We start from the raw sequence: 63128 nt of genomic DNA on the forward strand, positions 1-63128 counted from the left end.
TTTTCCTACCTGCCTACTGAGTCCTTGGCATTCAACTGCTTGATCAGTGCACCATCTTAGGTTTTGTTAGGACTGGAGTTGGCTGCGGGCATCAGAAATCACAAAATAATAGTCAGGTATATTAGTTTCTCATGTTACTGTAACAAATTGCCACAAACTTAGTGCCTTAAAACAATGCACATTTATTCTCTTATAGTTTCAGAGGTCCGACATTGGAAATGAGACTTCTGGAACTAAAGTCAAGGATCTGCAAAGCTGGTTGCTTCTGGAGGCTCCAGGGGAGAATCTGTTTCCTTGACTTTTCCAGTTCCTCTAGGCCACTCATGCTCCTTGGTTTATTATGTCCCTTCTTTCCATTTTCAAGGTGAATCCTTCCAACCTTTGCTGCTAACATCTCCTCCTGTCTCTGACATTCCTACCTCCCTTTTACAAGCACCCTTTTGTTGACCTGGGGCCAGGCCAGATCATCTCCTCTCTCAATGTTCTCAAATCATCTGCAAAATCCCTTTTGTAAGGTGACATATTCACAGTTTCCAGGGATTAGGATGTGAACATCCCTTTTGGGGGGAAGTAGGGAAGGAGTATTATTCTATCAACTATAACAAAGAAGAAGTTTATTTTTCTCTCACATAAATGGAGGTAGTCAGGGTCAGTATGGGGGAGGCAATGATCATGAGGAGCTCAGGCTCCTTCGACCTTATCCTGCTTCCATCCTCAGCAAGCAGCCTCCACCCCATGGTCCAAGAGGACGCCTCAAACTGTAGCCAGTACATCCAAATTCTAAAAGGCAGGACAAGCAAGGGGAAAAAGAAGGACTTGCACCCTCTTTTCAGATACTTCCTGAAAGTATCTTGCACTCTTGGCTTTCATGAACATCCCTTTGGCCAGGACTTGGTCATAAGGCCACACCTAGTGATAAGTGTGACTGAGAAATGTAGACATTATTCTGGACAGACACATGCCCATCTAAAAAATATTGGGGTTTGGGGGCACCTGGTGGCTCAGTCAGTTAAGTGTCTGACCTTGGTTTCAGCTCAGGTCATGATCTCAGGGTCATGAGATCGAGCCCCATGTCAAGCTCTGTGCTCAGCGGGGAGTCTGCTTGAGATTCTCTCTCTCCCTCTTCTTCTGCCCCTCCCCCTACCTCTCTCTAAAATAAATAAATAAAATATTTTTAAAAGTTGGGGTTTCTACTGTTACAAGGGAAAAAGAAGATATCTTTTGGGGGACATCTAGTAGTCCCTCCAGTGTTCCTGACTAAATTTCTAAGATTGTACATACATTTTGGGTGGAAAATGAATTTAATTCACATGCAAGTGTGCTAAATTCCAGAAGGCAGATAGTTCTTACCTAACTGCTACTAGCCTCATGCAGATCTTTGGAGTAATGTAGCAAGTTCTCTGTTGAGCAATGAGACCAATGTTCCCAAAGAAAGAAAGAAAGAAAGAAAGAAAGAAAGAAAGAAAGAAAGAAAGAAAAAAGGGAGAGAAACATTCATATAAATACCTTCCAGGGAAGAAGACCATGAAATGGAAGTTCGATGTTCCAGAAATAAACAAAGAAGTTTTTCCTCCAGAAGTTAGAGTGTACTGAATGATCTACCGATTACCAGTGAGTAGGTAATTTGAGTTCTTACTGAATGCGCGTGTGGTGGCTGGAGGAGGCGCATCTCAGAGTAGAAGCAAGGCACCAGGGCATGGAGAAGCAGAAATTGGGGATGCTTCCCTGCTCTGACCATAAGTTTCATGAAGGCCACACAGGCACACCTGTTGGGAATGGGATTTGGGTAAGACCCCATTGGGGATCCTGCCCCCTCATCTACAGGTAGAAACCCTCTTGCTCTCCTAACTCACACCCCTTCAATAATCAAATCACATTGGGACTAGGCCCTGAGATGTCCTCTCTTGGCCCACTTCTTTCTTCCTACATTACTGCCATGATTATTGTCCAGTCACTATTATCTCTTGCTAAGATTTCTACAAATATTTCCTAACTGAGATGTTTAGTGAGATGCTACTCTCCAATACATTCTGCACATTGCAGCCAGAAGGATCTTTCTTGAATGCAAAATGATCATCTCATGTTATAGGTTGAATTGTGTCTCTGCAAAAAAGTTATGGTAGAGTCCTAACTCCCAGGAGCTCAGAATGTGATCTTAGTTGGAGATAGGGTCTTTACAGAGGTGATCAAAGTAAGACAAGGTCTTTAGAGGCCCTACAATAGTGACTCTTCATGCTGCTGGAATTACTCAACCCTCTCTTCCCTTCTAGGCTGTACGCTACATGGAGGGAAAACATTTTCTGTTCCCCAGTAAGACCTCAGGATTTAGCGTGATATATACTTGGCACCCAGTAAATAGATGTGGGACAACTGATCAAATGAATGAATGATATATCTTCTGTGTAAATTTTGTATTTCTATTTCCATTTTTACCCCAACTTTTATTTTAAAACTTTCGAACATAGAGTTAAGTTGAAAAAAATATAGAGTGAACAGACATCCATCAAACACCTAGATTCTAGAATTAACGCTTGGCTATGTTTGTTTTATCACACGCCTATCCATCCACCAATCTCTCTTATTTGATGATGAGTTTCGAATCATAGATGTCCCCAAGGTCCCTGGCAAACATGCCTGTTCAGTTTAGTAGATAGCCCTAAGAGAGAAGACCACAAATACTACTGAAACCTATATCCTTAGTCCTTTGTGCTAATGCCATGATCATATGGATTTATAACTGGAATTTAAAGGTGGAGTTCTGTGGAATTATCCAGTGTTTCCTTTATTCTAGATCCTTACTTATTTCCAGATTAGGTGTATATTTAAGATTAATATAGAAACTGCCCAGGTAAACCAAGAAGAGCTCTGTGATGACAGAGAGGCTAAACCAATGGGTCCATAACTGAAAAGGACAGAGGACATCTCATCTAGAAGGTTCAGCCATTGTCCTGCTCAGCCAGGGTCAGAGAGGGTGAACCAAGTTGTGGAACTTCCCTCGGGGGCTGTGGTAGCACCTGATACCTTCTTACCACCCAGCCCACCTGGGATTCCAGGAAAACGCAGTAGTACACTCCTGCAGCTGATAACGGATACATCGTGGGGAGTGCGCCACCACCATGTCTAAACCGTAATGAGCCCCATCCCTGACATGCTCCTAGGCATTCATGAGCAATGGTGGGAAACCAAGTCAATTTCCGTGATTTCCTCCCAGACATCATCTTGTTCTACTCTTTTCAGAGCTATTAGCCTTACTCCATAGTACACATTCTGGGGGGCTTGTTTTGCATAAGTTCTGGCTACTTTCACTTTGAAACCTTTTTTTTTTTTTTTTTTTAGTGGATTTATACTTTAGAGTTTTGGGTGACTCCCGTACACAAACTCTCAAGGCACGATGGCCCCTTGGGCTTTGCTGCGGGAAGTTTACAGATGGCGCATGCGCAGTGTCTCCGTGGGAAAGCTACCCCTCCTAACGGCAGATAAATAGCAAACAATACAACCCAGGAAAAGACCCGCGTGGCACCAAGTCTTCACTTTACCCACGCTGAATTATTGGAAGGCTGTGAAAATGAAATTAATGTAAAAGATAAAATATGTGGTTTTAACAAGTTTCCCTTCCCGCACTGCCTTTTTAATGCTGAAAGTGCTTATCATGAAGTATTCATCGATTTGCCTATTAGAGAGAGATTTAAAATGTCTGTCCTATGAATGGTAAGGATCTCCCGTAAGGAAGAACATCCAGAAATGAGTAAATTAATCTTGTATATAACTTAAAACAGCTCCGTCTTTGACTTCAGTTAGAAAAGCCAATATGTCCGTGGTTTTAAATTGGTTCCTGACTCTTGCAGTTGGAAGAATCTTGACTCCGCCCTTATGAATAAATTCCTCTTCCCTCTTCTAAAATTTAATGACAATATATATATGTAATATATATACATTTAACATTCATAGTAAATACTTTAAAGATTTTTTTTTTTTAAGTAATCTCTATGCCCAGTGTGGGGCTCAAACTCACAGCCCTGAGATCTAGTCTCTTGCTCCACTAACTGAGCCAGCCAGGTGCCCCTTAACTTTAATAGTAAATACTTTAAATTTGATGGTAAATAATTTTGAAATCATGCATATTTGTGAGAAGAGCAAAGAAAAACAAAAGGTACCTATGTCCTAAATACCCCAGTACAGGCACTGTTGATAGTCCAGGGGCATTTGTTTCTCTGCTAGGTTTTCTGTGCTTTTTGTTTAAGTTAGAGACTTATGTTGCATGTGCTTTCTTTACTTGTTTGTTTGCCTATTTTTCACAGCAGTAATCATATAGATAAAATCCTGTATTCCGTTTAAACTTTGATTTTAACACAATCATTTTCTAATGTTAGAATACGATCTTCATAACTATACGATTTAGTTTTGAAGTCAACTTATGGAAGTATAATTTATACTATAATAAAATAAAACACATCTGGGATGCCTGGGTGGCTCAGTCGATTAAGCGTCTGACTCTTGGTTTCAGCTCAGGTCATGATCTCAGGGTTGTAAGTCGAGCCCCGCATTTGGACTCTGAGCTCAGCTCAGAGTCTGCTTAAGACTCTCTCCCTTTGCCCCTCCACCCTGCTCTCTCTCTGACTGTCTCTCAAATAAATACATAAAATCTTTTTTAAAAATAAAACACATCCACTGTATATATATATACATAAATATACATAAAACATATATATGTATATATAAATAAAACACATCCACTGTGTTTGTGTGTGTGTGTGTGTATACAGTTTTAAAACTATATATGGTTTTATGAATTTTAACACATGGATAACCTGTGTAAGTACCTACCTAATCAAGACATGGATTTTTCTATCACCTTAAATGTACCCTCCTGACCCTTTGCAGTCAGCTCCACCACAGCCTCCCCCCAGCCACCTGTCAGACATCCACTCATCTGTTGTACATTACAATTCATTAGTTTTGTCTACTTGGAACCTAAACTATGTATACAGGTTTTTATGGCTGGCTTCTTTTGCTCACTGTATCTTTGGGACACATCCATGCGGTTGTGTGTATCAGTAGCTTGTTCCTTTGTATTGATAAGTAGTGCTTTATTGTACAGACATACTACAATTTGTTTATCCATTCACCACTTGGTGAACATTTGGGTTGTTTCCAGTTTTTCTCGATTATAAATAATGCTTCTATGAACATGCAAGTATAAGTCTTTGTGTGGACATATGTTTTCATTTTCTTGGGTAAACACTGGGAGTGAACATGCTGAGCCATTTATTAATTAAGCTGTTTTATTATGGATTTTAAGAGGTTTTTTAGTATATTCTTATAAGTGTACTTAGTCAGATATGTGTACTGCTAATATCTTCTCCCAATGTGCTGCTTGCCTTTTCATTTTTTTAGTGGTGTATTTTGTTTTTTCGTTTTGTTTTGTTTTTATTTTTTTTAAAGATTTTATTTATTTATTTGAGAGAGAGAGAATGAGAGATAGCACGAGAGGGAAGAGGGTCAGAGGGAGAAGCAGACTCCCTGCTGAGCAGGGAGCCCGATGTGGGATTCGATCCCGGGACTCCAGGATCATGACCTGAGCCGAAGGCAGTCGCTTAACCAACTGAGCCACCCAGGTGCCCTACTGGTGTATTTTGAATAGTGGAAGTATGATTTACCATTTTTTTTCCACAATTCAGGATTCTTATGTTTAGTCTAAGACTTTTTTTGTCTACCTCAATGTCAGGAAGATTGTTTTCTATGTGTTCTTTCAGAAATTTTATCCTTTTAACATTTAGGTCTATGATCTATTCCAGGTTAATTTTAGTATATGGTGTGAGGTAAGGGTTGAGGTTAATTTTTTTCAAATCAATTTTTCATCATTTTGCAAATATCTAGTTGTTCCAAAACCATATGTTGAAAAGGTTTCCCTTTCCCCATCAAAATTACCTTGGCATCTTTGTTGAAATTCATATGATTTTGTTGACTACATATGCATGAGTTTATTTCTGGACTCTCTATTCCATTGATGTATTTGTCTGTCTTTAAGCCTTGACCATTGTTTCATTTTTATTTTTAATTTTTTCTGACCATTGTTTTATACTAGGTCTTAAAGTCAGGCAGTATAAATCCTCCAACTTTGTTCTTCTTTTTCAAAATTATATTTGCTATTTTGGTCCTTTGCATTATCATATACATTTTTTAATCAGTTTGTCCATTTTTAACAAAAAGCTGCTGGGATCGTTGAATGAGATTGCATTGGATGAAAGAATGGACATCTTAATAATATTGAGTCTTGTACTCCATCAATGTACAACTTATTTTATTTCTTTCAGCATAGCCATGTTTTTAGTGGCAGATAATATCTCACTGAATTGGAGTTATAGTTTACCAAACCATGCCCATTTTGTCAATTAGGTTGTTTCTACTTTTTTATTATTAATAATTTGCTGTGAATATCATGGTGTTTAAAGATTTTTTTTTAAATTTAAGGTTATTTTCTTGAGATAGATTTACAGCAGTTAAATTACTTGGTCAAAGAATATAAACATTTTACAGGCTTTGGTATATATTACCAAATTTTTTTCTCCTCTGTTCTCTAGAGATTTATGATATCTTTTACCATATATTAAAATCTCATATACTAACAAACTGGAATCTGTTCTGAGCTACTCTGTCCAATTGATCTTATGCCAAAATGATGCTATTTTAACTTTTTTAGCTTTACTATGTTTTATGCCTAGTAGAGCTCTTTTCCCTACGATTAACTTTTTAAAAAGATATATCAATTCCATTATTTAAGAAAAATTTTCATTAAATTTCCTCATTAAAAATTACATTGAGGAATTAGTTAAGCCTAAAAATTAATTTTTAAGACTGGACATTTAAAAAAAATTAGATTTCCTCTTCAGAAATACTGTACATCTCTCCATTTTTCATATTTTATATTTCTTAATTCAGCCTTATAGTTTTATTCATGTAACTCAAACATATATTACATTCAAATTACTCTGAGTATTTTATATTTTTATTGCTATTGAACATACAATCCTTATTTTCATTTTATTTTCTAACTGTTTACTGCTCTTACATAAAAATGCCTATTGATTTTTGTATATGTAGCTGTTTTAAAATCTACAGGCACAACACATAAATGGTCAAAAAAGCTCTCCAGCAACCATTTCTTTTTTTTTTAAATTTTTTATTGTTATGTTAATCACCATATATTACATAATTTGTTTTGGTGTACTGTTCCATGATTCATTGTTTGTTCATAACACCCAGTGCTCCATGCAGAATGTGCCCTCTTTAATACCCATCACCAGGCTAACCCATCCCCCTACCCTCCTCCCCTCTAGAAACCTCAGTTTGTTTTTCAGAGTCCATCATCTCTCCTGGTTCGTCTCCCCCTCTGACTTACTCCCCTTCATTCTTCCTCTCCTGCTATCTTCTTCTTTTTCTTTTTTCTTAAAATATGTTGCGTTATTTGTTTCAGAAGTACAGATCTGTGATTCAACAGTCTTACACAACTCACAGTGCTTACCGTAGCACATATCTTCCCCAATGTCCATCACCCAGCCACCCCATCCCTCCCACCCCCCACCACTCCAGCAACCCTCAGTTTGTTCCTGAGATTAAGAATTCCTCATATCAGTGAGGTCATATGATACATGTCTTTCTCTGATTGACTTATTTCACTCAGCATAACACCCTCCAGTTCCATCCACGTCGTTGCAAATGGCAAGATCTCATTCCTTTTGATGGCTGCATAATATTCCATTGTGTATATATACCACATCTTCTTTATCCATTCATCTGTCGATGGGCATCTTGGCTCTTTCCACAGTTTGGCTACTGTGGACATTGCTGCTATAAACATTGGGGTGCACGTACCCTTTCAGGTCCCTACATTTGTATCTTTGGGGTAAATACCCAGTAGCAGCAACCATTTCTGCTGAGGGTGGGGGGAAAAAATCAATGTTACTATTTAGGTGGAACTCAGTTGATAGTATATTACATTCTCTTTTCACATCCCCATTCTCCTTCTTGCCTTCTCCCTGAAATAGTCTATCTAGGATGGGAAGAGGTGTATGGTTCAAAAATGCCACACATCTTGGCCAATATCCCAGCTGGAACAGTTTGCAGTCCCGTCCCAGCACAGGCAACACCATGCTAGGGGGTTTGTTAGAATAAGCCATTTCTGACTCAACCTGCAACTCACTCTTGCAGGGTCTTCTAATCCTCTGCTCTTTCTCTCAGGCCCTCTGCCTTTTTCTGTCCTTTTCTATAGCCTGGCCCATTCCCATCCTCAACTGGGATGGTGACTCCAGATGACAGGCAGCCAGACCCTACCCCAAGATGTACTTCGCTCTGCTCTCTTTTTGTGCCTTTTCCTCTAGATCAGACACATGTCATGTCTTTGGCAAAGTGCTCTTTATCACACATTTCGTGATCCAGGGCATAAATTTGATGGAGGGAAAGTTGGGGGGGTGCCTACTAGGAATTACAGGACATTAAAAAAATACCTTGGCTAATATTTCAACAATATTGTCTCCTTCTATTACGGAATTCAAACATACAGAAGAGCACAGAGAATAGTATAATAAAGCTCCATGTCCCCATCACATTCAGCTTCAATAATTATCAACATCTCTCACCTGTGGCCCTGCCCCAACCACACCTCCTCTCTCCTTTTTCCTTCCCTTCCTCCTGGAGTTAATTTAAAACAAAATCCACATATCATGTCATTTCACTGTGGCCAAATATTTAAAGTCTTTTCTAATAATTTTTCAGGGGATTTTTTCTTTGATATATCCCACAGGCTTTGGTATGAAGCATTCACACTTTCTTATTTTTAGTTGGTTACTGTATTTTTATTTGCTCCTTGACCTAATGTATTTGGGGGAGTTTGTCTAAATTTCTAAATAGTTAAAATTTGGGTGGTTAAAGGATCTGGACTGTACTTAGTTAATTGCATATGAGATTATCTTTGTGGCATAGTATGCAATCAATGCTTATAAATGCATACAGACACTTGAAAAGGTGAATATTTGTGATTCCATTATATTTAATTGTATCTCTTAATTACTTTGTTAAAATCCTCTATGCCTTTATTGTTTATGCACTCAATCTCTGACAGATTGCGTTGTGTTAAAATCTTCTACTAACTGTCCATTTATCTAAATATTTTTGTTGTCTATACTGTTGTTATATATTACAGGTTGAATTGTGTCCCCACCAAATTCATATTGTGAAGTCCTAACCCCCAGTGACTGTAATTGGAAAGAGGGTCTTTACAGAGGTAATCAAGTCAAAACGAGGTCATTAGTGTGAGCCCTACGCCAATAAGACTGTGTCCTTATAAAAAGGGAGCACTTGGAGAGAGATGCCCATGCAGGGAGAACGTGATGTGAAGATGAAGACACATAAAAGGAAGGCGAAGTGAAGAGTTACAGAGGAAGACAGCCATCTGCAAGCCATGGAGAAAAGGTGGAAGCAGAATCTTCCCTTGTAGCCCTTGAAAGGAACTGACCCTGACCGTGCTGACACCTTGTTTTCAGACCTCAGTCTCTAGAACCAAGCAAGAGAGAACAGTGTTCGTTGTTCTCAGCTGCTCATCTGCAGTACTTTGTGATGGCAGCCCCAGTAAGCTAATATGCCATACAACTCTCCTATGGCTCTTACGGTGTGTCTTCACTATCAGTTTCTGTAAAATTGCCTTTGCCTCTAAGTTGTACCTCTGCTTGATTTTTACATTTGATTGGCAATCCTTTGTCCGGTCTTTTCATTAAGACGCTGTGTCCCCTTGCGCTAAGCCCAGACATTTGTCATGTGCACATATGGAGCATGGTGATTGGTGATTGCACATGTGAGCTCTGGTCAAAATGGGTGGCTGCCATTTAGTTACTACATGGCTCTGGGCGAGTCCATTAATCCTTCTGTGCCTCAGTTTTTCCCTTTCGAAAGGTGAGGGAGCTGTAGTTGTCCTTATAAGGATAGAACAAATTAAAATATTTAAAGAGCTTACAACAGTGCCTGGCCCACAGCAAGTACTTAACATATATGTGAGTCATGATGAATCCTGTCAATTTTATAATGAAGGTACTGAGATCATTTTACAGAGGCTCAGAGGAGTTAAGTCAGGAAGCTGGTGTGACAGGATTGTTGAAGGTTGGGTTGCCAGGGGGGCAGGCCCTGAGATGGAGATTAATGTGCAGGAAATATATTAGGGGGTACGCTCCAGATCAACACATGTGGGGGTGGAGGTGAAGCAAGCAGGACTGGGTTGGGCAGAGGAAGAAGTTTAATTGTAATGCAATCACAGCAAAGGCTCCCCAGCCAATGGGAGCAGAGTGCCATGCTGTGAAGACTCCCAAGCAGCCTGTGGACAGTGAGAAACTGAGGGCTTCAGCCCATAGCCACATTAGGGTGCCATCTTGGAAGTGGACCCCAGCCCAATCCAGCCTGCAGATGACTGTGGCCTTGTCTAACATCTTGGCTGTGACCACCTGAGACTTGGAGCCAAAACTACCCAGGGAAGCTGCTCCTGAGTTCCTGACTCACAGACACTATGAGATTAAAAATGTTTGTTGTGTTAAACTACTAATTGTTGAAGGTAATTTTTTACACAGCAATAGATAACTAATATAGGGAGCTGACTTGTCCTTCAGAGTTGTTCCAAAGTGGGCTGAGGGGAAGAGGTCTTTATATCCTAAATTGACTGGTCATTAGATGTGGGCTGTCCCCCAAACCTCCCCCCCAGCCCCAAAGGACCATGACTTTGGGCAAAGCAGTTTTCTTCACCTAAGGGCAAGTTGTGAAGAGTGACTGAGCTGACAGCTCTTGAGAGCAAAACTCTCAGCAGCTCAGGAACATGTCCCTCAGTCCTGAAAAGTCTGGGCAGAGCATCACAGCCTCCACTGAAAGATGTTTAGTGGGATCTCTCCTACTGTCCTGAAATGGGAATTAGGCTCACAGCTGAAATAAGCATAGTGCTCTACCTTTTGGTGAAAGATGCCTACAATTGGAGCCACTTTCCCGCGGATTAATGAAAAGTTGCAGATCACGCCCTGCTTCCATCAAATACTTACCAATCCTCTCCGTTTCATTCTACATAGGGAGGGAGAGGAAAGAATAAAGAAGGCAGTTGGCCTCGTGAGAGTGCAATGTTTCTTGTGGGAAGTGATGTAGAGGGGGAGGCTGCAAGGGAATCTCTCCTTGGTATTGGCTGGGCCCACTGGAAGGCAAGGTCTTCCAGTCACTCCTTGCAAATCTGTCTGGTCAGCATTCTTGCGGAGTTATTCCTGTCTGCATTTCAGGAGACAGCAAGAAGATTGAAGAGAAACAGGGTGGAGAGGAGAGGCCTTGGGGCAGCTTCCAGTCCAGCCCTTTTGTGTGGTGAGTTTGTGTATTTCTCATGAGTCACGTGGACCCCGTGGAAGATAGACCGTCTTGAGCTGCCTGTTGAACCCTCAACAGGGGGTGATGGAAAAGATCAAGCTGGAGCTCAATCTCCCATGGAAATGTATGGAAGGGAAAAGGCCCACAAGGCCTTCTCATATGTGTCCCCTCAAAGTTTCAAGCAAGGGTCAGTTATCCATACAAGCAGGAACCAATTAAGAGAGAACTTTGGGCAGAGGCCAGTTAAGCGATGCTTGCCTCAACACAGATGCCAGGCCTGAAGAGGATGAAGTGTCCAAGAGCCAGAACCATGACTCGAACCTTCCCACCCCCACTAAGGATCTGGTCTCCCACTGAAGTCATGAGATTGGCACTTTGACATAGTCTGATTTTTACTAACTGAAATTGACCAGAAAGTTAGGGGTATGGTCTAAGGTGTGGTTAAGGGATGGGATTCAAAAGATTCAAAAGAGCAGTGATTGGAGAAAACTGGACTGTCTCATGTTTGGAAGCCATCACACAGAGAGGGCTCAGAAACTGATTACACTGATAATTGCTGGAATAAAACCTCTTTGCCCTGCACTAGCATTCCATAAAGATTGTGTACAACCTACAAAGATGAGTAAAACATAGCGTACCTGACCTCAAGGAACAAGAAATATTCTGTTGTAAACTAAGTATAAAGCACGTTTGCTGAGCAAACAAGTCTAGAATGTGGATCCTTGTTTCTTTTCCTGCTTCCCTGCATTGTCTACAGAGATTGATATTTTACCAAATGGAAATGATGGGTGAGTCTGGTGGAGAGGGATTCATTTCCTGAATTGCAAGTAGACTAGACTGTGATTATTAAATCCCTAATGAATTGTTTTAGAATTACTGAGTTTGGGTTGCAGGAAGACATCCAAGAGAGATTGAAGCCCTGAGGGCAGAGAGGAAGGAGCTGAAACCGGAGACCTGAATATTGCGAAATACCATCTTGTAGCACCCTTCAAAAGCAATTGTAGCTACAGCATCATCACTGTCGTCCTATAAAATGCTTAAATTCTCAAGAGGGAGCCACCGGTGATACTGACTCATGAAATTGTTTTACAGAAAATTTCTAATGTAATCCTAAAAGTGATGCACTCTAAAACAGACATCAGAACTAAGGAATTTAAAAACAAAAAGCACTTCTTCACCGCACTGTCAGTTACCAAAATAACGAAAATTTACCTATCTGCTTATTGCAAAAGTCCTGGTTTAAAACATCTACAAGCAATTTTATTTCAGTCAAAGCAGTGTGTTGCCTAGCACTGTATTGCTGCCCTGCCTGGAGGCAAGTCTCCGCCCAAACCAAGCTAATGTCTTGCGTCTGGTTCAATCGGCTCTGGCCGGGAATGAAAAGGAGACTCGGCAAGTCCGCCCCGGCTCCGAGGTTCTCCCATCCACGGGCCGCCGGGACCCAGGGCCTGCGGGCCGCGCATTCCCGCATTCTGCGCACCGACATGAATATTCAGTACCGCGTTCCAGGGCGCGCGCCGGGGAAGTACCCACAAGCCCCCGCGGCCCCGGGGCTGCGGGGACCCAGCGCCGTGGCTCGGAGCGGGGCGAGGTCACCCGGCGCTCCCCGAGACCTTGGCCCCCGGCCCGGCGGCAGAGGCGGAGGCGGGCCGGCCGGGCCGCCCGCCATTCGGCGCCTTGCGGGCCCGGAGCGCGAGGCCGCGGGAAGGGGGGTTAGCGCCGCAGAGCCGAGGACGCTGGTCTTCAGAGCCCCCGGGAGAGACTGGTGGAGGACTAGAGATGACGAGAGGAGGGAGAGTGGGGCGGATACACAGTCACAAGCTATGACGGCCTAAACGCCAACTCCATAGCGCAGCGCCTGTGCACCGCACAGCCTGACGGGAGCCTCACCTTCCCGGCACAAGCAGGGCCCGTGCTGCGGGCTCGGCACCGCCCACCACCGCGGGGCACGCTGGGAGAGAGCCGTTTTCTCCCACCCTCCAGTAAACGAGGGAGAGGAGGATATTTCCGGTGGTAAGACCGTCTTTACGGAAAGGGTGGGGCCGGCCTGGTTCCGCCCCTCACGCCCGGCAGGGGCGGGGCGAAGGGTGACAGCTTCTCGGCCTGCGCTAAGGCCCGCCCCTGCACCGGAAAAAGGAAGGCGGGAGAGTCGATCTGGAATGGGGAGCGAGAGCTCCTGAAACGACTGCAGGCGGCGAGGAGAAAGGGGGCGGGGCCAGGCTCGGAGGGGCGGGGCGACTCGCCTTCCCCTCGGGTCACGCGCGGCAGGAAGTCGCGCCCTCAGCCGAGTATCGAAATGGGGACCTCCCTGGACATTAAGATTAAGAGAGCGAACAAGGTTTATCACGCCGGGGTAAGTAGGGTGGGCGGGTCTGCAGGGTCCGTCGTCTGCAGGGCCCCGCGCAGTTCTGGGTGTCCCTGGGCCGGGCAGAGCGCTCCGCCAGGTGGGTCCCCGCCAGGTGTGCCCCGCGCGCCGCCCGCAGCCCTTCGGAGGACCCCGGGCGGAGTCCCCGCCACGTCCTCGGGCGTACGGGCCGAGGGGCCGGCGCCTGAGCTGCAGCTTTAACCGCTGGCCCTTTGAACATCCGCTCGGCCTTGGGTCCAGAGCTTGAGCTGTCCATTGAGGGCGGAGGAGCTTGGTGTCCACATGCCCCGTTCCCTCACTCCCGACGTGACTGCAGAGGTCTTAATGAATGAAAGGCAGAATTCGCCTTGAAAAAAAAAAATACGCCCTTCAGGGTCCGGTCAGCTCTAACACCATGGAAAAGTTATTCGTTTTTTTACTCTTTGAATGATGTACAGAGGGCATGGCATATTAAAATGCAAGTACAAAAAAATAAAAATCTTGATGACGGCATTAACAAGTTTTGTGCTACTCTCCAATCATTTAACCTCCTCTGGCCTCAGTTTCCTTATTTGCAAAACGCGGATGATGCAAGGTTCCTGTAGCTCAACCCTACTCTGCATCAGAATCAGTCACCCTGGGAATTTTAAAGTATGATTGCCCGGGTCCCACTCCCAAAGATACCATTGTAATGTGCAGCCAGCGCTGAAATCACAGCTAGCTCACACTGGAATAAAATTGAGAGTAGTGGTTGGTCCCATAAATGCAGCGCAGTCTCAAAAGGGATTGAATACCAGGCAGGCAAAGATCATGAACAGATGCTAAACCCTTTTGAGTGCAACACTTCTGGGGAAACCTGATGTTTACACAGACTCAAATGGTCACCTCCCAAATTATTAATTTTAGAGGGAAAAAGCTACCTTCCTAATGGAGGAATCAGATCATCACGAGTCTAGCCACGCTCAACAGTGAGCATGACCTCACTGTCACCACTAATGATACTGCTGACAGTATGTTCTGGCATGATCATAGAGGGTCTGGCCTGATGTGCTGAAAAGGGAACAACTCTTTTATGTAGTATTCCTACCAAAAAGGTTCAACTTAGATCAATTCATAAGGAAACAATCAGGCATTTCCAAATTGAGGAACACTGAAATAATTGGCCTGCATTCTTAAAAAATGTGAATGTCATGAAAAAGGAATTTTTCTAGATTAAAAGAAACTAGAGGGATATGACAACCAAATACAGTGCATAATTTTTGAGAAATAAGTTTGGGTATGGGCTATATATTAAATAATAGCTTTGTATTGAATTTCCCTAGTGTGATATTTGTATTTTGGCTATGCTATGTAGGAGAATAGTCCACATACTGAAGTATTCAGGAGTAAAGTATGACAATAACTGAATTTTGAATAGTCCAACCAGATTGTGTGTGCATGCACGTGAGAAGAGAGAGAGCAAATAGGGCGAAGTGTTAATAATTGACAACTCTAATTGAAAGCTTTATGAGTCTACTTTATATTCTTTTTTAATAACAGTTTTATTGAGATGTAATTCAGATGCCATAGAATTTACCCATTTAAGGTATAGAATTCAGTGGTTTTAATATATTCACAGTTGCTCAAATAATTACCACCATCTAATTTTAGAACATTTTGATCCACCCAAAAAGAAACCTTGTACCAATTAGCAGATATCCCTCATCCTTCTTACCTTTCAGCCCCTGGCAATCAGAGATCTGCTTTCTGTCTCCATGGATTTGCCTATCCTGGAAATTTCATATATATGGCCTTTTGTGACTGGCTTCTTTTGCTTAGCATAATGTTTTTCAGCATAATGTTCATACCTGTAGCATGTATCAGTTCCTAGTTCCTTTTTATGGCTGAGTAATATTCCATTGTATGGATAGGCCATCTTTTATTTACCCATTCATCTGTTGATGGACATTTATTTGGGTTGAAAAGTGAACTTTTCAGCTTTTATGAATAATGCTACTCTGAACATTCTAGTACAAGTTTTTGTGTGAACATATGTTTTCATTTCTCTTGGATATATGCAGCGGAATGGAATTGCTGGATGATATGATACTTTTGTGTTTAACTTTTTTTTTTAAGAGAGCCAGCACATGCACGAGCTGGAGGGGTGAGGCGGGCAAAGGGAGAGAGAGAATCTTAAGCAGGCTCCATGCCCAGCACGGAGCCCAACGAGGGGCTCTGTCTCATGACCCTGAGATCATGACCTGAGCCAAAATCCAGAGTCAGACACTTAACTGACTGAGCCACCCAGGCGCCCCGCTATGTTTAACTTTTTGAAGACCCATCAAACGGTTTTCCAAAGCACCCGTGCTGTTGTACATTCCACCAGCACTGTGTGCAGGCTCCAGTTGCCTTTCTACTTTGTAGTCTCTGTTTCTTCTTTGTTAAGAGATTAACTTTTCTGTAGCTTGGATATTCAGAATAAGAACTGGAGGAGGCAGTGATAGGAGACTATATACATTTTGCTTTAATAATTATTATTTCATCAGAAACTCAACATACTCCATTCATAGATGTTCCAGGTGCGATGTTTTCTGTGGTTTTAAATAATGGTACAAGTAATGAAAAGTACATTGAGAAAAGGTGCAAGAACTGAAGTGGTAAAGTTGACCCAGCCGGAGGGCCTCGTGGTTGGGAGAGAGCTGAAGGTGGTGTCAGCTTTGCTCAACCAGTGCTCGTCCCTTGGTACCATGAATGGGAACAGAATCTGCAGTGGCTGGCTTATGGCCGTGTTTCTTAATCTTGTGTCGGGGGACCTTATATGGCAATTATGAAAGAAAAATCAAGGTAATTTCTCCTGAACAGATGGTTGCTATATGTCATTTAGAAGCCAAAAAAAAAAAAAAAGAAAAAGTTACTAGACTGAAGTCTAATCAGTCAACAAAAGTTATGTATTTGGACCTATGTGCCTATGGCTCAGGTATTAGACTCTGTCATCTGTGGTTCAGGATAGGTGGAATAGGTGGCCAGTGCTGCCCTGGCTGCTTCCTAAGCTCCAGGTGGCAGGACCCTTGCTGGCCAGTTGCTTGGTGGTCTCAGGGCCTGTGAACGGTGTGTGTTGCAAGCATAGTTTGTGCCATGATTGTGCAAGGGGTGCCTCTCTTTTCCCATTCTCCCCACTCTTACTGGCTACAGGTGGAACTAATGCAAGTTTTCGATGTTCTCTGTACATCTTAACAGCATTGGTAAAGTTTCCGTTACTAAGGATTAGACTTCTCAGCGGGCACCTGTAATTGTCATAGTTTGACGTGGCTGCCACCCACGTTGGCCTGAACTTTAGGTCATAAGTGAGTGTCGTTCACGTGAAGCACGTTTGCCTGTGTAGCCACATAAAGCAATCTTCTCGGGACGCCTGGGTAGTTCAGTCGGTTAAGTGTCTGACTCTTGATTTCGGCTCAGGTCATGATCTCGGGGTCCTGGGATGGAGTCCCGCATGGGGCTCTCTGCTCAGCGGGGAGCCTGCTTCTTCCTCTTCCTGCCACTCCCCCTGCTTGTGCTCTCTCTTTCTGAAAAATAGGTAAATAAAATCGTAAAAAAAAAAAAGGAGTCTTCTCTTGCACTCAGAGGTGCTTGGGAAGCACTGGTGTAGAGTTGCGTTAGCCAGGCTGCGTCACTCCGTTTTACTAATGAGGAAACTGAGGCCTAAGCGGGTTGTGGAATTTGGCCAAGGCTTCCCTACTCAGGCAGCCTGGATTCTAGCTCAGGCCAGACAGCTTTGTGCTTCCAACAATCTGTGATACCGCCTCCTTAAGAGTGGCCATTTTTGTGCAAATGGAAGAATTTATAATGTAGAAATAGTTGTTATCAATTTCCTAGGAGTGCTTTAAATAGCACTGTAATATTTCCATTTAAAAAGCTATGACTTTGGGATGCCTGGGTGGCTCAGTCGGTTAAGCATCTGCCTTTGGCTCAGGTCATGATCCCGGGGTCCTGGGATTGAGTCCCTCATCCGGGCTCCCTGCTCAGCGGGGAGTCTACTGCTCCCCCTGCTTGCGTGCTCTCTCTCTCTCAAATAAATAAATAAAAAAATATTTATTTATTTGTCAGAGAGAGAATGAGAGACAGAGCACGAGAGAAGAGGGTCAGAGGGAGAAGCAGACTCCCTGCTGAGCAGGGAGCCCGATGTGGGACTCGATCCCAGGACTCCAGGATCATGACCTGAGCCGAAGGCAGTCGCTTAACCAACTGAGCCACCCAGGCGCCCCAAATAAATAAATATTTTTAAAAAATTAAAAAATAAAAAACTATGACTTCTACTCAGAAAATGTACTGATTCTGTTACTATGCTTTTCAGTGTTTTAGTTGTCATGAAAGCATTTGAAAATGGCTTTCATTCTGTGGATACCAGAGAACCTAAGTTATACTTGGGTTTAAAATTGGTGTTTGGGTTTTTTCCTAGGAAAAAAATGCTTATTGACGAAATGATGGACTTGTAAAAAAATCACTGTTGAATCATTTAAAAAATATATAAATGTAGTACATGCCGTGTGAATGACTTAACATTTTACAAAAGGCTGGAAAGTGAAGAGTAAGTTTTTCCTCCTCTTTCCCCCTTTTCTGTCCCTGGAGGTGTCCGCTGACATTTCATGTACTATTCCAGGTATTTCCTGTGATGAATGGTGTACGTGTGCATACACACACACACAAGCGTGCGCGCACGCACAGCTTGTTCTTTCTGCTTAACGGTGTATCTTTATCTTGGACATCTGTCAATCTCATCCTTTTGTAGGTTTTTATTAAATCCAACCAAATTTACTCAGCCAGTTTCTGATGATCTCATGAGGCTTGCAGGTCGTAAAGAGAGACAGGTAAATACATAAACAAAAGGTGATCAAGTGCTCAAATAGGAGCATCTGTGGGATCTGATGAGCACAAAGCAGGGCATCGACATTTTGTGGGGGGAAGATAGGGTCCTCTGGAGCCTCACTGAGGTTGTGATGCTTGCACCTAGTTTTGAAATGTAAGCGCCAGGCTGGGGTCTCCCTCCCACCAGAGACCAGAGACGCACCTGTTCATTCCCAGCAGGAGGAGCAGACCCGGCGGCAGAGTGAACAGTCCGGGCCCAGTAAAAGCTTTTGTTTCCTTTGTTTCCCAGGCTTTTCCAGGCACTTCTAGAATCTCATTTGGCAGCAGTTTTTTAAAGGGATTTCACTTTATCATCTTTCCAGATATTTATTCTCTTTTCCTTGAATTTATTCGGCTCTTTTCCTGTAGTTCTGTTTTACCTTCCTAAGTTGGCTGTTCAACTTCTTAAATTGTAGCCTCCTCTTTTTTTTTTTTTAAGATTTTATTTATTTATTTATTTATTTGACAGAGAGAGAGAGAGACAGCGAGAGAGGGAACACAAGCAGGGGGAGTAGGAGAGGGAGAAACGGGCTTCCCGGCGAGCAGGGAGCCCAATGTGGAGCTCAATTCCAGGACCTTGGGATCATGACCTGAGCCGAAAGCAGATACTTAACGACTGAGCCACCCAGGCGCCCCTGTAGCCTCTTAAAAATGCAGACATTTCCCTCTAAGGACTGCTTTAGCTGCATCCCGCCGGTCTTTTGTTTCTAGTGGGTTTGCTGGAGTTTCTGTAAAGCAGACACCCCTGTAACCCCACCCAGCTCCTGCCAGAGAGGGACAAGGCCAGGAGCGCCAGGGAGATGGGAAGAAGTAGAACTGCTCTGCCCATGAGCTGTCTGAAGTTGCTGCTCCAAAGGACCCTGCTGAGGCCGCCTGGTGCAGCAACCTCACGCTCCGTGGACATGGGAAGACCCCAAAATAATGCTCTACTTCCCTGTCTCATGACAGGGAATTGTGACTTGTGGCAATTTTATAATTGTACTAAAATGTCTTCCAATTTCCATTATGGCTTTTTGTTTGACACCTGAATTGTTTAGAAGTGTGTGTTTTCATTTCCGTTATAAAAACAACTCTCGGGCGCCTGGGTGGCTCAGGTTAAGCCACTGACTCTTGATTTCAGCTCAGGTCATGATCTCAGGGTTGTGGGATCGAACTCCACATCAGGCTCCCTGCTCAGCGGGGAGCCTGCTTCTCCCTCTCCCTTTGCCCCTCCTGCAGCTTGTCACTCACTCTCTTGTGTGCACACTCTCTCTCAAATAAATAAATCTTAAAAACAACTCTCATAGACTTACAATAATGCTTACATTTAAATTTAAATTTTAGAAAATTCCTTATGAGAAGAGTACCTTGAACGGGAATGTGAGGTCACAGTGGAGCAGAGAAATGTCGGGTCCAGTGGTCAGGAGAAGACTTAATATCACGGAAAGTTTTCAGTAATTTGTTGGTAACCTGTAATACGTTAGCAACACATTTTATATATTCTTCTGTCATTGCACTGATTAAACTTGTAATTAATATGTTCTTTGAGTCTGCCTAACTAAAAAACTGTTTTGTTTATATTTATATACCTAGGCCTATCAATACCTGCCCACTCAGTAGGCACTCAAAAACTTTATTAAATGATAGTTGAAGCCTTAAAACATTTAAACAAAATTCATAAAGCTAATAGTTTTATAAATGCATTGATCAGAAAGGGAAAGCTAGGTCTTATAGGTATAGTATAGATTTTCCTTTGTAATTACAAATAATATTTTAGGCATAAATTCCAGACAGGTGTTGGTAAGATTCTTATTTTGGCATAGCCCCAGAGCTACACACGAACCCCCCATTACTTGTATTTGCTCTAGGACAATCATTTTTAAGAGAATGATTCAGATAAATATGGGAATGGGGACTTCCAAATTCCTGTCAGTGTGATTCTCTTCAAATTCAGATATAGAAAATAATAGAAAACTGTCCAAAATTTGTTTCCTGGCGTCTTCACAATTTACACAGTTCAGAGTAAATAGACCTTCCTCAGAGCTTGAAGCATCCTTGCCATTCCACTCTGAGAGTCCTTCTCATTGAGTCCAGAAACTTGACTTGTGTTTCCAAAACCCCATGTATGGTACAAGATCATCAAAAAAAAATTCCCTAATTCCATATTTCTAGTGCGTGTTCTAATATCCCATGAGAGCACTTAACTAATATTGTTTTATAATAACATACTAGTATGGCCCTTTCCAACTCACTCACAGACTGCTTTAGCCCCCACTAACACTGAGGAATCCCCCCCTTCATTTTATGGTTCAGAAGACTGAGGATCAGAGAACTCACTGACATGCCAAGGGCACTGAGAAGAATAAATCTTTGAAATCACACTTCTGTATGCCTTCTCCAGGTCTTAATTTTTGTCATCTGGAGGATGGAGCTGATACCTAATGAAAGGTTTTGTTGTGAGATTAAATGAGATAATGTTTTAAGACATTTGATTGTAGTTAGCAGGGGCTCAGATGGTGAGTGTTGGTATCGGTGTGCTTTTCGGTAATGTCTATTCACTCAGAATTGCTGTGTCTGCCATGATGTGGATCCGGAAGTTAGTACACTGTCCAAGTAAGTGCCTATCAGATGCTTCTCAGATCGTCGGATGTCTGTCCACGGTGGACTTGGAGGAAGGAGGGCCAGTGCCCTGGGAACCCCGATAGGGAGCACCAGCGGGTTTGGTCACTGGGAGCCGAGTGTGGTTTGGGTGTGCCTGTATGATTCTTGCATGGTGCAGGAGAGGTGTTCCTGATCAAAAAAGTTTGACTCAACTGCATCATAAAGTATGTTATGTTTTCAGTGGACCAGAGGAGCTTATTGGTTGAAAGAACCCTGCAGTAAATCTTTTTGTAATATAAATGTGATTCATTTGTTTTTACAGATTCAGAATGTTTTACATTCTAAAATCCTGGCACATGTACTCATGAAAGTGACACTGTTAAATATCGTGTTTGTGAAAACCATAAATAAGAGCTTTGCTATCCAGTGTAACCAGGTTATGGTGATAAGGAATCTGTGCACAGTGGGCTGGTTACGGTTCCCACAAGAACCTCTAGATTTCCATTTTGGCTTATTTAGCTTGCATGTAATTTCCTGTTGAAAAATTAAATAGGAGGGCCGCCTGGGTGGCTCAGTTGGTTAAGCATCTGCCTTCAGCTCAGGTCACGATCCCAGGGTCCTGGAATTGAGCCCCACGTGGGGCTCCCTACTCAGGGGAGAGTCTGTTTATCCCTCTCCCACTGCCCCTCCCCCCACTTGTGTTCCCCCCCTCTCTCTCTTAAGTAAATAAAATCTTTTAAAAAATTAAAGAGGAAAAATCCTATATGTAACAGTTCATTATTATGAAGAAAAATTGCAAAACCAGAGTGGTATGGAAAAAAAGCGTAACTATTGTGCTTTGTACTGTTGGATTCTTGATACATGAATGGTCAGTCCGGTGAATGCTGTTGCAAAGTGCTTAGGGTACAAAAATGAGCCAGGAGGGATCCCAAGATAATTTGGGGGAGCTATGAACCTTTTAGGAATCGCTGTCATCTTAACTTTGAGTGGGCCTCTTCTCTCTTGAATAATTGAACGCTCCTGAAAAGGCCTGTCTCCGAAATCATAACCTCACCCTGATGCAATGCAAGAGAGTCATTTTCAGAATTATCCAAGCCTGTTTGAAAACTGGGTGCTGTAAAATGAATCATGTAGTTCTCCGTTTGGTGTTTGTGACAGCACGTTTTGTACCGGCCTGAGCATTAGTAAAGCTTGTCTGACCGCTGTGGGCATGTGGGTTGCTAGACTCTGCAGCAGAGGGACCCTTGACTCCCAGCAGGCTGCTCTGACTCCAGCAGGGTGGTTGGGTTTCCTCTGCCTTCCTCTGGATGCTAGTCCCGTGTGGACCTCCCGACCTTGCAACATCCTGGATCTGCCGGTGGAGCCAGCCACACCCTCAGCCTGCATCTTTGCATCTTTGCCCTGGCCTGCTTCCAGCGGGTGATTGTCCCCCAGCGCTGACCTCCTAGCAGTGCTGGTCACAGTCTGGGGAGCCAGTGGCACGGGCAGGTTTCGGGGAGATGGCGCCTCTCTTCTCCTCTTGTTCCCCCTCTTGACTCCTCCTCTACTACTGCCCCAACCTGAGTTGGCAGAGCCCCGCTGGTCTGTCCTACGGACTTGCAGTCGTGCTAACCCTCCTCCAGATGGTCCCTGCTCTGCCTCCCTTAGCTCGCCCGCTCCTGGTTCTCCTTCTGTGAATGGGGCGTCACTCACTCCCTCAGCTTTGGGCCACGCTGACCTGACTGCTTGACCGTCCCTTCCCCCTGTCCTTGGCCCCTCCTGCCTCCATTGCTCTTCCTGCACTTGTGCTCACCCTGCTTGTTCTCCGCCCTCTTAGCACAGGCCTGTTCTGGAAAAGTTGTGATTTGAAGTCAGTTTTCCATTTGCTTTCCACTTTCGTGTCGGCTACACTTTGGGAGTTTTTAACCCCCTAACTCTGAATATCTCTTGTTCTCACTCAATGTTCTTTTTCATCAAGTAGTCGTGATACATAAATGGAATTCTTTCAGTAAACAGGTCTATGACCTCACCTCCACCCCTGCTTTGTTTTCTTGGCTTCAACTTTTGTTCAGAAAACAGTCATTTGTTGGGCGCCTGGGTGGCTCAGATGGTTAAGCGTCTGCCTTCGGCTCAGGTCATGATCCCAGGGTCCAGCGATCGACTTGGGAGCCTGCTTCTCCCTCTGCCTCTCTCTCTCTCTCTCTCTCTCTCTCTCTCTGTCTTTCATGAATAAATAAATAAAATCTTTAAAAAAAAGAAAAAAGAAAACAGTCACTTGTTAGCCATTGGGCAGGTGGGCTGACCTGTTTCCCCTCCCCGTGAGCAGATGAAGACGTGGAAGTTCCAGAAGAGCATTCTTAACAAATCAGCAACTGAGAGTATCATGCCAACAAGAAAAGCACAGTGTTCTGAAGCTCAGAAATAAACCATCTGGATGGAGAGGTTAAGGAGCCATCAGTTAGCATAGCGGCTTGCTTCAGAGCCACCAGGATTCCCACATGTGGTTGGAGATCCAGGGTGTTGGGCTCTCTGGTGTGTTGGGCACTGCTGCTCTCTGACTGTGGGGTTCTGGGTCCTTTCAGATGCTTTCCGTACAAACACAAACAGGTAAAGAGCCAACTTTTGTAAAAATACTTTTGTGAAGTGAAGAATGCCTATCAATTTCAGTTATTGTCTTCTACCTGAACACAAGACTTTCTGGACACATTTATATGGTGAGCAACTCTTTTTTTTTTAAAATTTTTTATTGTTATGTTAATCACCATACATTACATCATTAGTTTTGGATGTAGTGTTCCATGATTCATTGTTTGTGCATAACACCCAGTGCTCCATGCAGAACGTGCCCTCTTTAATACCCATCACCAGGCTAACGCATCCCCCCCCCCCCCTCCCCTCTAGAACCCTCAGTTTGTTTTTCAGAGTCCATTGTTTCTCATGTTCTTTCTCCCCCCCCGGATTCCCCCCCCCTTCATTCTTCCCCTCCTGCTATCTTCTTTTTTTTTTCTTAACATATATTGCATTATTTGTTTCAGAGGTACAGATCTGTGATTCAGCATTCTTGCACAATTCACAGCGCTCGCCATGGCACATACCCTCCCCAATGTCTATCACCCAGCCACCCCATCCCTCCCACCCCCCACCACTCCAGCAACCCTCAGTTTGTTTCCTGAGATTAAGACTTCCTCATATCAGTGAGGTCATATGATACATGTCTTTCTCTGTTTGACTTATTTCACTCAGCATAACACCCTCCAGTTCCATCCACATTGTTGCAGGTGGCAAGATCTCATTCCTTTTGATGGCTGTATAATATTCCATTGTGTATATATACCACATCTTCTTTATCCATTCCTCTGTCGATGGACATCTTGGCTCTTTCCACAGTTTGGCTATTGTGGTCATTGCTGCTATAAACATCGGGGTGCACGTACCCCTTCGGATCCCTACATTTGTATCTTTGGGGTAAATACCCAGTAGTGCAATCGCTGGATCGTATGGTAGCTCTATTTTCAACTGTTTGAGGAACCTCCATACTGTTTTCCAGAGTGGTTGCACCAACTTGCATTCGCACCAACAGTGTAGGAGGGTTCCCCTTTCTCTGCATCCTTGCCAACATCTGTCATTTCCTGACTTGTTAATTTTAGCCATTCTGACTGGTGTGAGCTGGTATCTCATTGAGGTTTTGATTTGGATTTCCCTGATGCCGAGCAATGTGGAGCACTTTTTCATGTGTCTGTTGGCCATTTGGATGTCTTCTTTGGAAAAATGTCTGTTCATGTCTTCTGCCCATTTCTTGATTGGATTATTTGTTCTTTGGGGGTTGAGTTTGATAAGTTCTTTATAGATTTTGGATACTACCCTTTATCTGATATGTCATTTGCAAATATTTTCTCCCATTCTGTCGGTTGTCTTTTGGTTTTGTGGACTGTTTCTTTTGCTGTGCAGAAGCTTTTTATCTTGATGAAATCCCAATAGTTCATTTTTGCCCTTGCTTCTCTTGTCTTTGGCGATGTTTCTAGGAAGAAGTTGCTGCGGCTGAGGTCGAAGAGGTTGCTGCCTGTGTTCTCCTTTAGGATTTTGATGGACTCCTGTCTCACGTTTAGGTCTTTCAACCATTTGGAGTCTATTTTTGGGTGTGGTGTAAGGAAGTGGTCCAGTTTCATTCTTTTGCATGTGGCTGTCCAATTTTCCCAACATATATGGTGAGCAACTCTTAAAAAGACTGTCTGGGTCTTTTGTTATCTGTATTGAAGAGAAAGTCTACTTTCTCACTGACAGGTAGAAGAACATTCAGGCTCAGAGCAATGTACCTTTCTCCAGGTGATGGAAAATGTATATTACCTTTCATCTCGAAAACTGAAGTGAGTTTATAAACAGCTCAAGAAGATGAACAACATTGTTTAGGATGAAGATTTAAAAAAAAAAAAAACTAAAGCAATGAAACTTTTTATTAAATGAAATCTTATATAGAATTCTAATATATTAGGGTGCCTGGGTGGCTCAGTCGTTAAGCGTCTGCCTTCGGCTCAGGTCATGATCCCAGGGTCCTGGGATCAAGTCCCACATCGGGCTCCCTGCTCAGTAGGAAGCCTGCTTCTCCCTCTCCCACTCCACCTGCTTGTGTTCCTGTTCTTGCTGTCTCTCTCTGTCAAATAAATAAATAAAATCTTTAAAAAAAATTTAGAATTCTAATACATCAATTTCTATATGTGTTAAAATAGTCTGTCTTTTTTTTTTTAAAGATTTTATTTATTTATTTGAGAGAGAGAATGAGAGAGAGAGAGAGAGCATGAGAGGGGGGAGGGTCCGAGGGAGAAGCAGACTCCCCGCTGAGCAGGGAGCCCGATGCGGGACTCCAGGATCATGACCTGAGCCGAAGGCAGTCGCTTAACCAACTGAGCCACCCAGGCGCCCAAAAATAGTCTGTCTTATAACCATATAAAATCAGAGCTTTTCCATTTGAAGCGATTCCCACCCTGCCTTCCCCGACTCATCCTCAAATCCCAAAGTGTCTGCACAGGCCTGGGGCCCAGTGGCTCACAGTTTGAAAAGTATTGGTTGTACGATGTAGTGACCGGCCAGAGCCAACAAGGTTGAAGTTCTTCATACCATCCCATTTTATTTTGTCTTATGCCAAAACTTAAAATGTTCTCTTAACTTTCAGATACAATGCAGTGCAGGCAACCAAGCTGACAACACTTTGCTTTTATTCACTGGAGAATTTAAATCAGAAAACATAGCCCCCTACTCCACACAGATTACTCACTCCACACAGAACCCACATTGTCCGTTCATCTTCTACCAGTTTCTTCCTTGACAACCTGCTCACCTGGGGTTCTTGGGCCGGGAGTCCCAGCAGAAGCTGGTGGGGTCTGACCACCCTCACTTTTGGTCTCCTTGTCCTGGGAAGGGCAATGTGAGATTGTCGGTAGCCCTTGATTCTTGCTAGGAACCTGTACCTGATCATGCTTTTCTGATCCCAGATGCTGATGCTCAGAAAGAGTGTGCCTCTGAGAAACCGAGGGCTTACACCAGCTGTCCTCCTGGCTATTGGGCAGGATCTCCTGGTGTGTGACATTGGCACGTGTGCTTCCTAATGATGACTGGGTTCCATTCATCCTCACCCCCCTGTCCTCTGTGCTGACATTCCTCTCTGTGCTTATGGTTTTCTGTCACACACCTGGCATGATGGCAGCCAAAAATTGGTCTGCCCTTTGTTTTATCAGAAAAGATCATTTAAGGGCGCCTGGGTGGCTCAGTTAAGCGTCTGCCTTCAGCTCAGGTCATGATCCCAGGGTCCTGGGATCGAGTCCCTCATCGGGCTCCCTGCTCAGCGGGGAGTCTGCTTTTCCTTCTCCCTCTGCCCCTCCCCCCTGCTCATGCTCTCTCTCTCTCTGTCAAATAAATAAATAGAATCTTAAAAAAAAAAAAAGAAAAGCAAAGGTCTTTTAAGACCATTACTCCAAAACCCAAATTACCATCTTTGGGAAAGGAACAGGAGTCCCATCAAAGAAAAGGGATAAAAGGGCAGAAATTCCTCTCTTCAGTAATAAATCAGGAAAAAAAACCCACCTTTTTTAATTTAAAAAAGCTCTAGTAGTGTTCATTTGATCATACTTTTCAGATTCGTTCTGTAAATTTAAAAAATGTGCATGTTTTCACTTGTTAAGAAAATTCAAGTAATCGGAAGGAGTATCAGATGGAAAGTAACATTCCCCCTCCCCCTCCTTCACTGCTCCATAAACACACTCAAGAATTGGCACTTGACATTCCCAGCCTCCCACAGCGTGGTCCTGGGGTCGCCATGGTCAGGGTGCCCGCCATGCCATGGGCATGGCGCCCGGGCGCCACTGGGCCACGGGGAGCAGAGGCTGCTGCCACCATCCTGTCGGGCTGTGCACTCTCTCGTCCCCCTCCTGCCTGTCAGCAGCCCTGTGGGCTGTGCTCCACCCACCTCTGGCCCTCTCCTCCTGGGTCCAGGCTCTGCCTTGGACTTGATCTACTGTTCTCTTTCATACGTTAGTTCACTCTGCCCGGGGTGCAGTTTGGTGGCTGTAGGAGCTGTTCATTATGTAAGTGGGTCGGCTATAACTCCCTGTATTCCACGGCCATTACTTTGGCATATAATTAGGGCAGCTCCCAGCCTCCTGTAATCGGAGCTCACCGAAACTCCTGGTTTATAGTGCCCAGTCTTTACGTTCACTTATGCCAGTAGTTCAAACAAATGTCAGTGCTCCAAACTTTCCATGAGTTTTATGGTTATTGAAATCTAAAATCCAGTAATCTCCGTTAACTCACAGTTTTGCTAATACGTAGTATCCAACCGCTGAAAGCACACAGCTAATGGAACAGGATTCTAATGGAACACTCCTGCACGAAAGACTCCATATTTACTTTTAAAAGTTTTACTTTTTGTGACTAGGACTGGCAATCTTATTTTGCCCCTTTGAAACTTTTACTCAGGGGCTCAGATTTCTTTTCCAGACTCTCAAGAAAGTTTCAGAACTGGAAATTTCAGAGACATCCACATTGGACAATTGCCGCGAGTTTTGTCAGCCCGTTTTACTTAGTATTTACACCTGTACTAATACGGTAGCATACCTAGGAAAACCTGCTGTCTCCCAGCAGAGTAGAACAGCATCAGAATGCAGTAGTGAAATGTGAGCCCCTAGGGGCGCCTGAGGGGCTCAGGCGGTTAAGCATCCAACTCTTGGTTTCAGCTCAGGTCATGATCTCAGGGTTGTGAGATTGAGCCCCCTGTTGGGCTCCATGCTCAGCGCAGAGCCTGCTTGGGCTTCTCTCTCTCTCTATCTGCCCCTGCACCCCTCGCACTCTCTCTCTCCTCCACCCAAAAAAATAAAAACAATAAATGAATGAATGAATGAATAAATTGAAAGTAAGCCCCTGAGAGCAAGGGCTTTGTCTCTTTTGTCCCCTGCCCTGTCCCTAGTACCTGGAACAGTATTGATATTTCTGCTGTTTTGGCGGTATGTGTACGTGCGCCAAACAAAATTAGTATCTCAGTATTTTGTTGCAGTTCTGTTGCTAGTGACCTGATTGATTTTCATAGATTTTTACTTAAATATTAACCACTTTCAGACTGTGACCCTGTTGTCAAGAAAGTAGAATGACTGTATTTCCTTCTATACTCGATTATCTCTGTGGCTTTCTTAACTGAGACCATCACATACAATACATTACTCTCCAGTGTAGAGTTCTTTTGAGACCATAACCACCACCACAATCCAGATGTGGAACAGTTCGGGCCCTCCCCGAAATCCCCTGTGTCCTCTATAGTCCCCTTTTCTTCCCTCACCCCCCCCCCAACCGCTGGCAAGTTCCAATCCACTTTCAGTCTGGTTGCCCATTTCCAGAATATCTTGTAAGTGGCGTAAGTGTGATTACATGATAGGTAGCCTTTTGAATCTGGCCTTACGCATAGCATAATGCCTTTGAGACTCATTCAAATTGTTGTGCGTATCAGTGGTTTGTTCCGTTCTGTTGCTGAGTTGTCTCCCCTGAGTATGGATGTACTGCTGTGTTCAGCCATGCGCCTGTTGGAGGACATTCGGGTGATTTGGAATAAAGCTACTAGAAACATTTGGGTACAGATTTTTGTGTGGACATAATCTTTCATTTCACTTGAGTAAAATCTAGGAATAGAATTGTTGAGTAGCATTATGGGTTTTAATGACAGATTGGAGATGATGCAGTCTCTTCAAAATTCTTTCTAGAACTTCGGTAAACACCACATAATATTGGTCATTACTGACTATGTGGAGAAATATTTGGTAATCATTTGTTCTCTTTTTCAAACAAGACGGAAAACAGTTGTGATACAGAATTGTGGATGTGGGAGTACCTAACAAGTTGAAATCTCTCTAATGTTTCTGATTTCTGTTTTCCAACCAAAATAGGTCTCTGAGTGCTACTAAGAAAGACTAGTGTTTCAACAATTGTCTTAGCAATTAATCGTCTGACTTGTGTTTGCCCACCCAGCTCACTGATTTACCCTGTGATTTTGTTGTGCATTTGATTCTCTGTGGGTAAATGAAGGGACAGCCCACTACTGGTGTACCAGATCTCCAGACCAGATGTAGTGGGAGAATCCCAGGTGATTCTGAGTACTGCCGCAGTGTTAGGAAGGCGGGATGAGTTTGGGTACTTGGAGGCCTCTTGAGAACAATGATGGCTCCTCTTGGTGCTGGGACCATCAGAAAGGAAAGATATTGGAGAGAGAAGGGCTGAGGCATTAGGTAAGAGGCTTTTGCTTCTCTGGCAGTTGTGTTCAAGTTCAAAGCAAGAGATAATCTCCAGAAATGTGACTTTCTAGCACACAGTCTTTAGATCTTTTCCCAAGGCGAGCAGTATGCCCTTGGGTTATCAGAATTTAAAGAGCTTAGATCTTTGTACATTTAGGTCCAGAGGCCACCCATTCTGGGACTGATCTTACTTTAAAATTGATTTATTATTAATGATGTTAATAGTTAATTCGCATGGTTTAAATTCATGAGTTTCAAGATGGACTCATCTTCCCCTCACCATGCATCAAGGTCCTCTCGATGGGGTAACCAAAAGCTATCAATTTCTTGTGATTCCTGCCAAAGATATTTTATGCATATATAAGTAAATTGTACAAATGGCAACAATGTTTTTTCACAGTGATGCAATATACAGCCTTAAAAAAAAAAAAAAGAACATGTGTATACTAATGTGAATGATCATCAGGATATCGTTCAAGGGAAAAACCACCATTTTCCTATTGTTGGAATTTAGGTTATTACAGTCTTGTTATTACAAACAGCATTGCCCTGAATAACCATGTTCATAAGTCATTTCACCTGTACCAGTATATCTGAGGAAAATTCCTAAAATGGAATTGCTGGGCCCAGGTGTTTGTAAAATGTCTTTGGTATTGCCAGATGTTCTTTATGAGGTCATGGTATTTCAGACTCCCACCAGAAACATCTGAGAGTACCCATTGCCGCCTCCCCTAACACAATATCCTCAAATATTGTGGTCTTGGTAATCTGTTAGGTATGATAGTTTTAATTGTTATTTCTCATATTATTATTGAGATTGGGCATATTTTCATATTTGCCTGTTACACCACGTTGCATTATTTCCCTAGTTTATCATTTATGTAAGTGATACCACTCCCAATCACTTTTAGGAAACAAACTTTATTTTGGGTTGTATTTGTAGTAGTATTTATTCAGAGTTTTGAGTCACTTAGCTATGATAAAAGTCATCCCGAATGGTTTCTTCTAACATTTTGGTTGTTTGCATAAAAACGTTGAAGTCTTTGATGCATTGTGAACTATCCATGTATGAAGGTTTGCAGTATGGCTCCCACTTAATGTTTTTTTTCCAGTTCTCTGACCAGTTTTCTAGTATCATTTAGTGACTATTCCATCTTTTCCTGTGGACTTAAAATGCTACTTTTATCATTTGCTAAATTCCCCTACCATCTGGGTCTATTTCTGGTCTCCTCCATTTTGTCCTATTGACCTTTCAACCTGTACGTGCCCTGTACCACACGTTGTAAATTATCGTGGCGATATAACATCTCATAGAGCTAGTCTCCTTTCTCTTCTCTTCAACATTCATTGACTATTGTATAAGAATTTTCAAATCAGCTTATCTGGTCTATATCACCATACCACATAGCACCAGAAAGAATTATTTTCCTTAGGATTCTGTTGTCTAAATTTATAGACTTAACTTGGGGCAAGTAGACACATCGAAGGTGTTAAAACTTTGTATTCATGGGCCCCTGGGTGGCTCTGTTGGTTAAGCGGCTGCCTTCAGCTCAGGTCATGATCTCAGGGTCCTGGGACCGAGCCCCACTGGGCTCCCTGTTCAGTGGGAAGCCTGCTTCTCCCCCGCCCCCACCGTGCTTTCTCTCCCTCCCTCTCTCTCTCTCTCTCTCTCTCAAATAAATAAATAAAATCTAAAACAAAAAACAAAAAAACTTTGTATTAAAAAACATGGTATGGCTTTCCATTTGTTTTATGCCTCTCAGCTGTGTTTTAAATTTTGTCTTATCAGTGTTTTTGGTCATTTCCTGTTAAATTAACTTATAATATTTTAACTTAGTTTCTTTTGAAAATAAAGACTTTTCTTCCAGCCTATTTTCTCATTGGTTGTTTTTTGTACATGATGCCTTATAAATTTCTGCACATTAATTTTGAACCCAACTGTCTTCTGAAATTCTTCTCTTCATGTTGATAGTTTTCAGTGAATTGTGCGTTCTTTTAGGCATACAGTCATACTATCTGCAGATAATGACCGTTTTACTTTCTCCTTTTCAATTTTCATACTATTTCTCTGGTTACATTAACTAGTACTTGCCGTCCATTAATAGTGGTGACAGTGTTCATCCTTATTTTATTCTTGATTTAAAGGCAGCATATCTCATTTCCCATCAAGTTTGGTGCTGGCTTTTGGGAAAGATCGATCTATTTTGTCGTGTTGAGGAAGTATCCTTCTTAGGTTACTAAGAATTTTACCAAGAACAGATATAACATTTTAGCAACTGACTTTTCAGCGTCTCTAGAGACAACTGTGATTTTTCTTTGGAGAGCTATTAATATAGTGAGTTGTATTAATAGTTTTTCTCAGTAATTGAGCTATCCATTCATTCGGGACTAAATCCCATGGGATACGGTGTGATATTCCTTTAAGTTGTTCCTGGATTGTATTTGTTAATATTTTATATAGGACCTTTGGATTGATAGTTATAAGTGAGAAAAATCTAGCTTTCTGTGGGAATGAGTATGTGTATAGATTTTGTCTTTTGGTGTCATTATTTTATTTGCTTTATTTTCTTAAAGGAAGCTCTTTTTCTGTGTTTTGGAGTAGTTTAATATTGGAATTTTCTGTTCTTTCTACATTTGGGGATGATCTCAGAAACTCTCTGGGCCTGGTGCTTTGAGCGGGGGCTTATTTATAACTTTCGCTACTTTTTCTGCAGTGACCAATTTGCTTAGGTTTCATGTCTCCTTTATAGTTAGTTTGGGTTAATTGTATTTTCCTAGAAGAATAACTCACTTTTTTTTTAAGATTTTATTTATTTATTTTGACAGAGAGAGAGAGAGAGAGAGAGAGACAGCGAGAGAGGGAACACAAGCAGGGGGAGTGGGAGAGGGAGAAGCAGGCTTCCCGTGGAGCAGGGAGCCCAATGCGGGGCTCGATCCCAGGACCCTGGGATCATGACCTGAGCCGAAGGCAGACGCTTAACATCTGAGCCACCCAGGCGCCCCAGAATAACTCACTTTATCAACTTTTCTGATTGACTCACATGCAGTTGAACAATGCATTCTCTTACTGTTCTTTTAATTACTTCTGTATCTCTGCTATTTCTTATTTTGGAAATTTGTGTTTGCTTTCCTCTTTTTTTTTTTTTTCTTGATAAGTTGAATAATTTGCTTTGCTATTTTTTTTTCCAAAAAAAAAAAAAAAACTATTGAACTTATTTACAGGCCGGTTCGGTCACTTTTTGTGCATGAACTATGGACACGAAAAAGAGCATAGCCCCCCAGGGGGTGGGGTTCCACGTGTGCCATTAGTCATACCTTATTGGCGCGTCCTGTAGGTCCTTTATACCTTTTCTTCTTCTCATCCTTTTATCTGTCATGAGCTAACAGGGCAAATTAACATCTCCCACACCGGATGTGTTTTCCTCAGTTTCTGCTGGTGTCCCCTGTAGTTTCTGCATGTGAGCGTCAATGCCACGTTATTCGATCGCAGGGAGTCGTGCCGTGGGTCTTCGCCGCGAGCCACACTGCTGGCAATTGCACAGTGCCCTTCTTTGTCTCGTCCCGTCCTTCCGCCCTGAACTCAGTCTTGTCGGATGTGCAGATTACAGCCTGTGATTGATTTCTTCGCTCTTGCTTCAGAGTCCTTTCCTTAGCCTTTCTTCTTCTTGTAGGTGCTTCTCTGTCATACAACAGAAAATTCGGTTTTACTTTGAGATAGAATCTGAATGTCTGTTTTTAATAGACATTAATTTAGCCCATTTATTAATCTGACGTGTTTGGCATGAGTTCTGTCACTGCTGCTTTGGTGTCACTTGAGGGGATGGTTTTTTAAGTAGCTTTTAAAACTTCTTCCTCTCTCCAGCCTTCTTTTCTTTGCTTTATGTTGTTTATATGATTTTCTAATACTTTGGAGTTTGTTATAATTGTTACCCTTACAACTTTTTGTTGTGCCCTACATATGCTGTGTTTTAGACGTTATTTATTAATCCCCTCTCGTGAGCAATGATGAAATTATTGTATTTCTCCTTCTTTCCTTCCTCCTTTCTTCTTTCTACCAACTGGTCTTAGTTACTTAAAAATATCACCTTCATTGGTATTTACCTTTGTGAAGTTTATTTGTACTCTGTGATTCGATTTGCTTAGGGCAGCACTGTCTAGTAGACCTCTCCGTGGTGATGTGTGTGTCCTGTTCATCTGCCCTGTCCGCTGTGACAGCCACTGGCCATAAAGTGGTTTTTAGGCACTTGAATATGTGGCTAGTATGACTGAGGGGCTGAACTTAAACTTTATTTAATATTAAACAATATAAATTTGAGTTTAAATAGCCACATATGGCTAGTGGCTGCCCTCCTGGGGAGCATGGGTTGTCTTTTGTTTTTTTTTAAGTTTATTTATTTATTTAAGTTATCTCTACACCCAGCACGAGGCTCGAATTCATGACCCCAGAATCGAGAATCACACGCTCCTCTGACTGAGCCAGCCAGGCGCCCTGGAGAGCATGGTTTTCATGGAGTATTTGTAAGCCCCAGCTGTGAGAGTCAGGGCAAGCATGGACATTGTGCTACCTCCCACGTTCTTGCTCCATTCCTCTCCCGGCTAGTGTTAACCTAAGTCACCTCTACACTGTTGGGCCTTGTATTTTGCATTCTGTTCTGCTGCCATCATCATCATGTTTCTCCTTGTCTTATTATTAGAGTTAAATGGATTCAGTCTTCACAAGTGGTTGTTTTTTTTTTTTTTTTGACAGTTTTTCTAGCCATTCCATGGATGCTTATAGTTCACTATGTAGTAAATTCCTCAAGGAGGATTTTCACGGGGTGCTCCTTGGGGTTTGTTTCTGCACATTTAAAACTCTTTTATAGTGGAGTGACTGTTTAGATGGGTATAAAATTCTGTGTTCGTTGAGCATTGTAATGGCCATGGCTGTACCTTCATTTTGAATTCCGTCTTGCTATGGAGAAGTCTGGTTTTTCTCCCCTCTTACGAGTGACTTGATCTTTTTGCCTGACTCCTGAAGGATTCTTTCTTTTTGAGATAGAATAATTTTACTAAAATCTGTCCTTTTCTTGACCATTCCTGATTCATTTGCCTTTTCAGTATTTTTTTTTTGTAAGATTTTATTTATTTGAGAGAGAAAGAGAACGAGTTGGGAGGAGGGGCAGAGGGAGAGGGAAAAACAGACTCCCCGCTGAATAGGGACCCCCCAGTGCAGGGCTCAATCCCAGGACCTGGAGATCATGACCTGAGCTGAAGGCAGACGCTTAACCAACCGAGCCACCCAGGGGCCCAACCCTTTTGAGTATTTTAAAATTATTTCAGTGAATATGTGTTCTGTTCCATTCTTTCAGTTTCCTCATTTGGGAACTTCATTATGCACATGTTGGATGTTCCTCACTGTCCCTCATATTTGTCACTTTTTTGGTGATTCTTTTTAATACTTTATTAAATTTTTATTTACTTTGTTTGCATTTTCTCACTTCTGCCTGTATGTACTTTTTGCCTCTTTCAGTTTCACCTCCTTTCCTGTGATGTTTTTATTTTTTTCCTTCCACTTCTTTCCTGAGTTTTTCTTCTACTTTTATCTCTTTCTGTGACCTCTTCATTTCATCATCCCTGAGCCCTTACAGCTCTGTTTTCTGTCCATCTTTTATATAAGCAATTTAAAACATTCATGGTGAAATGCATGTTCACAGTTTTCATCTGCTTGATTGTACTCTTTTTTCTGGTGAATGGTCATTTATGAATATTGAATATTGAGTAATGAATATTCAGTAAGCATTCATCAGGGTCCTGTTCTCACAATCACTTGAACCTGTGGAGTTTATATTTCAGGAGTACAGGTCATCTATAAGAGATCATTACTTATGTATATCTTAGAAGGTGACAAGTGCTCTAGAGCAGAGTTGAGGAATGGGATAAGTGAGTGTTGGGAAGTGGGCAGTTTTAAAGAGGATGGTCAGGGAAGCCCTCACTAAAATGGTGTCGTTTGCACAATGACTTGATGGAGTTGAGGGAGTGAATGTTAAAGAAAAAATGATCCATGATACTTGTTAAAGACATCAGGCAGGCTTTTTCAAGGGGAGCTGTTGTGGTGGGTGTGGAGACCTCTGCAGTGGGGCCTTGCAGTAGGAGAGAGAACAGACTCAACTCTGAGTACAGCGCGGGCAAGGAGCTGGGGGACCAGGGGACGTCAGTGGGTGGAAAATTACAGAGAGGAGACATTGGGGACAAAATCTAAGAGTGGATTCTGGCTAACCAACCTAACAAGATTCTTGCTGAAGGCAGGCCAGGGTGACCGACCTCATATGGGGCACTGGGGGAGGATGAGAAACCCGAGCAAGGATGATCAGATATAGGGGCTGGCTAAAGCAATTAGCAGAATTCTTGCTACAGTTGGACCATGCAGAGGCAAACATGGAAGTCCAGACGTTTAGCCCTGGTTGAAAAACAGCTCTAGGAAGGCTGAGTAGCATTTGGTCAAGGAGAGAATTTTTGTCACAAGCCACGTGGGTACCTGCAGGAGGAGCATCCAGGTGGAGGGAAGAACACGTGCAAATGCCCTGGGGCGGGAGTTTGCATGCACCTAAAGGATTAGCAAGGGGGCCAGGGAGGGAGGAGTGAAATGAAGTGACTGAGGGGGCGGGTTAAGAGATGAGGCCAGACTGGTCAGGGGAGGGGCAGACCCCCCCTTTGTAGGCCATCGAAATGACTTTGGCCTTTCCCCTGAGTGACATGGGGAGCTGCCATAAAGTCCCTTGCAGTAGAAGAGTGACATGATCTGTCTTGTGTGGCTCCCATCATCTGCTGCTTGGATTTCTCTCCCGTCCCTCTCTCATGTTTACATCGATTATGTCTCCTTCTTGTAGGCCTTGAACTTATCCCTCGACCAGGCTGACTGAGGTTTGATGTGTGGGTGTCTTTGTCCTTCACTGCTCTTCCGCTGTGGCTGAAGCAAGGGGGCGGCGGGGTTCACAGTGGGAGGGCCTGCATGCCTCCCCCTGCTGCAGAGGCTCCTGCTTCCCGCTGCCTGCAGGGACCTCTTGCTGGGGCTGCCTCCTCGGCTCCTCGGGTCCCGAGCAGCTCCATCCAAGCCTGCAGCCGGGGCCGCTGCCCCCGACGTGTGCCCTCACCTGCCAGAAGCCGAGTGCCATGGCCACAGGGCCTTGCTTCAGCTTTCTCCTGCGGGCCCCCGCTGGCTCCTCGCCTTTTTAGCAGGCCTTCCACCTTTTCTTGGTCCTCACCTGTCTCCTTGCTTCACCAAGAATAGAGGCTGTGGGATTATTTCTTGTTCTTTTGGGTGGCTTCCAGGAGGCTGGCACGGGGATGCCGACTTGACACCACCATCTTCAAACCCAGGGTCCAAATTATGGACGTGGTATTTCATTCTGGGGAACCCAAAAGAAAAAAGTTGTGTTGTTTGGTAGTGGCCTTTTCCACTTAGAGAAGAATGAGGTCTCTGAATGGAGTTGGGTGTCGTTTCTGCCCAGAAGGCCAGCGTGGCTGAAACTGGGGTGCGACCAGTACCTTCTCGGTGCTTGTACCAGCCTGAGCTTTGGTTTGCAGCTCAAGACAGCTGTTCTAGGCCCTTCTCCAGACCTGGCTCCTCCGGGCCAGAGAGTCGAGCTGGCCCAGTCATGAGTCCCCATCAGCGGAGCCATGCAGCTGAAGCAGGGTATGTCACCTTGAGTCTTCTCCACGCGTGCAAGTGGGGGTCCTGCATCACTCACGTCTGTATTTCTGGGCCTTTCTCAGGCCCGGGGCCCCCTTGATGCCGTGATGACAGCCATGGCCCTTCTAAAAATTAGCACCTGTGCGTGTGATATTTGCGCCTCGTTCCTGGGATTTGCTCCCATCCTTGAGTCTATGAGTGACCCCTGCTAATGACGTGGGGGATGTATCAGCACCATCCGGAGCCATAGTCTTACTTTCTCCCTGTTGAGAGTTCTAGATGAAAGTTGGGGGCACGTTCTTGGTGAGGTCTTGAGTTTTCCCTTCGTTTTAGTTATTCAAGCTCATTCTGCGCTCCTTTGCCAGAATTAATCAAGCATTGTCTGGGGTGCCTACAACTAATAAGGTGTTATATGTCAATTATCTTTCCATGAAAAACAAAAGAATCGGTTCCTATTACTATGGGCCTTACCTCTTTGTTTAACTGTCTTCTGTTTCTAAAATTCTGTTTCTTAAAAATAAATAAATAATAATAAAAATTTCTGTACCTTGGCTTCTTGGGCTACACTTGGACAAATTCTGTACCCCTTTTTTGTTGGTGGGGATTGAACAGACCTGCCAAACTTACCTACAAATGTTTCATTAATTTTGTATTTCTACTATATTTTCTTTCCTTTTTTTTAAGATTTTATTTATTTATTTGAAGGAGTGAGAGAAAGACAGCGAGCACAAGCAGGGGGTGGGGGGGCGGGTGGACAGAGAGAGAAGCAGCCTCCCCACTGAGCAGGGAGCCCAATGTAGGACTTGATCCCAGGACCCCAAGATCATGACCTGAGTCAAAGGCAGACGCTTCACTGAGTTCCCCAGGCGCCCCTCTACTTATTCTTTCTTAATTAAATCAAAGAATGATTAAAGAGTCCCTTGGGTCATGAAATATTTACTCTGCTTCCTTCCAAGGCACTTTACTTCCTTTTCCTCCTTATGCTATAGGGACCAGGGAAGGAGGGGTTGTCCTGATGTCACGACTATAATATGCCCATCAGTGGTCAGCCCAGATCCGTTCCCATGAGATTAACTGACAGTGTGATTAGATAGGATCAGAGTGTCCCAAGTGCTGCCATGTCGTGTAAGTGATAAAGTTCATGAAATTGTTTTGGCTCATTTTATTACTTGATACTAGTCAAATCAATTTTTAAAAATATACCAGTGAATTTAAATTTTTAAACATTAGACTTCTATTTGATTTGGGTTGTACAAGTAATAGAATTAATTTTAATTAAATTTAAAAGTTAAATTATTTCAGAGGACTTTTAGTCTAAATTAAACCATGAGAGACTATGGACTCAGAAACAAACTGAGGGTTTTAGAGAGGAGGGGGTTGGGGGGAATGGGTTAGCCTGGTGATGGGTATTAAAGAGGGTACATATTGAATGGAGCACTGGGTGTTATATGCAAACAGTGAACCATGGAACACTACATCCAAAAAAATAAATAAATAGGGAAAAAAATTATTGGCTTATGCACTTTTTATGGGGGAGAGGAAACAAAAACAAAATACTTGCTCATTTAAGGGACACAGACTTCTTCCTGCTCCCCAAATTCTTCAGACTGTGAGAACTTGGTACAAGTTCTTTCACTGGGTGACTAGAGGAAATAAGATTTAAACACCAATAGGACAGATGGTTTTTAATGCTTTGATCTGCAGGCCCCTTTTAATTTTGCTGTATTTCTTTTTTTTTTTTTTTTTTGGTTTGGTTGTCAGTAATTTGCAGCCATCATATTACCATTTGACAGCAGTTGTGCTACGTTTCTGAAGGTCATTTCACAAACATGTTGTTTGAATTTATTGTGGATTCTCTTTCTGCTCTGGAGGATGCCGTGTTGTCTCCCGAACTTCCTTTTCCACCCCAAACCCCTGTAGCAAATTGAGACCGCCGAGTTCTATGGTGACAGGAAGAGACTGCCATCCAGGAGAGAGGATAATGTCCACATTCTGTTACTCCGTAATTATCTTCAGATAGATGAATAGATGATCTGTTGTGAAATCTTTCCTAAATGATTCATGATCCAGGGAAATCTAGGCTCGAATGTCTACAGAGAGAGCCGGGCCGTGGAGAGACTGGGGAAGACTTAGCAAAAGTGGTGGGGTGCCCTCACGTGTTCTGTGGACAAGCTCCAGACCCCTCCTCAGTGAGGCTTCCTGGGCCGAGGGAGCACCGGGCCAGCAGTTGTGTTACATTATGCATATGAAAACGTGTAGTCGTTTTAGCATAATTGAGAAAGAACCCAAAGGAAAGGGTTTTATTTTATTGTATTCTTTCTGAAGAGGTCATTATACATACTTGTGTATAATGTGGCCATGAACCTGCTATTTACCTCTGGCCCTGCTCTTTATCCTTTTTGGAATCATACATTTGTTGGGATTCTCCCAGCCGGGATTGCGGACGTGTCTGGAAAGCCCTGATGGCCTGAGATCCACTGCCCCCCCCACCCCGCCCCGTGCTCCCCAGAGGTCTGGCCCCGCCCACATCATCCGCCCCTTCGGGACGCTGTGCTTGCTCCATCCCAGCATCCAGGTGTCTGGTCTGCACTTAGTGCTCAGTGAACGTCTGCATCTTTGAACAAATTGCTTATTAAGGAGACCTGCTTTTGCTAATAAACAAGGTGAATGCAAAGACGTGTTAATTTGACTGGTGGCTGTCTCTGCTCCCCTAGGAAGTGCTCTCGGGCGTGGTGGTCATATCTGGTAAGGATTCAGTCCAGCACCAGGGAGTGTCTTTGACAGTGGAAGGAAGTGTGAACCTCCAGCTCAGTGCCAAGAGTGTGGGTGTGTTCGAGGCATTCTATAATTCCGTTAAGGTAAGGACGCTGACGTTGCACATTTTTAGTTCATTATCCCGATGTGTGTGGTGGTTTTTACTTGTTTTCTGGCTTTATTGTTGTTACCTGTCGATACTTTGCAAGGCATAGCGGTGGTCCTACTTTTTAATACTTGCTAATCAAACTGCCAAAAGATTCAGATATTTTGACTCTGAATATATCCTGCTATTGCAAGTCTGCCTGTTTTTATTCCTGTAAGATAGGATTAGGAGAACTGTAAGTAGACTGAATTCAGCCTTTAAAGACACCAGCGCTCTTTTGAGGAGTGCCTGGCTTCTGGCACTGACCTTCCTAAAACAAAACTGTTATTTGGACTATGTACGCGGCAGCTCTTGGAGTTGGTACTCAGGTAAGACGCAGATAGAGCAGTGGCCATTCTTTTCCTTTTTGTCATTTTGGGTAGAGGTGTGTGTTCCAGAATATAAACTCTTTTTCTGTGCTTAGAGTTTCCTTTTCCGGAAGGACATATTAACTCTGAGTTTTGAGGGGGAAGCAGGTCAGAGGGAAGAAAGGTTCTCATTAACCGCATTCAGATTCAGGGCCTTCCCGTGCTCTTCCCCAATCTCCGTGTTTTCTTCCAGAAGCACTCAGAGACTCACTTCACAAGTGGTAGATTTTCTGAGTGATGATAAACCAAGGCTTCGAATACATGAACTAGTTAAGGAGTGATAGCTACCTTTGGGCAGGGTCCCAGTGTAACACGGAGGCACCCAGGGCTGAGGACAGACCTGCTCCTCCCCATGCGGCGGGCGGTGGGGAGGCTCCCAGGAGGCTGGGGTCTGAGGCGGGCACAGGCTGGTGAGGAGCCCCCGGGTTCAGGTGGCAGCCCTCCTGGCCCAGTGCCTTGACTGTGCCACGTCTGCTGCTTTATTCTGAAGGTAGCAGTGCCTGGCAGGAGGGTTGTTAGGACAGCGAACAGAGCTTTTTGGGGAAAGGAGAGGAAATATGGCTTCAGATGTGCACCAAACATCTAAGCATCCGGTCCTGTGAATGAGCCATAATTGCGCCAGTGACTGGAGCCAGCTGGCTGCTCGTCTGCAGACCCAGCACTATGCTGGCCAGGACACAGGGAGGGTAGCCTCTAAAGGGCTCGGGGCTCGTGTCTTTCAGGAGATCGTTAATAGACACGCTAATTGGAAAATGCATCCAGAAGCCCGTGTTGATGGATGGAGTTGCTTTTTCTTTACAGCCTATCCAGATTATCAACAGTACCATTGAAATGGTGAAGCCAGGGAAATTTCCCAGTGGCAAAACGGAAATTCCTTTTGAGTTTCCTCTGCACGTGAAGGGCAACAAAGTTCTGTACGAGACTTATCACGGTGTGTTCGTCAACATTCAGGTGAGTTTCCTAATCCCATGCAGTTCATTTCCTGCCTGGCTTTTCCTTTGCAAAACGGCTCCGTCTTTCTTTCACTGAAAGTAAATAGGGGACCCAAGAATTTAATACTGTAATTATGCCAGGACCGCCCATGTATATTCTATTTTGATTTCTCATTTTGCTTTGCAGAACACATTTAAGGGGTGGCCATTATTTTTGATAGGAACCCCAGAGGACCCCTGCTATGACTTCTTTTAAAAAATCCCGTTGTTTCTTTTGGGCCCTGTTCCAGCCACACTGACACCGTGAGGGGTGCTGTTAGTGTTTGGTGCGCATCTGTGCCCTCACTCCTCTCTGGCACCCACACTGATTGTCTGTTTTATATGCATAAATATCTCTTTGTTAGATATCCGAAGGCTACTACTCTAACATAGGCTAGTATTCTTTATTGAACAAACCCTGTAAATGAGGGGAAGTGAATTTATGACTTCCTGTCTACCTCTGCTGGCTCAGGACGCCTTTAGCCACTATTGTCTCCAGCACAGTTTGGAGTCATGATTCAGAGGGAGCGGGCGGGAGAGAGCCTTTCCTTTATTCAGTGGAAAGAAAGGTACTTTTGTGATACCAGCTTTGCACGACTCCCCTTGCCGCGTGAGACAAAACCATTTTGTCTCTCGGATGTGCAACAGGGTGGAAAGTTAGGAAGTTTCCTGATTTATTAACTTGTAGCTGATAATTTGGTCTCGGCAAGAGACCCTTCCTCTGCCTAAAACGCACCACTTATTTATTTTTAAAGATTTTATTTTTATTTATTTGACAGAGAGAGACACAGCGAGAGAGGGAACACAAGCAGGGGGAGTGGCAGAGGGAGAAGCAGGCTTCCTGTGGAGCAGGGAGCCCGATGCGGGGCGCGATCTCAGGACCCTGGGATCATGACCTGAGCCGAAGGCAGACGCTCAGCCGACTGAGCCACCCAGGCACCCCTAAAATGCACCACTTTAAAAATACAGATCCTCAAAACACTTGTGAGAGTTTCAACTCAAAGTTTGACTGCGTGCGAGTTCTACGAAGTGCTGGAAACATGGGGTGAGCAGAAGCACGGGTCGTGTGACACCCTGCACTGCAGTCATTGTCTTTCCACCCAGAAAAACTGCATCTAGTCCTTCATTATTGGTGCACCAGTTTCAGGCAATGTGTGCACTAGAGGCTTTGGACAGCACCCAGAAGGTGACAGGAATGACCAGCTTCCTAGGTTGGGAGTACTTTCACCGCAGAAGGCAGTACTTGCAAAATGCCTTCTTAGCAAGCCTGACAGTATCTCAAACGTCTCATTCAAACGTCATATTTATTCTCTCCCCAGAATCTGCATTGCCTTGCTTTCCTGACACAGTAGCTCTTTAATACTGTTTATTCAATAACATGAGCATTCGTTCATGAGAAACCGAAGAGACTAACATTCAGGTTTCACTGGTCATACTTGTTGTGCCTTCCTCCAGTGTTCATCGTTCTTGTTAAGATATTAATTTGTTTCAAATCAAATTGGTGGGGCTCCTGGCTAGCTCAGTTGGTCGAGCACATGACTCTTGATCTCGGGGTTGTGAGTTCGAGCCCCACGTTGGGTGTAGAGATTACTTTAAAAAATAAAGTCTTTAAAAAAATGAAATTGGAAATCTCACTCTTTTCCAAATATTGCCAAGAAGGGCATGCAGATGTACAGTTGACCCTTGAACAACATGGGTTTGAACTGTGTGGATCCCCTTTACCTGGATCTCTTAGAGTGCAAATGTATGTTCTTTTCCTTATGGTTTTTTCTCTAGCTTACTTTATTGGAAGAATACAGTATATGATACATATAACATACAAAATATCTGATGTTACCGGTCAGGCTTCTGGTCAACAATAGGCTCTCAGTAGTTATGTTTTTGGGAAGTCACAAGTTATACATGGATTTTTGACTGCAGGGATCGGCGCCCCTCACCCCACATTGTTCAAGAGTCAACTGTACATAAAAAACTGTACTTGTGTCCTGCATGACTGTGTGTAAATTGGAAACTCTTTAAAATGCAATTGGAGGGTAAGCAGGTGGTGAATTCTTTAGTACGGTGTATGGATCACCCAGACCCAACCTTTACTTTGGTCATCAGATTTTACCCCTTGAGGGTTAACTTCGGAATGCTACAACTTGAATTCTCTACCTCCCCAAATATCTCACAGATTTCTAAAAATGAAGAGATTTCTTCTCATCCTGACCTCCAATTTAGAAGAGCTTATCACCTAGATTGAACATTTATTAGAATTTTGCCCTTTTTGTTTCATCTTTGTTGATCTTTCCTGAGTCATTTCGAAGTTCCAGAATCATGGCACTTGTTGAGCTACTTCACTGTCCATCTACCAAAAATAGAGATGCTCTCCTACAGGAACACAGCTGGTGTTTTCACACCTATCAAAATTAGCAAAAATTCTCAAATACCATCTCATTTCCAATTCATATTCAAATTTGTTGTTGCTCCTTTTGAGAAAACGTACTTCTTCTTTTTAGAAGATTTTATTTTTAAGTAATCTCTACATTCAATGTGGGGCTCGAACTCACAACCCTGAGACCAAGAGTCGCCTGCTCCACCCACTGAGCCAGCCGGGTGCCCCTTGAAAATATACTTCTCCAGAGAAACTAGGATGGTGGGTTGTTTTTTGTTTTTCTTTATCTGTTTTTCATTCACTGATTCATTCGTTCAGTTTCTAGAGGGGTCTTTTGCTAGCCTCCTTGTTTTATAGCAGAGCAGATGGTGACGGCCTGGGGTCCCACAGGACGTTGCCCTCCATCGCACCCTCGCTTGCTGTGCTTACCCTGAAGATTCACGGGTACATTACTAGGGACAAAGTGGTGTTAAACCTGGTAACATCCTCTTTCTCCAATTATGTGGGCGCCAAGGCATTTTACATTGGTAATTTGAATTGTGTTGTAGTAACATAATGTAAACATAGTAAAAACCGTGAGACAGAATAAAGGGTTTAAGGTGTAGCAAGTAGTATGTTTCCAGCTTGCAGGGTCTGGATTTCCGTTTCTCTCCTTAGACGGAGGCTTGGTGCCGTTTGGTCCTGTTCTTCCCAGGCGTGTTGTGTTTGTTTCTCACCTCTGTGGTTAGATCATGCGTACCAGAAGCTATCCGCTTTCCCCCAGTTGCCCTTTGTGCAGATACCTTTTCTTTTAAAAGTTACGTAAATCATAGGCAAATTTTATTATGTTTGTTCTGCTCTTGTGGCCACAGGAGCAAGGTTTTATACTATAACCCAACATTATAGCAGTACCAACATGTCTGCAAAATTGTAATTCTGAATTAATTTATCCAGATGCTAGTCATTCTGTCTGAGAGTTCAGCGGATCCTTTCTAGGAGTCTGCTTCGTGTCTGTTGACATGCATCCTCCTTCTTTCTGTTGGCCTTGTGTTTACTGACGCTCATAAGGTCCAGTCCTGCACCTCCTCCTGGCACCCTGCTCGGTCTGACCTTCCTGACCCCCTCGGACCTCTCCCAGCACCTGGACCCTCCTTAGCAGTTGGGCAAGATCATGAGAAAGTAAAAAGATCTAGGGCTTTGCAGCAGGCAGATCTGGGCTTGAGTCACAGCATTGCATAAGAATTCAGAGGCTGGGTTTTGGCAACCAGCAGGTGTAAATTCAAATCCCACCTCTGTGACCCCGAGCAGCCTTCATGACCTCTCCTCCTAGGAGATTAATGAGGTCTTGGCATAAAGAGCTTCGTTCGCACAGTGCCTGGCACATAGAATGCTCCCAGTACGTATTTGCCGAATGGCTGAATAAATGAGTTATTGGTGACTGTCCTTGTAATTCACTCAAATGGTACATGTGAAAGAATTAATGTCATTCACAGAACAGAACATCAGTGTGTTCCTCTCCTCTCCACCTTTCTCCCCACCCTCACTTAGCAGCTGCCCTGGATTACTGATTATTGCTTTCGTACTCAAAAACATTTTGTGACCAGAAGTTGATGCCTGTTGTTCTCATTCCTTTGCAAGTTGTAGAAATCCAGCTCAAACTGACTTAGCCTAAAAACAGATATCACAAATCACCAAGCTGGCAGCTCCAGGGAAGCCGGGTGTGGATCCAGCTCGGCCTTCTGCACAGACCTCGTTCTCGGGCAGGCTCTTCCCTGGCTGGGGCCAAGCTAAGCCGCTGCCTGGCAGGCTCACCATCTCCTGGTCGGCACACCCGGCAGAAAGAATCCTTCCCAACAGTCCCAGGAGCAGCCCCGCCTGGGAGGGCTCGGGGGAGGTCAGCCCCGCTAAACCCCTGAGACTAAAAATGAGGAAGGGGAAGTTGCCACTGGGACAAGGATCCAAGAGACCAGGCAAGCCTGAACAAAATGTTGCCCATGCTAGACAGCGTGTGGGCTGTACAGGAGAAAGGCGAAACACATACGTGCACACACATACACACAGATGTACTACAGGTATACGCACATGCGGGCGCACGCATACACGCAGATGTACCACGGGCATACGCACATGCGGGCGCACACACCTCTACGGATCTGATGGCACCAGGCCTCGCTGAGCTCAGTGGGTTGGGGAGACCAGACAAACCTCAGAAGAGAGCGTGTGTGTGTATATATATATATATATATATATATATATATATATATATATACACATACATGAAAAGGTCCTTGCAGGCAAGGGATGTTTCTTTTAAAAAAGTGTTTTAATCTCCTGGTGGCATCTTAAATGTCTAGTAACTTCTTATATAATGTATATAGGTTGTTCATAATAATGTAGCATCTTGAGTCAACCATGCATTTAGATACAGTCTCAGGTACATGAATCTTTTTTTTTTAAGATTTTATTTATTTATTTGACAGAGAGAGACACAGCAAGAGAGGGAACACAAGCAGGTGGAGTGGGAGAGGGAGAAGCAGGCTTCCTGCTGAGCAGGAAGCCCGATGCAGGGCTTGATCCCAGGACCCTGGGATCATGCCCTGAGCCGAAGGCAGACGCTTAACGACTGAGCCACCCAGGCGCCCCATACACGAATCGTTTTTAACAGTATTCTAAAGTTTTATCTGGATGATTAAAACAACAGCTAACTTTATTCAATATGGGTTATGTGACTTTTTTTTTGAAAGATTAGCATTAAGACTATGATCACGCTGTAGAATTTTGTTACCAATCAGCGTGTCCGCCCACAGACAGGGGTGTGAAGGAGCAGCCCCGGGTCAGACGCTTAGCTCAGGGGCCAGCTCTGCAGAGGGGCTGGCTCTCCCTGTGGGGGGAGGTACATCGGCGGTGGCTCATTCAGAAAACTAGCTCGGGGACGGCAGAGAGACCAAACACAGCTAGGTTAAAAGCTAATGTGATGCTACTTGCCTTACCTTGCTCCCTGGAATGCTAGATGCTATCCTGAGGCTCCTGGTCCTTCCTGTGTGCTTTTGAATCCTTGCTACAAAATAGCTGCTGCTTTACTAAGAGCAGCTTGCTGTCTGCCAGACTCTCACTTGGCTTGTGCTGCGAGCGGGTCTGAACATCCCCATTTTACAGAGCAGGAGGCCGAAGCCCAGACAAGTCGTCTCATCTGTCAGGGCTCCCACACCAAGATCGCTGGAGTTGAGCTAGCTTTCGCTTCTGAGTGCATGTTTTTTCTGTTCTGCCCACCCCCCTGCTCTCTCCCTGTGCTACAGCTAAGACCCTGTGCCTCTGTACCAGTGGGTCCAACTGTGGGATGGCTGTGGGACTAGGCTGAGGAATCACCTTAAAGTGTTCTTGGTTTTGGTCTTTTTATAGAAACGCCTTCATTTTGAGCATTGGCTCCCCCTATTATGTATATTAATTTCAAATAACACTGTAATTGGACCGAGTTTCCCTAAAGTACGTTGACTTACATGTCTCTTTGAATATAATTCCATGATGCAAGCAAATCACCTAACGTGACACCTCTCTGACTCCTCCCTGCAGTATACCCTGCGCTGTGACATGAGGCGGTCTCTGTTGGCCAAGGACTTGACAAAGACCTGCGAATTCATCGTTCACTCTGCCGTAAGCTATATTGGGGGGCTCTGTGTTTAATCATAGGAATCTCCTATAGGGTCTGGTATTTTACCCCATTTCTAAGCTAGTACGTTAGCCTGGTGCTGTCGTTCCTGCTGGTGAAAGAGACTCCTGCGCGGGAGATGAGGGATCTTGTTTCTCCCGGCGGGGTCAGAGCACCAGCATTGGCGTGTGCCTCGTCCCGCTGGGCCCAGAATCCCATGGGGCAATGCCGTGGCCCAGACGCCGCTGCATCTGAGGGGCTCGTGCCTCAGCCGAGGAGTGTCAGGCTGGGAGCCCACCTCTGCTAGAGCAATCAATGAGCAAGTCAGCTTCAGAGAGACACATCCTTCCTCAAGGTTGCTGTGGCAAACACAACCCAGAGCAATGGCCTGGCCCAGATAAAGAAGGGTTAGACCTTACAGTCTTGGTCTGCCCAGCAAGGACACGCGGGGGCACCCAGGGCCAGGGTGGGTTGCCTCTCCCAACACCTTCTGCTCATATTTTGCAGTGACAGAATGTTCTTAAAAATTTCCTTTCATGTGTCAGCTTAGGGAACTGGGTCCCCTTCCCCATGGCTGTAGGCAACTGTGGGTGAATTCAAGGCAGAGTCCCCTGCAGCCCATCTGCTCTACTCCTTGGTCATCGTGCAGAACTTAGCAGTGACAGGCAGTGCCTGCTTCAGGTGTGACACGTGGTGACAGATGTCCACTACGCTGGAGTCCCCTGTTTTATCTCCCCGGGCTCTCCAGGGCTGGTATCGGAGCAGCTGCTGGGCCTTGTCCTCCCCTCCCTGGGCTGTGTGCGCACACCTCTGGTTCGGGGCTGGTCCTGCCCCCTTTCTCAGAGCCAACGGCAGCCTAGCTCCCTCCTTGAAGAGCCACCTAGCCTCAGAATGTGGTCCATCTGCCTTTGATTTAATTCTGAGCAGTTTGGGGACAGAAGAGAGCCAAACTGGGGTTCCTGGAGATGCCCGGGTGAACGGAACCTGGACGTATGTATGGATCCCATGGGGCTGCAGGCCGTGTCAAGGTGCCACCCAGACTGGACAGACACAAGGGCCACTAGCTTTCCTTCGCTCATGTACCCGGTGCAGCCTGTAGCTTTGTTGGCATTGAGCGGGACTCATCACCCTGGGGGCCCCGCACGGGTCCCACAGTCTTTGCCACGGGCCTTATTAGTAAGTGGGGGCTTCTCCAGAGCTCCATGGTGAGGCAGCTTGGTGTTTGTGGAACATCTGCAATTGCATTTCTTTTACACTGTTATGAAATGTCCACAGGTGTCTTTTAGTAATGGTTCAGTAAAAACGGAAGACTCACGTCGCCTGTGTATAAGATTGGCAAAATCACTGATGTCCTTTATTTGCATCATTTTTGACTTTTTGGGACTTCCAACATTTATAGTTTTCCTCTTACTAATAATAATTACTCTGTTTCTTTTAGTGTTGAAATAATTATCTTTTTTTGGAAGTGATGTGATTTAGACATTTTCCTTTTTTCTATCAAGGGTCGTCAAACTGAAGCAAAAAAAAATTTTTTTTTCATGTGGATTATTCCGTAGAAGAGACATACACCTTTTTATGTCTTCAGCAAAGAAAAGCCTCCAACTTTGTGAAGGAGAATGAGCCCAAGTTCAGCTCCCTGCCCACAGCTGGGCTCCAGGCCAGGATGCCCCTTGGCCCCGGACCCAGGGCCCACAGCACACTCATGACTGCAGAGCCCCGCCGCCCGGGCCAGCTTAGGGTGCGCAGCAGGGACAGAGGTCTCGGGGCCTCCTCCCTGCTCCCCAGCAGCTTACCAACACACAGCCTCCAAGAAGTCTGTTCTTCTTTGTGAATGATTTCATGAGAAGGCCAAACCATGTGTCAGCTCTAGTTGACAAGTTAAATCCTTTAAATGCTGTGAGGAAGAATATGTTCCCTGAAGAGTGTGTTCCCGAACCTGTTAATAAGAAGAATATTGTAGAATACGCTTTCAGGAAATGAGTAAACTTGGCAGATCAGCCAGTGCCCTTCCTCCACCACGGCCCCCCCAGCCTGTGGATCCTGGCGCCTGAGTGCGCCTCGCCAGGCAGGCCCTGATGACGCTTGGCCGCCCGGGTGGCTTCTGTGGTTATGTGATGTGGGATGACCATCATTCATAATTATGGTAACATTTATAGTTTAGATGAGCGAGCCTTCCCGGTGGACAGCTTCCCCGTGGCTAACAGCACAGTCGGAGCCTGGCCCCCTGGGTTTGAGTCTCGGCTCTGCCACTGGAGAAAGCCATGTGGGCTGGCCGTGCTTCACTGTCCATGTCTGTGAAGTGGGACCAGTGACAGGAACAGCACCCCATAGCATCATCGTGCTGGTTTGGTGTCAGCTCTTGTTCTAAGAGGGGTTTAAGATAAATACCTTCCAAGAATGCTACTGTCAGTTCTTAGGTCTAACTTTTAATTTCTGGACCCAAAGGGGCCCCGAGAGATTAAGCAAGGGGTCCCCTCATTTTACAGATGAGGAAACTGAGTTGCAGGGGGTGTTTTAAATTTGACAAAGAACACAACATAGATTTTTGGCAGAACTATGCTTTTAGACCCCACACGACCTGCCTCTGAGTACCAAGTCCTTCCCGATTCATTATGCTGCCCTTCGTTTCTCTAGAAGGGGAAAGGGGAGTGTGGCCTGTGGAACTCTTGGCTTGAAGCAGCTGATTTGGGTTTTGCCTCCTGTTTTAGCCTCAGAAGGGGAAGTTGACCCCGAGTCCTGTGGACTTCACCATTACACCTGAAACCCTACAGAACGTCAAAGAGGTACGGCGCTCCTCACCCCTGCGTGCCTCACCACTGCATCCCGCAGACACACTGTTGCCCAGTTCTTTATTCGAACATCAAGTCGCTGCAAGACGAAATTTCAGATTATCGTCTCTACCCAAAATAATCTGGATTTCAGTTTTGATTTCTTTTTAAACTCAGTAAGTACTGAGAAGAAGAATGCTTCTGAAAAGCTGCTCAAGGAGGCTGTCTGCTCACTGTGCTTTCCCCTCCCTTCTCCCTGGTCTATACCGCGTGGGGCTCAGAGCCCCTCTTCCCTGAGCCCCGGCCACTCCCGCCACCCGTCCTGGGAGCTGCACCCCTTTACTTCGTAGTTGGCCGCCTGCTGTCTTGACATCGAGGCCGAGGCCCATGGCGGTTCTCCTTGCTCTCCGGACCCTGTTGATCAGCAAGTCGGGGAGGTTTCCCACTCCCTGGGGAGGCACAGCTGAGGCAGGGGTGCAGCCTGGGGGGGCCTCTCCAAAAGTCCATTTACTGGAGGGGACGAGTCCCCCGCGGACCGGTCAGCTTGTTCTCTCACAGGGATTTAAACGTGACAGGAAGCATACAGGGAGCGTGGGTGGTCATAGGCATTGCAGCCCCGTGGCCGGGACCTCGCCGCCCTGCTTCCTCTCCGGCCTCGGCTGTTAGCACCCCATTGGCCCTCGTGCTCTTAAGTGGGTTTGTGTTTCTTCCTTCCGTGAATCTCAATAACACAAAACTCAGTGACAGAACTGGAGTGAGGAAGAGGAGCGGCTCAAGTATGTCTTATAAAGAGCTCCTGGCTGGAGCTTGCAGTTTGTTTTGTTCCTTGTATCTTGTCTCTGCGTTACTTTATTGTTTTCCTTTTTCTTTCTTCCTGTCCTCACTCTGAGGTCGTGAGGGTTTTTTTTCTGTTATCCTGCTGGCTTGCTCCTTTTTCCTCTCCCATCCTTTTTCTGTTTTCCTAATAGTCACCCCCAAACGTTCAAACATAGAGACACTCGTGAGTTTAAGTAACAACACCAAGAACAAGAACCTTCTGCCAGAAGGTTTGTAACATTTTTGCATTTTCCTTCCTTCATACCCCTCTCGTTTGTTGAAATGGTCTGAAGTCTAAGTTCCAGTTTATCTGTTTTATTTTTCCCAGTATTAAGCCTCTCTTGGCTTAGAAACTATTTCTAATCGTTGCCCGAAGTATCACAGTCATGATTTGGCCACCCCTGAATTACTGGAAGTTTCACCGTGGTCATTGCTCACCTCTGCTTCCTCTCACCTTCTTTTCTTTCTTCAGTTTTATTTTTTGTGCTGCTGGAGTACATCCTAGAGTCATTCTTTCTGAACAGGTGAGGAGTGAACTTAACATCCTTGAGTGTCTAACAGACCCCTGACTTTGCTCTCACACTGAACCCTAGTTTGTCTAGGTAGATGGAAGCGTCTGGCTTCAATTTCATTTGCCCTTAGAACTTGGGAGAAGAGCTCCCTGGTTTTCTGGTACCTCGTGATACTGATGATCTGATCCCCAAATTTGTGTGAGCTCATCTGTTTCTCCTCCCTCTCCCTCCCCCCCAGTCCGGAAAATTCCAGCATCTCCCTATCCTTAGCGTTCTGGAATGTCAAAGCCCTTGCCAGACTCGGGTGTTTAATTAGTCAGTGCGCCTGCCGTCTTTCCTTCAGCTCAGTGAACTACTCTCAGGGTTTCTTAGATGTGTCACCGGAGAATCTTGGTGTGGTCTTTCAGCTCACTCGTTTGCTCTTTGGTTGGTATGCCGCCCAACTGTCGACATGTTCACTTTGGCAATAGCGTGATTCATCTCCAAACACAGTTTCTTTTTCAAGATAGCCCTTCTTTTACTGCAGATGCACAGCCCTTCATCTCTGTTTCCTAGGGCTGGTTATTCTGTTCGTGGAGTGTGTACCTCTTTCTTGCTCGATTTCCTCAACTGTTCATTGATTCTTGGTTGTCAGCTTATATTTATAGAGGAGGATCAAATAGGTATGCCCTTGTTGACTAGACTCTCTGTCCTTCACCCACATGATAGTCTGTCCTTCTGGTTGTAAATGCACACTCTGACAGAGGAGCTTTGCTGCTGGGGAAGAGGCCTTCGACCCCGTGAGCTTTCTTTCAGGGTGTTCGGGTAGCTCGTTGTCCTGCATTGTGGCTGTAAATGGCTGTAAATGCTTGCCGTGCCTCGCCCAACCTGCTTTGGGGGGGTCCCGGGGGGGGGGGGGGGGGGAAGTCCCCTTGAGGGAAGCTGTGGTGGCAGCCGGGGCACCTGCTGACCCCAGAGGCCACTCACAGCCCCCCAACTGCCCCTTTCCCAGGTGGGCGCTGCCTCTGATCTCAGAGCTGCCCTGGGCCCTGCTGGGGATGCTCGTGTGCCCCCGACCTCAGGACGTGGTCCCCTGAGCTCTTGGGAGCCTCCCTGTACACTTTCATGCACAGAAACACTTCGCTGGGGTTGTCTCCGTGTGGCGTCCCACATAGGCTTTCTCGGTATAGTTTATTTTTATTTGTATATGTTAACATCACACCCCTGGGAGGAAAGGGTAAAATGAAGGTTCAGTCAGGATCTTAGGCCGGATGTGGAGAGCTTTTCTTTTTCATCAGTTGCCTAAAAGAATTTTAATGTAGATTGCTACTGCTTTTTATTTTTCTAAACAAATAGCTTCTTTAGTTTTAATTGTTGTTAGAACTTTGTCTTGCATCAAGGCTTTTCTCGAGCTCTCTGCCTCTGGGCCACGAGGTACAGAGCTCCCTCCTGTCCAGTTCCATCGCCCACGACGGGTGAACACCAGCCACGGCAACCACTGGCCCTCAAGGTGTGGCTGGTCGGAGCCGAGCTGGGCTGTAGATGTAAGGTGCTGACTGGATTTCAAAGAGGAAGAGAATATAAATGTAATTTTTTAATACTGATTACATGTGGAAGTGATATTTAGGATATATTGGTTGATTTTAGCTGTTTCCTTTTACTTTTTAAAATATAGCTACTAGAAAATTTTAAATTACTTCCGTGGCTCACATTTGTGGCTGCATTTTGTTTCTGAGACAGTGGTGCTCTAAACTCTAACTTAGCTTTAGCACCTAGGACCAGCAGGGTGACGTGTTCTAGGACAGTTGCTTCCCACAAGAGCGTCATCATCTACCCATGACGGGGTTCCTAGGTCTACAGAGGAAAGGTCTCAGTCAAGCGTTGGTGAAAATTGTTCTCTTTAAATGTCCTTGAAATAAAAGAAGTGACTTAGCTTTTCAAAATTGCATAATTGGGAGCATTTTTCAATTGATTCTCTTTTTAAAAAATGTTTTGGGGCTGGTGTGTGACCGATTCCCTGTAAACACTCCTGGCAACTTCTTCGGGAGTTTTCATGTCGTATCGCTTGGTAAGAAGGAGCGTTCCAGGTCAGATCGAGGCAACCAGGAGGACCCTGTGGGAGCTGGCCGTTCAATCCAGCCAGAGTCAGCGCCAGGGATCTGCAGACAGTTGTTAAATAATTCAGTCTGTTCATGAACTTGACAGGAGATACAAGTACCATTGTCCCTTTTCCCCATTTTGTAAAATAGGGCCCCAGGGGATTTTATAAAAATCGCCCAACTTTGTTTTCAGTTTTTATTTGTACCAAGTGACTGAATCTGGAGTGATTTCCCTCGACACTTTCCATTCCCGATGTCTTGTTTTTGTTTTGTTCTAGAGAGCCTTGCTCCCCAAATTTCTCATCAGAGGGCATCTCAACTCCACCAACTGCGTCATCACACAGCCGCTGACAGGGGAGCTGGTGGTTGAGAGCTCGGAGGCCGCCATCAAGAGCATAGAGCTGCAGCTGGTCCGCGTGGAGACCTGTGGTAAGGGCCCACTGAGGTCGGCGTCTCACACGCCGCAGTGGAAGCAAAAGTAAGAGCGCACCCCTCAATTCCAAGAAACGTCTGTCTGGGAAGTTGAGATGTGGACGGGAGGGAACTCCAGACCCTGTAGAACCAGTAGCAGAAGTGGTCACCGAGGGCCTCTTGATCAGGCTGTTCGGACGTTCCCTGTTCTCTGAGCACACGGTGCTTTCTGCCTTCTGCAGGGTGTGCAGAAGGCTATGCCCGAGACGCCACAGAGATTCAGAATATTCAGATCGCTGATGGAGATGTGTGTCGGAGCCTCTCCATCCCCATCTACATGGTGTTCCCCCGGCTGTTCACCTGCCCTACGCTGGAAACCACCAACTTCAAAGTGGGTAAGCATACCAGCTCCCCATGCCCGTGGGCCCGCCGGATTCTCCCATGATAGTGGGGCCCACAGAAGGGCCCCCGAGCACCCCCGAGGCAGACACACTGGTCTGCTCTCGGCTGGCTCAGCGCAGAGCACTGGATCCTCCGGTTGCTCAAGAAAAGCTCCCTGAGAAGCTGCTGTACCCGTCCTGAGGCAGCACCACCCTGTCGGTGCGGGCTAGGGCAGGGACAGTGACGCCGCCAGGAGCAAGCCTGCAGGCAGCGTGAGGAGGTCAGGGAGGCTCCTCGGATAGGCTGGCATCTGAGCGGAGACTCAAGTGTGACAATCCCGTGTGAGCGCTGATCATCGCGAAGGCTTCCGTTCCGCCAGCTCAGGATGTCTTGGTCATTTTCCATGATTAGTTATTTGTGGAGACCCTAGAGTGCTTTTATCGGCAATGTTGTGTCAGAGCAAGCACATAATGGGGTCAGGACATGCACCTCAGGAGCAAAGAGGGGCATAGAGTCAGCTCTGCCAAATACCGACAAGGACGGCGACGTCTGCTGGAAGGCCGCACGGGGGCAGATCTGGCCCAAGCTAAGCTGCCATGACTGTTCTCAAAAAAGATGTGCATGATTATTATCGAACAGGTAGTCTACGCCCACAGTACAGGGAGCGAGGCGCCAGGGGGCTAGAGCGCAGGGTGATGCCCTCGGCTGCCCAGGCACCCCCAGACCAGCCTGCCTCGCGCCCTCCCGAAGGCACTCGCACGGCGACCAGCACAGTGTTCTCAAGGCGATATTTTACTTCAGAGTCCTTTGATTTCAAGTTAGAAGGGGGAGCTTATCTGTTGATTTCTCCCTTGGTTTTTCTACATAAACTTCAAGAGGACTAAACTTTTTTTTCCTGCTACGCTCTACTTTAAGCACCTAGATTTCTGCCTGCTGTTTCTATCAGATTTAGAAAGTGTCCACGTAACGTTGCTTGCAGTGCCTGTAATCAGTAATGCTCCTTATGCCTGATCCTTAGTTTCGTCTGGTTTGAGGCTCGCCACACAGGAGTGCCCGCGGCAGGGGGTGGGCACGATCCCAGAGCGCCGCGGCCTCCCGTGGGCCCAGAGCTGCTGTCCGCGTGGCCAGCCAAGGTTAGGCTCTGAGTCTCAGGTGGGGAGGTGGGAGCGAGCCCCAGGTGCCGAGTTACGAGCAGAATCCGCATGTGCCCCCTTCATCTCTGCCGGTGCCCACACCTTTGGTGCGCAGTCGGGCCCGAGGCCGGCCTCCAGCCCGAACCCGCCCAGAGTTTAGGGTGCCCCGGGGGAATGTTTGCTCTGCCATAAGGAAAGCCAGCACCAGCTCCCTAATGTGGGCCTTGCATGCCTGCTGGGCATCCAGTCACACCACGCTCCCTCCAGGGGAGGACAGCAAGGTACGTGGGGGAATGGTGGCAGAGAATGGGGACCAGAATCCCAGAGGGCCATTCTAGTGTCGTCACGATTATCAAAGTGAGCAAAGTAGGCCAGTGCTGCGGGCGCACGGCCTCTGTCATGGCCAGTGTTTGGCGGAGGCAGCCAGCCACACGCTGGGACATTGTCCTCAGGACTCCGGCCACTGGGGTCTGCGATGCGGTGACGCCGAAGCCCCTTCCACAGGGCTGAGCTGCTTCGGTGCTAGGCCTTCTCCCTTTGGCACGAAGCTCCCTGCTCGTGCACACCCCTTTCCTCTTGTCAACAAGAGACGATTGTGTAAACAGGTGTCTCAGGTAAATGAATCACTGCCCAAACAACAGCAATTAAACTGCACGCTGTTTCTGGACACTGTTTCTCATTTGGGGTGGGAGACGTGTACCCGGGCGGCTGGGCCCGTCAGGGGTCGGCTCTTCTGTTAAGAACTGTCACAAGTGGAAAAATAAAGCAAGAGAGTCTGGAAGAACCGAAAGGATTTTAGAAGATTCTAGTAAAGACAGAGGACAAGGGAGGTGTGGTTGGGAAGCAGACCCCTTACTGTCCCAAGGCCAGGAGACACGTTTCCTTACAGAAAGCATGCCAGAGGCGGTCAGAGGCCAGTGTCGCTGTCCTCGCTGGTTCTCTCCTGGAAGCTTGGGGTGATATACCTGGGACGCAGATGCGGACACCCCACGGCACCCAGCGCCGGCTGCCCCCCAGCCTTTCGGAGCCGCCTGTGGTGCCGTTGGCGTGGGGTGTCTGCCTCTGGGGCAGGTGAGCATAACGCCCGTTCTTTCTCCTCTCAGAATTTGAGGTTAACATTGTTGTGCTGCTTCACGCGGATCACCTCATCACGGAGAACTTTCCACTGAAGCTCTGCAGGATGTAGCCGGGGAGCAGGGAGCGTGGACAGCGAGAGAGGCCAAGCGGACGTGCCACAGGGTAGCTGGCGCTCACGGGAGTTCAAGCCAGCAGCATAGGCTTATTTTCGAGATGATTCTGTATCAGAAATGAATCTGACCCCTCAGATTACAATGTTCCCCATTTCCTCGAGGCTTCTGCTTCCAGTGGGCACCTCTGATCAGACCCTGTCTCTAAACTTCATCGGGACTTCGTAACTGTTGTTGGCAAGATCGTTTCGCAGAAAGCAAAATTTCCTCAGACTCCTGGCTTAACTGGCCTTTTACAGAGCAGTAAAATGTAGCAGCAGTGAAGCTTGGCTGGGAAGGGAGGTCCTGGGGACAAAGGAAACCCGCCCCACCTGGCCAGCAAGGGTAGCTAAGCCTCTGGCTGCAAAGCAGCTTCGCGGGACGGTGGCAAGCCGACCGGTTGCTTATGATGTTTGTAGACAACCATCCAAGGAGGGCTGCACAGCGGCATCCGCTGGAACCGTCCAGCATTTTTTCCACTCTGCTCTGTAGTTCTTTTATCGCAGTTTTCACGATGACTTCAGAACGTTGAGCGTTCCTGGCTGTCGCAGGAGGAAACAGCGGCTGTCCGCACCTGCCGTTGTTGGGTGGGTTCCAAATGGCAGGAGACGGGTGCCCAGGGCCAGAGCTGAAGACCCCGGGCAGATGCCCTGGACCTGTGAACTTGGCCTGCCCCCGGGGTGAAGCCGTTGTGGCTCGTAGTGTATGGAGAGCCTGTAGCAACGCATTTCTGCCATCTGATCCTGTTGGTCCACAATGAATGAGGCCTCAGAAATAAGCTGTGTGCTTTGCACGCCGTCGGGCCTTCCCCGACAGTCCCTCCACCCGGGCTGGCCTGAGCAAGGCGGCCCGGCCGATGCCCCCCCCGCCCCCATGCCCGGCTGTGCTGCCATCGTCCTGGGACCGTGTCTGAAGACACGTGACCCTGAGGGCAAACAGACCTGACTCAGGTGCTGCTTTATCCCAGGGCTTCACCAGTGAAACCGATACAGCGTATTCACGGAGTCGTTTCTGATTTGGCTCCCAGAGAATACGTTTCTGGTTTATAAATCTCTTTTTATGCTCACATGACATTAACAAGTATCTGTCTTTGATAATGTGTTCAGAGGATTGGAAAACAAAGAGGCCATACTTTCTGGGACATTTCAAAGGTAGAAATCATTTTTAATGAAAAAAAAGGCTAAATGAGAATTTTGAGCAAAGGTTTGGGATGAATATTGCTATATCACTTCTTTAGTAAACTGCTTTTATGGATATAAATAAGACAAGTGTTCTTCTTAGGGAACGGCTATTAACTGAAGACCAGCCCGCGCCCTGGCTGCTTTCATTTTCATCTCATTCGATCCTGAGTGGCCTAGACAAGGGCCTCGGGCTGGCCATGTCCTTCCCCTGCTTGGCCAGCACCTCCCATTGGGGCTTAAGGAGAACAGAGATGTTTGGCTTTCGGGGCGGGGGCGGGGGGCGTCCACTGTTGGAGCCTCGGGGTTGTCAGATTCTCCCATTAGAGCAGCGGGATGGGAGGGGAGGGGAAGGAAGGAGTCTGAACTGCGAATCCGTAACAGTATCTTGTTCGGGAAATAAATGCCCTGTAGGCAGCCACACATCCCGGCTGTCCGAGCTCCCGCAGCAATGGGGCCTGGCTCCCATTCTCGGCCACGTTGCGAGTTCCAGAGTAAAGGCAAGGGGTACATCAGAAGTCAGATGTAGAAAAGCTGAAGCGTTTGTGCCGGAATTCGCCCAGTTGGTGTCCCAAGCCTGCCGGCTCTGGTAGCTGCTGGGAGATGGAGCCCTGGTGTCCCTTCTGCCTCCATCATCGGCGTCTCTAAGTCCCAAGGCCGAGTCTGAATTGTCCTCTTAAAACTTTGGGGGATAGGATTACCTCCGCTCGCTGGCAGGGATTTGGGCTGCAGCAGATTGCTACAGTCTGGGATCCCACGATCCCCTTCAGATTCCCCCTTCTTCTGAAATAAGGCTGTGCTTCCATGAACCCACGGCCCCCTGGCTAGGGACTGACTTCCGACTCCTTGGCTGCTGGGTGTGGTCCTGTGACAAGGACAGGAGCCCCTTCACGCGGCTGGACCAAGAACAGGCCTGCGACCTGGCCCAGCCCGTGCTGGAGCTCGGTGCCGTCGGGGATGGCAGAGAAGCAGGACACCCCCCCTCCCCCAAACAAATGTGTAAGAACAGCTCACCTCCCTGCCCTGGGTTGTCACAGGAGAGAGAAAGGAGGGGACTTGTCTCCAGGCCACCGGATTGCTAGGGGTCTTGGCAGCCCAGCCCCCACCCTGGGGCTCCTGACCAGAAGGCCCGGAGTTCCCATTCCAGGGCCTAGTGCCTCGCAGAGCCTGAGGTGCACATGCGTGTAGAACAAAGAACTACCCCTCCCGTCTTCATGACCATCCTCTGAGCCGAGAAAGGACTTGCAGACTCTCAGGGGGCCAGAACCTTGCTGGAGCCAGCTGGTCAAGTGCCAGGGCGGGTGTAGGCCCAGTGCTCCCTGCAGCCACCACTACCCCCCGTCCAGTGGCCACTGGACCCAAGTGGACCCAGCCCTACCCAGAAGACCTTCCCTGACCTGAGTGGAAGGAAAATGGGCAGGTTTTCACTGGTACTAGTCAGGCAGCTAAAAAAACGAAGTTCTTGGTTTTCCTAGAGACAAGTATCCATACTGAGAGTAAGTCCTGGGAAGACAACTGTGGTGCATCCCTTCTCCATCCTTCGTTTTGGGAGAAGAGCTGCAGTGGGTTCTCGGGGCGTCTGTGGAGGGGGAGGGGGGCACGCGCTGCCGTGCTCCAGGGAGCTCAGCTCCGCTGGTTCCAAGGTGCTGGCGTGTTCGGAAATACCAGCTACAGCTTTGGGTCCAGTGAGAGTAAGCTCCACGAGCATTCATGGTGGTTTGGGATCAGGCCCTGTCCTAAGTGCACGTATCATGTGACTGTGGGAATCCTAGGAGGAGGGAAAGGCTACCTGCATTACTGCCGAAGGGATCGTCACTGATGGAAGTCACCTGTCTGTGTTTCCACACACTTTCCCGAATCCAGGGGAGCTCGTTCAATGTGGTCCAGTTTTCCCAGCACCAAAGCCCAGGCCACCCTTGCCCCACTTCATTTGGGCTTCACTTTGCCTTGTCGGCGACATACTTTTCTTCTTGTTTCCTCCTGTTTCCCCATCACACGTTGCCCATGCCACCATAGCTGTTGAGGGCAGCCAAGGGCTCTGCTACCTCTGTTCACAGTGATTGCCTCAGCTTTGATGAGATGAATCAAAGGAAGATGAAATCATGAGACAGGAAATCGTTTGCAGCTGGACGCAGCTTAGGAATAAGGTGAGTGTTTAAAGGCCCAGAAGTCCCAGGTAAATCACATTCTAATCCTGATTTCCTTTATTGAAAGTGAAAATATCAGGGAATGTTCTAGACCAACTCAGACCACTATAATGTCCTTTAGTAATGACCTCACAATAGCCTTCTGAGGGGGTTTTGTTATCCTCACTTCACAGCTAAGCAAGCTGAGGCACCGAGAAGCTGTGCCCAAGCCACATCGCTCTGCTGATTCCCTGGCCCAGTACCCCCCCAAACAGCCCCAACTTCCCCTACCAATAGAGAATTAGAGTTAGGTAGCCATTGCCCAAGGTGCACGTGATCTTGTTCATGGAGCCGCCATTCATTCTTCATGAACCACTGCTGTCAGAGCCACTCTTCATAATTCCCACTGATTGTCCACAAGGTCAGAGAACATTTTATGTGAAGAAATATCTCCATGGTAAGGCTCATCCAAGCCAACGGATGTTGGGGCTCAAGATTTAGAGGTGAAAAATCACAAAGAACAACTGCTTGGGGAAATGCTCTGTGAAAGGAAGGCCAGTTTTGAGTATAAATTCTGTAACCCCAAGTGGTCAAAACTAGAGACGTGAGTAGAAAAAAAGTTACGCATGTGGGTCTAAGAAGTGGAGGTGAGAATGAGCCTCCTGGGTCAGTGTCTTCTCCCCTGTGACCACAAGGCTATTCATATTCAAGACTGTCAGAGTGGCTGAAATATTGAGAGAATGTGACTTTACTAAGAAACCTAAGGGCACCCAGTTTGTAGACTCAAAGTTGATCCAACTACCATTTACATAAAATGCAATCAAATGATGGAGTAAAGGCAAACAGGAATGAAAACTCAGTGAGGAGCCCTGACACCCTCCAGTGCTTTCCTGTGAATGTTGCTGGTAAAATGGGGACACCTTGCAGCCCTGTCCAGGTAGACAGGATCCTGTGTTGTGAGGTTTTTCATACCCAAACCCAGCCAGTCCCTCTGAAACCTTGCATGTAACATACCAAGCAATACTCTGGAGGTTGTAAGTACTTAGAAGAGTACAAGGACATAATTTGCACCTGGGTCTGTAAAACTCTTGTCAGATTTGGGGGAGCACCTGCTTGACCAAGACCAAGGGAGCAGAAAACACCAAAATGTTTGGTTTGCCTATGATCAGCATCCACTGTCACTTCTTCCAGTGACGGCTCTGTTCAGTTCCCTCGACAACGTCTAGCAGGGGCGGGAAGCTAGAGTTCCCTGAGGCAGGGTTTGTTCAGCGAGGGCCCCACGAGGTGGGATGTAGTCACCTCCTTTCTTGGGGGTTGCCAGCTGGGAGACAAGGACCAGAGCTTCAAAACCATCACCTCTGGGTCTTAAGTGATGGAATGGGACCAGCTTCCTGTTTCAGATGAGCAGCCACTGATCGGGCCACCTGAAGGAGGCTGGGCCAACAGCCTAGACCTAACTGTTTCCTGATGTACTGAGAAAAGGATGCGCTCAGACTTAGTTGTGGAAAGGTGGTAGGAAAAAGCAAAATCAAGTATTCATTTTGGTTTTAAAATAGTTTTCAGTATCGGTCTGTATTAAAACCCAAATTTAAAACCTAGTACACAAAAACAGATACATTTAAGAGATGAGCATTTACTTCCTAAAGTATCTATCACTGCCTTCCCTTATATCTTACAGAAAATACATATATTTTTTAATCCATGGAAAATTTGCAAAAATCAGTTATACATTCTTACAAAAAAGAAAATCTCAATAAAAATTTAAAAAGTAGAAACTGCCAAAGCCACGTAGTCTACCATATTGCAATAAAATGAGAAATTAATACCAAAGGGAAAATCAAATTCAGTATAACCACTTGTAAATTTTTAAAAAGATTTTATTTATTCATGAGAGAGAGAAAGAGGCAGAGGCAGAGGGAGAAGCAGCCTCCCCGCAGAGCAGGGAGCCTGATACGGGACTGGATCCAAAGGCAGACACTCAACGACTGAGCCACCCAGGCACCCTACAACTTGTAAATTTTATAACATTCTTCAAAAAGGAAACCAAAACTTCATTTGCAGACCTTTTAAAATGTAATGAAAATGAATATATACTGTATGGCAAAGAGCTTTGCGCTGTGGCCAGTGCTGCAGTCAGAGGATAATTCATAGCCTTACGTGTTTTTATTATACTGGAGAGAATGAAAACTGAGTTAAGCACCCAAATGTCTAGAAAAGCAAGAACAAAAAAAGAATGACAATAAAAGCAGTAATTAACTGATAGGAAAGCAAAACTATTGGAAAATTTATAAATAATTCCATGAGTTGGTACTTTGAAAAGACTGATTCAATTGACACATCTTTAATAGAACAAACTAAACACAAAGAGAGAAAAAGAAATATAGAACACTAGGAACAACTTCATATAAAAAGCCTGATAAGTTATATTACAGTATGTACCTCCCCTGCTAATAAATTTGCAAACTTCAATAAAATGCAAAGCAAAGTGACTCCAGAAAATATAGGCTATGAATAAAATAATAGCCTTGGGAAGAAACTGAAAAAAATTGGCAAGTATAGTGGGTTTTTTCTTTCTTTCTCTCTTTCTTTCTTTCTTTCTTTCTTTCTCTCTTTCTTTCTTTCTTTCTTTCTCTTTCTTTCTTTCTTTTTCTTTCTTTCTTTCTTT

At 45.4% G+C, this 63128-nt stretch overlaps 1 protein-coding gene across 1 annotated transcript; it reads left to right on the forward strand.

Moving 5' to 3' along the window:
* The first annotated feature begins 13531 nt into the window (after positions 1 to 13531).
* On the forward strand, positions 13532 to 58230 carry VPS26C (VPS26 endosomal protein sorting factor C). The gene is made up of 8 exons (XM_025871490.2): positions 13532 to 13732; positions 40312 to 40455; positions 41666 to 41815; positions 47759 to 47839; positions 50543 to 50617; positions 54287 to 54437; positions 54662 to 54814; positions 57037 to 58230. Exons 1-8 carry the CDS (start codon positions 13676 to 13678, stop codon positions 57117 to 57119), a joined length of 894 nt encoding a protein of 297 aa, XP_025727275.1. The 5' UTR covers positions 13532 to 13675; the 3' UTR covers positions 57120 to 58230.
* Positions 58231 to 63128: the final 4898 nt, after the last annotated feature.

Source organism: Callorhinus ursinus, unplaced genomic scaffold (assembly GCF_003265705.2).
Source record: "Callorhinus ursinus isolate GAN/ISIS: 27379988/994484 unplaced genomic scaffold, GSC_fseal_2.0 scaffold1, whole genome shotgun sequence".
NCBI lineage: Eukaryota > Metazoa > Chordata > Mammalia > Carnivora > Otariidae > Callorhinus > Callorhinus ursinus.

What these genes read in the sequence shown, in the direction of transcription:
- VPS26C (XM_025871490.2), top strand. Translation starts at nt 13,676, where the DNA reads ATGGGGACCTCCCTGGACATTAAGATTAAGAGAGCGAACAAGGTTTAT. An exon ending in CCCTACAGAACGTCAAAGAG is followed by an intron (nt 50,618 to 54,286) that starts GTACGGCGCTCC and finishes GTTTTGTTCTAG; the next exon opens with AGAGCCTTGCTCCCCAAATT. An exon ending in AACCACCAACTTCAAAGTGG is followed by an intron (nt 54,815 to 57,036) that starts GTAAGCATACCA and finishes TTCTCCTCTCAG; the next exon opens with AATTTGAGGTTAACATTGTT.